This window comes from Physcomitrium patens, chromosome 14 (genome assembly GCF_059467195.1).
Source record: "Physcomitrium patens ecotype Gransden chromosome 14, ASM5946719v1, whole genome shotgun sequence".
Lineage (NCBI taxonomy): Eukaryota > Viridiplantae > Streptophyta > Bryopsida > Funariales > Funariaceae > Physcomitrium > Physcomitrium patens.
In genome coordinates this window covers 15,584,589-15,656,677 of record NC_143423.1, presented here as the reverse complement: position 1 = coordinate 15,656,677, position 72,089 = coordinate 15,584,589, and the positions used below count along the sequence as shown (strand labels likewise).

The 72,089-nt window shown below is 33.8% G+C and overlaps 3 protein-coding genes and 2 long non-coding RNA genes across 12 annotated transcripts; 3 read left to right on the top strand and 2 right to left on the bottom strand.

Moving 5' to 3' along the window:
• Positions 1 to 38,209: 38,209 nt before the first annotated feature.
• Positions 38,210 to 39,829, top strand: LOC112291245 (uncharacterized). The gene is made up of 2 exons (XR_016506435.1): positions 38,210 to 38,362; positions 38,467 to 39,829. It is a non-coding gene; the product is annotated as an uncharacterized LOC112291245 (long non-coding RNA).
• Positions 39,830 to 41,387: 1,558 nt separating this feature from the next.
• Positions 41,388 to 46,165, top strand: LOC112291786 (GATA transcription factor 28). 6 transcript variants are annotated; one of them, XM_024539672.3, is made up of 10 exons: positions 41,388 to 41,724; positions 42,747 to 42,796; positions 43,115 to 43,815; positions 44,118 to 44,204; positions 44,438 to 44,571; positions 44,798 to 44,926; positions 45,086 to 45,191; positions 45,323 to 45,400; positions 45,643 to 45,714; positions 45,968 to 46,165. In XM_024539672.3, the coding sequence occupies exons 3-10, from the start codon at positions 43,333 to 43,335 to the stop codon at positions 46,064 to 46,066; spliced, it is 1,188 nt and encodes a 395-aa protein (XP_024395440.1). In that variant the 5' UTR covers positions 41,388 to 41,724; positions 42,747 to 42,796; positions 43,115 to 43,332; the 3' UTR covers positions 46,067 to 46,165. The 6 variants fall into 6 exon arrangements, with proteins under 6 accessions (XP_024395440.1, XP_024395441.1, XP_090112164.1 ...); XM_024539674.3 differs by having other exon boundaries at positions 41,389 to 41,597; XM_024539673.3 differs by lacking the exon at positions 42,747 to 42,796 and having other exon boundaries at positions 41,388 to 41,597.
• A 306-nt stretch (positions 46,166 to 46,471) lies between these two features.
• On the top strand, positions 46,472 to 48,883 carry LOC149987884 (uncharacterized). 2 transcript variants are annotated; one of them, XR_016506433.1, is made up of 3 exons: positions 46,472 to 48,253; positions 48,367 to 48,490; positions 48,760 to 48,883. It is a non-coding gene; the product is annotated as an uncharacterized LOC149987884 (long non-coding RNA). The 2 variants fall into 2 exon arrangements; XR_016506434.1 differs by lacking the exon at positions 48,760 to 48,883 and having other exon boundaries at positions 48,367 to 48,564.
• LOC112291247 (transcription factor bHLH49) lies at positions 48,762 to 50,812 on the bottom strand. 2 transcript variants are annotated; one of them, XM_024538396.3, is made up of 6 exons: positions 50,643 to 50,812; positions 50,420 to 50,488; positions 50,220 to 50,291; positions 49,827 to 50,069; positions 49,560 to 49,685; positions 48,762 to 49,460 (listed from the first exon to the last, which is right to left on the bottom strand). In XM_024538396.3, the coding sequence occupies exons 1-5, from the start codon at positions 50,679 to 50,681 to the stop codon at positions 49,581 to 49,583; spliced, it is 528 nt and encodes a 175-aa protein (XP_024394164.2). In that variant the 5' UTR covers positions 50,682 to 50,812; the 3' UTR covers positions 48,762 to 49,460; positions 49,560 to 49,580. The 2 variants fall into 2 exon arrangements, with proteins under 2 accessions (XP_024394164.2, XP_024394163.2); XM_024538395.3 differs by having other exon boundaries at positions 48,762 to 49,685.
• Positions 50,813 to 64,187: 13,375 nt separating this feature from the next.
• Positions 64,188 to 67,492, bottom strand: LOC112291941 (uncharacterized). The gene is made up of 3 exons (XM_024539970.2): positions 65,864 to 67,492; positions 65,238 to 65,600; positions 64,188 to 65,126 (listed from the first exon to the last, which is right to left on the bottom strand). The coding sequence occupies exons 1-3, from the start codon at positions 66,842 to 66,844 to the stop codon at positions 64,680 to 64,682; spliced, it is 1,791 nt and encodes a 596-aa protein (XP_024395738.1). The 5' UTR covers positions 66,845 to 67,492; the 3' UTR covers positions 64,188 to 64,679.
• Between the last annotated feature and the right edge of the window lie 4,597 nt (positions 67,493 to 72,089).

The following is a 72,089-nucleotide window of genomic DNA, read 5'->3' as shown; positions in this document are numbered from 1 at the left end:
TCTGGCTTCAAAAAAATTATTCTTTGTTGATCAAAAGATGCATCTCCTTCTTTTGGTACAAGATAAGAATGTCTAAAAAAGGCATCTAACAAATCTTATTGTTTTTCGGATCGATGCGTGATCTTGAAATCAAATCTTGATAAAGACATGCTCCAACAAGCTTGGCGATGATTCAAAACATGTGTTGACATGAAGTACTTGAAATTCTTGTGGTCTGTATATATAGTGACTGGATTAGAAGTAGCTTCTAGATAATGATGCCATTCTTGAAATGAATCTACAATTGCAAAAAGCTCTTTGTCATGGATTTTATAGTTAATCTCAGTTGCTAAAAATTTTCTAGAATGAAAAGCTATTAGGTGAAGTTTATCATCTCTTTCTATTTGTGATAATACGACATCCAAAGCAAAATCTAATGCATTTGTTTCCATAAAAAATACCTTAGAAAAGTCAACATAATACAAGATTGGTGCAAAAATGAAGGTCAACTTCAAAGTTTCAAAAGATGCTTTAGCTTCTTTGCTCTACTCAAGTTTATCTTTGTAAGTCAAACATGTAACCGGGGCTACAATTCGAAAGAAGTCTTTGATGAAGATCTGATAATAGTTGACAAAGCTCAAAAAGCATTGAACATTTCTTATTATTTTTGGAATCTTTTAATCCATAATTGTTTGAACTTTCTTAGGATCTATTATAAGTCTATCATTTGAAATGATGTATCCTAAGAAGTCGACTTGAGTAGTGTGGAATACACACTTTTTATCTTAGCAAAGAGTCCCACATCTCTTAATTTTTGTAACACACGACAAACATGAAGTTCATATTCATCTGTATTCTTAGAATAGATCAAGATGTTGTCCAGATAACAAACAACAAAATCATCAAAAAACTCTCAAAAAACATCATTCATTAGATGTTAAAAAGTTGGCGATGTATTTCTAAGTCCAAAAGGCATGACGTTATATTCAAAATGCTCATATCTAGTTTGAAATGCAGTCTTCTATTCATCTCCTTCTTTAATACATACTAGATTATATGCTCTTTGTAGATCTATTTTTGTATAGATCTTAGCTTGATTCAATTAATCAAGAAGTCCGGATATCAAAGGTAGAAGATATCTATTCTTGATGGTGATCTTGTTGAGTCATTGATAATCAACATATATCCACAATAATCCATCTTTTTTCTTCACAAATAAGATTATAACTCCTACTGGTGATTTGGAATGGCATATGAAATTCTTGGTGAGATTTTCTTTAATATATTCCTTGACTTTAGCCAATTCATTTTGTGATAAACTATAGATTGGTCCAAATAGTAGTTGTACTCTTTCTTAAAGGTCAATTGAGCAGTCATAGAAACGATGTTCTTGAAGAGTATCTGCATTCTTCTTCTCAAATACATCTTAAAATTCTTAATATTGGCTGGGAATGCCACTTAAAGTCTTCGCATCATTAGAAACAGATGTAGCATAAATGACACAAGGTGACCCTTCTTTGGCAGCATGCAAGAAAGCTCTTGTACCTATGAACATAGGTTTAATTGCACTAGACTTATGACTTTCTACTAGATTAATTTTACTCTTAATTATGCTTTTAGAATAGTCAAGGGTACAAGAAATCCAATCTATGCAAGGATTATACTTTTCTAACCATGATAAACATGAAATGACTAGATTAGATGTAGATCTAATTATATTAAAGATTACGTAAGTACGATGACCATTTATTGCTACATCTATAGGAAGTGTTTCATAAGTAATATCTCCAGAAGACAATGGACGACCATCTATGACTTCTATATGAATAAGTTTGATTTTTTGTACTAACTATATTTTATGAATTTTAACAAATCCTATGTCTAAAAAAAAAGCTGAGGCTCTTGAATTTATCAAGAAAGAGGCTTAATAATTATTAGGTCTTAAATATACATCTATTATAAAATAAGGAGAGGATTCTGAAGAGAAGATAGGACCCTCATTAGAAATTATATAAGATTTCAGCCGCACAGTCCCTATTATATCTAGACAAATTTGTTTTTTGATACATTGTCTTCTTTGAAAAATGTACTCCTTATTTTGTGATATTGTCACTTTTTTGGATAATGTTAAGTAGTGTATTTAGATTCTCTACAATATAAGCACAATCCTTCTTCATGGTAAGGAGTCTTTTCTTGCTCGATTAGAGGTTTAAAATGTATCGCATCAATTTGCATATCCTCTACTTCTGAATGCATGTGTTGAGGAGTTGTTGGTGTTGCCATCAAATTGTAGTAACATTGAGGCCTATTTGTACGACTCTTAGATCAAAATTCAAAAAGTTGATTGTCACATTTCACAACAAAGTCAATTGCTTGACTCAATGTTTGAGAATTAGATAAGTTGAGCATCAATTTTTTACTTCATATTGTATTCTATAGAGAAATTGGCTAATAAATGCAGCATCATTCTACTTGATATCAATTACAAGTTATCAAAATTGTAAAGCATGTAACATTATAGATCAATTACCTTGTTGCAAAATATAGATCTTGTTGGATGCAATATTAATTGTATCATGTTTTCTATACATGAATCAAAATTCTGCCAAAAATGCCTTTAGATTATTCAATATTGGATCTCATTATTCAAAAAAAGATAAAAATCACGATAGTGCTGAACTTGAAAGAAGTATATCAATGAATCTAACTTGTGATCTTGGAGTTGGATAGTTTTGAGGTTGAAGTTCAATCTCAAGTTGTACTTGATTGATAAATCCTTAAAATTTGGATCTTATACCATCAAACTTCTTCGACAGGGCAATTCTTAGTTATCTAATATTTGAAAGATGTTCCACCATGGGTAAAGGGAAACAATTTGGTGCAAATATTGAAGCAACTCTAATCATTTCTATATCTTCACTTCCTGCCATTTTTGTTGATCCTTGTGGTAGTAAACTAAGTTGATGCATGACAAGCATCAACTCCCTCAATTACTCTTATATTTGTGCCATTTCAATAAGCTCTTCCATAATAAAATTCAAAAAAAATATCTAATATGACTTAAGACAAGTAGAAGAAAAGACTTGAGGATAAAGAAAATATTAAGAACAATATTATTTTAAAAGAGGGTAATTTACAACTTCTAATATGCTTATATCTTATCATGAGAAAGGTGTAATACACTTTTAATCAAGACAAGATAAAGCTCTGATATTATAAGTATACTCTTGTCAATCTATTAAGGACATGAAGTAAAAGATGATACATAAATCAATGAAATCTATATCAAAGAAAGAGTGACAAAATAGAAATAAGGAAGTATGTATATTAAAAGAAACTGGAAAGGCTTATTGCTTAAAGACAAGAAAACTTGAGACTCTTGAAATTAGACTAGAAGCAAGAAAGGAGTTGACAAGAGTGAAGAAGGCTTCATTCTTGTCTCTATATATACTATCTAACTAAGGGCTATATGGCGATATTCTATAGGACCTCCAATATGTGTTGACTTTGTAGGACACATGCCTTAACTTACAAGTCAAGTTTTTCTATGTTTGAACCATATAGTTAGCTTGGCCTTCAAGCTAATAACATATGTGGCACATGGCCAACTTATTGATTATGTTTCTAATCCAAAAAGTCAATTAAAGACACCTATAAAATCAAAGCAATGTCTATGAAGCTTTTAAGAAGCTTCTATAGAAGATATTATAGAATTAACTTATTTTTACCTATTTTTACTTACTTCTACCTATTTATACAAGTAATTATTGGCTTATATGTGTATGTCTATGATAATAGGTCGAGTTTACATCTATTATAGCTGAACTTCATCTTCATTTATCTTTGCTTCATCTAATAAAAACTTAAATTCTACTTAACATAACCGCTACTTAAAACCCTAGCTACTACCTTAGTTACTTCCCTTCACCTTTTTTCCACCTTTTGACCATTAGCAACTTACCTAATATAATACTTATTTACTTTATTATACCTATAATAATACTTATTTACTTTATTATATCTATAATAATACTTATTTACTTTAATACTTCCAATTTGCTATTGATCAAAGGCTATTAATCCAAGTGCTTTTGTTAACTTCTAATGCTTATCTTTTAGTAGTGCTTTTGTGAGCGAATCAGCAAGCATGTCTTCCATTGCACAATACTTCATGTCAATTAGTCCCATTTCAATCTTCTTTCTTATAAAGTGATATTGAAAGTCAATGTGCTTGATTCTTGAGTGATATTTTGGATTTTTTATAAGAGCAAGACATCCTTGGTTATCAAACTTCATTGGAGTTGCTTCCATTTGCACAAGTCCAATGTTTTTTAAAATTTTTCTTAGCTAAATTGCCTCTATTGCACTATGACTTGCTGCCATGTATTTTGCCTCCATTATGGATCTTGAAATTATTGGTTGTCTCTTGCAATTCCATGAAATTGCTCCTGCTCCAACAAAGAATACAAATCTCTTTGCTGATCTTCTATCATTTGCATCTCCAGCCCAATCTGCATCACAATAACTATATAATATAACATTACTCCCTCAAAGACACAATTTGAAGTTTAAAGTACTTTTTAAATACTTCATGATTCTTATGATGGTTGTCTAATGGATCGGTCTAGCCTTTAATATGAGTTGACTCACAACACTCATTGCATATGCAAGATCCATCTTTCTGCCAACTATTGCAAACATAAGTGACCCTACTGTTACTTTGTATAGAACACCTTTCATTTCATCTTCAATCTTAGAAAATTTTTCATTTTTGAGCTTCATCAATTGCAAATTAGCTTTCAAAGGTATTTCAATGGACTTGCAATCCTCCATATTGAATCATTTCAACACTTCTTCAATGCACTTGCTTTGGCTCATTGTAATGGTCTTGTTATCATGATTTCTTATAAATTCCACTCCTAAATAATAGTGAGTTCTTCCAAATCACTCATCTCATACTCTTCCTCTAACTTTGTATTAGAGACATAAATCTCAAAGAAAGGAAATCCTCGATACACTCTTGTGTCATTAAAAAGAAGTAAAAAGTCATCCAAAAGATAATATAATATTAATTAGAATGACTATTTCTAAAAAAAAGAAGACTAAAAAGTCTTGAAACAAGACTAAAGACTAGAATGGCATTGACAAGAGTGAAGAAGGCTTCACTGTTGCCTCTTTATATACTTGTAACTAGAAGCTATGTAGCAATGTTCTATAGAACCTCCAAAACATGTCAACTTAACTAACTATATATCTTAACTTGCGAGGCAAGTTATCTATGTATGCGCCACATAGTTAGCTTGTTCCACAAGCTACTACATAGAGTTAACTTATTCCACAAGCTACCAATACGTAATTAGCTTGTTGACCAAGTTTCTAACCTATAAATATATCTAAAGTCAAAACCATATCTATGAAGCTTTTAAGAAGCTTCTCTAAAAGACTTTATGAAATTAATCTATATTTACTTATTTCTACCTAATCATATAAGTAACTATTGAGATATATGTATATGTCTGTAATATTACTTCATCTTCTAGGGACAAGTTTCACGAAGAGTGGTCATCATCTTTCATGAATCTTTGCAATTCTTTATCTTGATTTTGATAGATGTAGTCGATGAAAGGCCTCAACCTTCTTTATTGCATTTGCAAGATTCTTTGTTGGCTCCCATGTGATTTGGCTAAGATCATATCTATGCCAATGAGTAAGATATTCTAACATATTTTGATGCTGCCTTAAATCTAAGACTTCTTTTATCTCGAATTCTTGATTATTATCTACTTCTATAGAAAGAAGTGGCATTTATCTTCTTCCCAAGATATTCACTATCTTATACGGCTCGAGAAGGAACATATGAAATACAGGGTGGATATTCATAGACTCTAGTAGATATAATCTATAAGCAATAAAATTGATTTGTTCACAAATAGAAAAAGGTCTCAGCCTACGATAGTGTAACTTATTACAAGGGTAAGTAGTTTTGATATTTTGACAAAGTAAACATATCTTGTTACCTATGTTGAATTGTAGTTGTTTCTTGTGATAGGCATCCATGTTGGCCTTTTACCATTCTTGAGCTTCTTTTAATTGTATCTTCATTATTGTATGTAGCTCTGACAATTGATTTGCTAAATCTTCTATAGTAGGATTATCAACTTTTGAAAATTTAAGAGTATTAAGTCATAGATGATAACCATAATTGACAAAGAAAGGTATTTGTTGAGTAGAAGAATATATTGAATTATTATATGCAAACTCTGCCAATAGTAAAAGAGTTATCCAATGATCTTGATGATAGTTAATGGTACATCTCAAATATTGCTCTAAAACTTGATTTACTCATTTCGTTTGTCCATCAATTTGAAGTTGAATTGCCAAAGAAAGCTTTATATCTACCTTTAGAATTTTGAATAGAATTTTTTTAAATCTTGATACAAATTGAGTCCCTCTATCCGATATAATATCCTTTAGCAATTTATGATAGCGATAGATATTGTAAAAACTCTGGTGTTTCTTCATCTGAAATAAATTTTGTATACAGTACTAAATGTGCCATTTTAGTGAAGCAGTCTATGATTATGAATATGGAGTCATATAAACTTGAAATTAAAAGATCCATGATAAAATCCATAGAAACAAAAGACCAAGGTTTTGGAATTAGTAACGGTTGAAGAAGTTCGTAAGATCAATGGCGAAGAGTTTTGGAACTTGAATAAGTATCACATGATTGTACAAAGTCTTTTATGACCTTCCACATTTGTGGCCATCAAAAATCTCTAGATATAAGTTCTAAAGTCTTGTTGTATCCAAAATATCCTACTGCTAGAAAGTCATGACATGCTTTTCCTTTTGGAACATATAATTGTCCTTCAAAATAGAGAAGGTTGTTCTTGAACTCAAACTTTGAAATATCATGAAACTTAAAAAAAAGATTCTTAATATCATGAATAAGAAGATCAGAGGACATACTTAATTAGATTTGCTTAATAAAGATTGAATCAACAATCAATATTGACTTTATTGCTGAAAGATGAAAATGCTTGGACTTCAAGAAAATCATTCTTTGTTGATCAAAAGATACATCTCCTTCCTTTGGTATAAGATAAGAATATTTAAAAAAGACGTTTGATATATTGAAGAAGAGAAGTCTAAAGGCTACAAATACTTAGCATCAGCAATGATTATACTCTAAGAGAAGTGTAGAGGAAGATAATTCTTACTTCCAACACTCTTTACTTATAGGTAGTGGTTTGCCCACCAACGAGGCAACTTCCATCTATTTGATATTACATCCATTTCTACTTCATCTTATCAAAGCCTCGGTAGTACCACAATAACATACTTTATCTCTTTGGTGCCTTTTTACTATTAGCAACATATTATGCTTAAACTTTATATGGTTGTAACTAAGCAAGTACTTGCTGTTCTTCAAGACTCCTACTTTGTTAATATTCAAAAGGGTTTTAATCCTAATCTCTGAATCAAGTCATGATGTCTATCCTTGACTAATGCCTTTGTAAGCACATCAGCAAGCATGCCATTTGTAGTACAATACTTCATACCTATTATTCCATCTTCAATCTTCTCTCCTATGAAATGATGTTGAACATCAATGTGCTTGGTTCTTGAGTGATGTTTTGGATTCTTAGCAAATACAAGACATCTTTGATTGTCACACATAATGAGAATTGCTTCTAGTTGCACTAGACCAATGTCTTCTAAGAGTTGCCTTATCTAATATGCCTCCATTATACAATGACTTATTGCCATGTATTCTACCTCCATTGTTGATCTTGCAATAGTAGGTTGTCTCTTACAATTCCATGAAATGGCTCCCACTCCAATAAAGAATACATATCCCATTGTGGATCTTCTATCATTTATATCTCCAACCCAATCCGCATCACAATAACCTTACAAGTCAATGTTCTAACCACCAAGACATAATTTGAAGTCTTTTGTACCTTTTAAGTACTTCAAAATCTTCTTTACTATTTTCCAATGCATTGGTCTAGCCTTAGACATGTGTTGGCTTACAATACTCATCGCATATGTAAGATCCACTCTTATAGCTACCATTGCATACATGAATGAGCCTACTGCTGCTTTGTATGGAATACTTTGCATTTCACCTTCAACTTGTACAAACTCCTCATCAGTGAGCTTCATCAACTTCAAATTTACCTCCAAAGGTGTTCCAATAGGCTTGCACTCCTCCATGTTGAATCGTTTCAACACTTCTTCAATGTACTTGGTTTGACTCATTGTAATGGTCTTGTTATTACAATCTCTTAGAAATTCCACTTCCAAGCAATAGTGCAACTCTTCCAAATCACTCATCTCATATTTCTTTTCTAATTTGGCCTTCTTCTAATCCATCTTTTCTATATTATTAGCCAAGATGATCAAATCATCAATATAAAGGATTACAATCAACAAGAACTCTCTAGATTGCATCACATAGAATGAATGATCAGCTTCACTCCTTATAAATCCTTCATTGATAAAGAAGGTGTCAATTCCTTGGTACCATGCCCTTGGTGATTGTTTCAATTCATATAAAGATTTCTTCAATTTGCAAACAAGATGTTTTTTGCCTTATTGTACAAATCCTTGAAGTTGATCTATGTAGATGTTTTCTTGCAATTCTCCATTCAAAAAGGCCGTCTTCACATCCATTTGGTGTATTATCAAATCCATTGCTGCCTCAATTGCTACAATGGTCCTAATGGTGGTGAATTTGGCAACGGGTGCATAAGTCTCATTGAAATCAATTCCAGCAACTTGTGAGTATCCTTTGGCAATCAATCTTATCTTCTACCTCACCACCACATCCATTGCATCTCTTTTAGTTCTAAACACCTACTTACAACCAATACTAGATCGATTTGTTGGAAGAGATGCCAATTCCCATGTACTATTGTCCATAAGAAATTGGTATTCTTCTTCCATAGCCTTCTTCCATTTGATTGCATCTTCACACTTCATAGCATCACACAAAGATAATGGATCAGCAAGAAGAGCAATATTTGCATGTTCTTTACTTACTTGAAGGAAGATGTGATCCTTCCACCATTCGCCACGTTGCTTTCTTTCTCTCAATAGATATCTCTTTTCATTGATTGAAGAACATTCACCTTGTTCTACTCTTTGTTCTTTTCCAACTTTTAAACCTTGTCGTTTCTCACTCAATGGTTGGTACTCTTCATCATTACCATCATTTCAATCTTCAACAACTTCATTTGTTTCATTGCTGGTCCTTTCAATTGTATGAGTCTTTATCTTTTCAACCTGCTTTGGCTTTTCATCTTCATCATCTTCATTGACATCATCTTCTTGTTTCTTTGCTGAATTCAAAGATGTGTCCACAAACACACCATTACTTCCACTTGGACACATCTCCAAATGCTCACAAGCACTCTTTGTGCTCCAAAAATACAACATCACGACTTTTGATGATCTTCTTGGATTCCAAGCACATTAGCCTATATGCCTTAGTACCTTCACAATAATCAAGAAACACACACTTTGTACCTTTTGCATCAAGTTTGGACTTCATACAATCTGGTATTTTTGCATATGCAATGCAACCAAAGGTCCTCATATGAGAAATACAAGGTTGTCTCCCACTCTAAGCTTCTTGTGGTGTCATTGATGCAAGAGCACTTATTAGACATCTATTTCTTGTATATACTACATTCACCACAGCTTTCGTCCAAAACTCATAGCCAAGGTTTTGAGCATGAAGCATGCTCCTTGCCATCTCTACAATGGTTCGATTTGCCCTTTCAGCAACACCATTTTGTTGTAGAGTGTATGGATTTGAAGTTTGTCTAGAAATTCCTTCATTCTTCAAATAAACATCAAATTTCTTAGATATATACTCACCTCCATTGTCCGTATGTAGCACCTTGATCTTATATTCACTTTGTTTCTCAACAAGTGCTTTAAACTACTTAAACCTCCAAAAGCATTCACTCTTGGCTTTAAGAATATAGATTCAAATCTTTCTTGAATAATCATCAATGAAAGTGAGGAAATACCTTGATCCTCCAATACTTGTATTCTTCATAGGTCCACATACATCCGAATGGACAACCTCTAATAACTTGGTTGCACGTGTTGCAATTCCACTTGGAAATGAGGCCTTTTGTTGTTTGCCTTGAATACAACCTTCACAAGCAAGTATCATAGCATTGTGGCTTATATGACCAAGATCTAAGCCACTTACCATGGATTGGAGCTCCTTCATGCTCTTGGCATTCAAATGACTAAGGCGTTGATGCCAAATACCAAACTTATCTTGATCTTGAAGAAATTTAGCAAATGCTGCCACTTCAACTCCATCCACCTTCTTATACTTGATGAAGTAGAGGTTGCCATTTCTAAAGCCCTTTACAATATGATGTCCTTTCAATGTCTTCACAAAACATCCATTCTTATCAAATTGCACTTTACAACTATGTGAACCAAGTTTACTCACTGAGAGGAGGTTTTTCTTCATCTTTGGCACATATAAGACGTCTTTCAATCTGATCTTCTTGGTTTGGCCTTTCACAACAATCTCTATAAGAATGGAACCCATTCTAATAGCTTGTACTATGCCATTGTCTCCCATGAGGATATTTGTTATTGAAATCTCTTCTAAAGTATCAAATAAACACTTGTATGGAGTCAGGTACTTGGTGGTACCAGAATCAATGATCCACTTGGACATGGCAGCCATGGAAGTGCCTTCACTTGCCATGAATGTATAATCATCACCTCCATATTCATCACGAGTATTGTTTGTACTTTTTCTATCTCCTTTCTTAGCCTTGTAGCAATTTCGAGCAAAGAGACCTTATTGACATGAGCCATGAGGTCTTCACCTTCTTCCATCTTGCAAGTGAAGAATTTCCTCCTTATAAAAATGATATTGGACAAGTTCTTGCTCTCATATATGTTGTAAAGAGTCTTCCATGCTTCTGCTGGTACTTTGTAAGACATGATGTGAGAAAATTTGGCTTCATCCAAATTAGTGGCTATCATACCAAAAGCCTTCTTTTCTCGTCTTGTAAAGTCCTTCCTCTCTTTAGCATCAGCATGCATGCTTGGAGGCTCTTCACTTTCATCTACAATATTCCAAAGGTCTAAAGATGCCATAAAAAGCTTCATTTTGACCCTCCAATGGTAGAAATTGTCACCTCTAAACTTCTCAATTACTCTCAAATCTTCACCTTCACTTGAAGCCATGTCTTAGGAGAGGTCTATAAAAAAAAAATATCAAAAAAAAGAGTCTCTATGTGCTTAAAATCACCATAATAATTTTGTACTAGCAAAATCTCAGAATGCCCTCTTATGAAGAAATGAATGTTTCTTCACTCCAAATACTTTCAAATAAACTTTTGAAGCTTCTAACAAGTATGTGAACTCCAATCAAGTTCACTATCAAGTTCTTTTACTCATAAAACTCACTTTCTCACCAAAAAATCAAAGACACTATCAAGGTCTTTATATAAGGTTTTAATCATTCAATCCTAGGAGTTAAGAACCTTCAAACTAATGTTAAAGATCTATAAGGTCCAAATCAGAACCTCCATAAGTCAAAATACAGGATTAGATCATACAATCTCTAACATCAGCAAACACCATAAGATCTATTCCACTTAAGAACAACAACTAGTAAATGACTTCAACTTACTTGAATAGCACAACAAAGTGTGTGTGGGCCCATATCCTATTAAAGAAGAGAAGTCTAAAAGCTACAAACAATTAGCATCAGCAAGGATTGTACTCTAAGAGAAGTGTGGAGGAAGATAATTCTTACTTCCAACACTCTTTACTTATATGTGGTGGTTTGTCCACCAACGAAGCAACTTCCATCCATTTGATATTATATCCATTTCTACCTCATCTTACTAAAGCCTTGATAGTACCACAATAACTTACTTTACTTCTTTGTTTCCTTTTTACTATTAGCAACATACTATGCTTAAACTTTATGTGGTTGTAACTAAGCAAGTACTTGCTGTTCTTCAACATGATAGACCTTGTTATTTTTCACGTTGATAAGTGAACTTGAAATTGAATCTGGATAAAGATATACTCCAACGGACTTGATGACAATTCAAAATACGTATTGATATGAGGTACTTGTGGTTCTTATGATCCATATATATAGTAACTAGAATTGAAGCACCTTCTAGATAATGATGCCATTCTTGAAATGAATCCAGAATTGCAAAGAGCTCTTTGTCATGGATCTCATAATTAATTTCAATTATTGAAAATTTCTTGGAATGAAAAATTATTGGGTGGAATTTATCATTTGTTTCTATTTGTAACAATACGGCTATTATAGCAAAATTTAATGCATCTGTTTCTATAAAAAATGCCTTAGAAAAGTTGACACAATATAAGATTAATACAAAAGTAAATTCTTTTTTAAAGCATCAAATGATGCTTTTGCTTCTTTATTTTACTTAATTTTATCTTTATAAGTCAAAAGTATAAGTAGAGTTGTAGCTTGAAAAAAGTTCTTGATGAAGATTTGATAGTAATTAGTAAAGTCTAAAAAACATTGTACATCTCGTACTGTTCTTAGAATCTTTTAATTTATGATAGTTTGGACCTTCTTAGGATCCATAATAAGACCTTTTTGAAAATGATGTACCCAAAAAATTCAACTTGAGTAGTAAGGAATACACACTTTTTTAACTTGGCATATAATCTTGTATCTCTAAGTTTTTGTAACACAAAATGAACAAGAAGTTCATGTTCTTCTGTATTCTTAGAATAGATTAGAATTTCATCTAAATAACAAACAATAAAATCATATAGAAATTCACAAAAAACATCATTTATAAGATGTTGAAAAGCAGCTGGTGCATTCATGACTCCAAAAGGCATGACATTATATTCAAAATGTCCATACCTAGTTCGAAAAGTAGTCTTTCATTCATCTCCTTCTTTCATATAAACTAAGTTGTATGCTCTTCGTAGATTTATTTTACTACAGATCTTTGTTTGATTGAATTAGTTAAGAAGTCTTGAAATTAAAGTCAAAAGATACCTATTCTTCATGGTGATCTTATTGAATCTTCGATAATCCACATACATTTGCAAAGATCCATCTTTCTTCTTCAAAAATAAGGTAAGAGCTCCGATTGGAGATTTAGAATGGTGTATGAAGTTCTTTGCCAAATTCTCATCAATATACTCTTTTAAAACAACCAATTCATTCTACAATAAGCTATAGATTGGTCTGAATGGTGGTTGAGCTCTTTCTTGAAAATCAATTAAATAATCATAAGGTCGATGCTTTAAAAGAATGTTTACATTTTTTTTTTCAAAAATGTCTTAAAATTCTTCATATTGGCTAGGAATACTAATTGACATTTTTTCACCATTAAAAATGTACATAGCATATATAACAAAAGATGGTCCTTCTTTTGCATCATGCATGAAACCTCTCGTAAAGGTTTGGAAGTACTAGACTTTTCTACTTTTACTTTACTAATTCAGTCTTGGATTATACTACCAAAAAAGTTAAGGTTACAAAAAAATCCAATCTATTTAAGGATTATATTTTTTTAGTCATAATAATCCTAAAATAACTAGATTGGAGGGAGATCTTATTATATTAAATACTACTACGCTTTTATGATCTCTAATTGTTACATCTAAAGAAACAATCTCATGGATAATATTTCTAAAAGACAACGAATGACCATCTATAACTTCTACAAGTATGGATTTAGTTTTTTTGACTAAAAATATTTTTTGATTTTTGACAAACTCTTCATCTATAAAAACAAGCTGAGGCTCCTGAATCTAATAAAGTAAGGACTTTGTGATTTTTAGATCCTAAATGTACATCTATTGTAAAATAAGGTGAAAAGTTTGATGAGAGAACAGGATCTTTTATAAGTATTGCACATGATTTCAGTCGCACAATCTCTTTTGTAACTAGAAAAACTCATTTTTTGATACATTATCTTCTTTGGTAATTATGCTCCTCATTTTGTAATTGCATTGCTTCTTTAGAAAATATTGAGCAGTATGCTTAGCTTCTTCATATTATAAATATAAACCCTCTTAACAACGTCAAGTCTTTTCCTACTCTATAAGATTTTTCAAATATATCATATCAATTTGTATTGGTTCTAGCCTTGATGAATATTTTTCAAAAAACTTCGAAGTTGCTGCCATTGTTTAACTTGTTCCTCTCTAACCAAGTCTTTGTTCTTGATGCCTTTTAAATAATCAAATTTTGCAATAAATAGCTTGAGCAATAAATTATTCTAAAGATTTTTTTTTTATATTGTTAATAAGAAATCTTTGAAACCATCCTTCACTCCATATCAAAATTGATTGATGAGTGTTTTGTCATTCCAGTCTACATCATAAGCAAGGTTTTGGAATTCAGTAGCATATGTGGTGATTAATCATGATTGTTGTTGTAAAGATAAGAGTTTGGTCTCTACTACTTGTCTTGATCATTTTCTCCAAATATTGCCATAAATACTTCTAGAAATGAATTCAAATCATAAAGAAGTTACAAATCTTTTTCCATTAAAGGTACAAACCAAGAGAGAATATTTCTTGATAGAAGTGCACCTATGAATCCAACTTGAGTAAATCCACCAAGATATTGAAAAAGGTGCAACCTTAGATAAAGCTTGTCTTGTTGCAAAAATCTTTGAAATTTTGATTTTTTTTCTACTTAACTTCTTAGATATACTAATCCTTGTCCCTGTCATACTTGTAGAAACAAAACTCCTTAAATTTGTTTGTGAGGTCGATCTACTTGCTTCCTTCAATTGTACAACTTCTTGCCTCAAATTCTAAACTTATTCTATAGGTATAGATATAATACCTCCATGATTCACATTAGAAATACATGAGATTTCTACTCTAAGAGTGTTGACAAGCTTATAAAGATTTGTAATAGTTACAAATCTATTCTGACTTTTGCTAAGTGTAGCATCCCTAATCTTTTCTTTTATAGGTAATTCAAACAAATCCAAAAAATTAAATTAGAGGAGGATAATTCACAATCTCGAATAAAAATTTCAACAAAGAGGGATAATCCACTCTCTTTAAGGAAAGATTAATGTTGGAAAATAAGATCTTTTTATTTAAAAGGTGGATAGTCTACAACCTTCAAATACAATAATAGAAGTGAAATAATCTACTCACTTCTAAAATAAGACCAAAATAGTATGTTAGTACTCTTGTCAAATTATGAAGGATATGAATCTCAAAGAAAGAGAATCCTCGATACACTCTTGAGTCATTAAAAAGAACTAAAAAGTCATCCAAAAGATAATATAATATTAATTAGAATGGCTATTGCCAAAAATAAGAAGACTAGAAAGTCTTGAAACAAGACTAAGGACTAGAATGGTATTGACAAAAATGAAGAAGGCTTCACTGTTGCCTCTTTATATACTTATAACTAGAAGTTATGTGAAAATGTCATATAGGACCTCCGAAACATGTTGGCTTTGCTAACTATATATCTTAACTTGTAAGGCAAGTTATCTATGTATGTACCATATAGTTAGCTTGTTCAACAAGCTACTGCATGGAGTTAACTTATTCCACAAGCTACCGATACATAATTAGCTTGTTGGCCAAGTTTCTAACCTACAAATATATCTAAAGTCAAAACCGCATCTATGAAGCTTTTAAGAAGCTTTTCTAGAAGACTTTATGAAATTAATCTATATTTACTTATTTCTACGTAATCATATAAATAACTATTGAGGTATATGTGTATGTTTGTGATACTTTGTCTTCAACCAATCTATCTTTTTCATGGTTTTACTTAATATGATCAAATCATCAATATAGAGGATGACAATCAATATAAATTCATTTGATTACATTACATACAAAGAATGATCAACCTCACTTCTTATAAATCCCTCATTCAAAAAGAATGTATTAATAAGTTGGTACTATACTCTTGGTGATTATTTTAATCTGTACAAAGATTTTTTTAACTTACAAATAAGGTTTTGTTTGCTATCTTCAACAAATCCTTGAATTTGATCCATATAGATATCTTCTTCTAACTTTCCATTCAAGAAAGCCATCTTTACATCCATTTGATATATTTCAAAGTCCATTATTGTCCCAATTGCCACAATGGTTCTAATGGTGGTGAATTTGGCCACGGGAGCAAATGTCTCATTAAAATTAATATCAAAAACTTATGAATAGCTTTTAGAAATTAATCTTACATTATATCTCATAAAATTATCTATTATATCTCTTTTAGTTCTATACACCCACTTACAACCAGTTGAAGATCGATTTAGAGGAAGTTGAGTCAATAACTATATTCTATTATCCATGAGTGATTTGTATTCATCTTCCATGGCCTTTTCCTACTTCATTGCATCACACAAATTCAATGGATCAACAAGAAGTGTAACATTGACATGTTCTTCACTTGTTTGAGGAAAAATATAGTTCTATTACCTTTTATCAAGTTGTTTTTTATTTCTAAAAGAATATCTCCTTTCAATTGAAGAAGATTCATCTTGTTGCTTTCTATGCTTGCTTCTAAGCTTCTTCTTTCTTAAACCTTGTCTTTTCTCACTTAAATACTGATACTCTTCATCATTATCATCATCTTCAACATCTTCAACATCTTCATTGCTGGTCCTAGGAATTATAGAGGCCTCCTTTTTCATCTTCTTTGCCTCTATATCTTCATTCATACCATCTTCATTATCATCATCACTTTGTCCTTTCTTTATTGAAATTAAAGATGTATCCACAAACACACTATTACTATAACTTGGACACATCTTTAAGTGTTCACAAGCATTCTTATATTCCAAAAATTCTACATCACGACTTTTGATGATCTTTTTGGTATTCAAAACTATTAGCTTATATGCCTTAGTATCTTTACAATATCCAAAAAATACACATTTTGTCCCTTTTGCATTAAATCTGGACCTTGTACAAACTAGTATCTTTGCATAGGTAATGCATCTAAAAGTCTTCATATATGACATATAAGGTTTTTTTCCACTCCAAGCTTTTTCGGGAGTTTTTGATATAAGTCTTCATAGTAAACTCTTCTACCGTTGGATTTGCCAACTTTAAAGGCTTTATCATATCCAACTTTGGATGATGACTGTAATTTGAGTAGAATAGCATTTGTTACATAGAAGCATGGATTGTATAGTTATATACAAATTCTGCCAATGACAAGTAGGAAGTCCAATTGTCTTATTGATAGTTGATGGTGCTCCTCAAATATTATTCAAGAATTTGGTTGACTTACTTCATTTGGCCATCAATTTGACAATAGAAGATAAAAAAAAAGGTTAATGTCAACCTTAAGAATCTTAAAGAGTGTCTTTCAAAACCTTGATACAAATTGTGATCCACAATCAGACACAATATGGTTTGATAACTCGTGGTAATAATAGACATTGTCAATAAAGAGACTTATCATTTCTTCACTAATAATTGATTTCGTGCAAGGTATAAAATATGCTATCTTGGTCAATCAATCAACTACTATGAAGATAATATCAAATGATCTTCATGGTAGGAGATCTATAATGAAATCTATGGAGATAGATGACCATGGTTGTTTTGAAGTAGGAAGGAGTTGAAAAAGTTCAAATGGCCAATGTCGAGGATTCTTTGATCTTGAATAAGTATCACATGATAGTATGAATTCTTTAACATCCTTCCATATTTTAGGCCACCAAAAGTCTCTAGACAGAAGTTCTAAGGTCTTATTAAATCCAAAATATCTTACTACAGGGAAATCATGGCATGTTTGAAGAACACAAAAGCGAGTTGGCCCTTTACAAATGAACAAACGTTCTTCAAAGAATAAGAGATTGTCTTCAATCTTGAATTTAGAAGACTCTTTAAGAAGATTATTGGCAAGATACTTGATACTAAGAACAAGAGGATCAATATTTGAGGCTTTATGAACTTGATCAAGAAATGATAAATCTACAGATATTGATACATTAGTTGTTCAAAGATGAAATTGCTCAAGCTTTAAGAAGGTTATCCATTATTGATCATATGTTGCCTTGCCTTCTTTTGGTTCAAGGTAGGAATGTCTTGATAATACATTTGATAATTCTTATTGACTTCCAGGTTGATACTTAATAAAGATATACTTTAAGACTCGGACTAATATGAAATATTTAAGATTCTTATGATCTGAATATATAGTCATCTGATGAGAGGTGCTTTCAAGAAAGTAGTGCCATTGTTGAAAAGAATCTACAATGGCAAGCAGCTTTTTATTGTAGATTTTGTAGTTGATTTTTACTAGTGATAAGACTGCTTCCAATGCAAAGTCTGAGGCATTGATCTCCATAAAATAAAACTTATTGAAATCTAGATGTATCAAAATTAGAGTTGTTATGAAAGTATCTTTTAAGCTTTAAAAAGCTTTCTCTGCTTTGGGGCCTTAGTCCACCTTATCCTTGCATGCCAATCGTATAAGTGAAGTAGCAATTTTGGAGTAATTTCTAACAAAAATCCTGTAGAAGTTTACAAATCTAAGAAAGTATTGGATATCATGTACAATTTTTGGCTTTTCCCAATCCATGATTGCTTGTACTTTCTTTCGATCCATAAAAAGGCCTTTGTTGGAAATAATGTATTCAACAAATATGACTTGAGGTGCATGAAATATACATTTTTTCAGTTTTGCATATAATCCAATACTTCATAGCTTTTCCAATATAAGGTAGATATATTTTTTGTAGTCTTCCGGATTCTTAGAAAAGATTAGAATATTATCCAAATAGATCATAATAAAGTCATCAAGATGCTTACAAAATATGTCATTTATTAAATATTGGAATATAGCTAGTATATTGGTAAGTCTAAAAGATATGACATTCTATTCAAAATATCCATACCTAGTGTAAAATACTGTCTTCCATTCATCTCTCTCTTTAATGCATACCAAGTTATACATGCCTTATAGATCAATCTTTGTAAAGATCTTTACTTGGCTAAGTTAATCAAGAAGTCCAAATATCAATGGTAATGGATATCAATTCTTTACCATAATTTTACTAAGACTGTGATAATTGACACACATTTGTAAAGATCATTCTTTTTTCTTTACAAATAATATTGAAGCACTAGCTAGCGACTAGGAATGTCAAAGAAAATTCTTAGCCAGATTTTCTTCAATATACTCCTTTAAAGTCGCAAGTTCATTCTGGGATAAATTGTAGATGGATCCATATGATCATTGAGCACCTTCTTGAAGGTTAATCATACAATCATAAGAGCAATGCTTTGACAAGATGTCTGCATTTTTCTTTTCAAATACATCTGCGAAATCCTTATGCTCCTTTAGAATTATTGTTGTAGCAACTATAGGTTCCGATTGTATATTTGTGTAGATACCAAACGTACTGCCTTGTTTGACTGCCTTCACAAATACTCTAGCTCTAATAAATAAATGTTTTTTAAGTTTTGGCTTGTTAAGTATTAAAAGTTTTTTTATAGATCTAGAGATTCTATGATGTTCTAAAAGAAATTTTAACTTTCAAGATATCCAATCTATCTGTAGATTATATTTTTCAAGCTATTAGAGTCCTAAAATGACTGAACTTGATGGTGATTTTATGATGTTGAATACTATTTAGCTGCTATGGTTGTCAAAGATTATTTTTAATGGAATTGTTTCATAAGTGACGTCTTGAGAGGATAAAGGTCGACCATGTATTATTTCTGTATATACGACTTTGGATTTTTTGATCATATAGATTTTGTGTGATTTAGAAAATTCTTCATCAATAAAATATGCAGAGGCTTTTGAGTCAAATAATGCATGAAACTCTAATTTTGTGACTCCTATTTGTATAGGTATAGTAAAACAATGAGAAGAGCTGGCAGAGAGTACATGACCTTTTTTGGTTTGTGATAGTGAAGAATCGAGCCACATGATCTCTACTGTGGCTGGACGCCCTCATTTTCATGTAAAGCTTTTGATGATGTGGCCGTACTCCTCATTTGATATGTACACTAACGTTTCTCTGAATAATTATTAACCTTGTGGCTAGGTTATCCATAATATAAGTATATGCTAAGTTCCCTTTGATACTTTTTTTCTTACTCAAAAAGAAGTTTGAAGGAAACTACATCAATCTGCATATCTTTTGCTTCCAAATGCTCATTAAAATTAGATGGTGAAGAAGCTGCAAGATAATTGATATATATATATATATATATATATATATATATATATATATGGCATAATTGAAGAATGTTTATCTTGTCATTATTGAAATAAATGGTTATCTCCATTCACAGCTTGACTAATGGCTTCATTAAGTATTTGAGGATTTGGCATAAACAACAATAAGTCCTTGACATTGTCTCTTAATCTCTAATGAAATTGACTCATTAATACATCTTCTCTCTAATTTATATCACATACAAATTATCAAAAATCTAAGGCATACATTGATATAGAACGTATTTTTTATCAAAGGCTTCAAATTTTAGTTATTGAAGTATAAACCTTATCTTGTTCACCAAATGCTTCCACAAATGCTACCAAAAATGCTTCAAAATTATGCAATATAAGAGAATTCTTTTCAAATAATTTAGAAAACTAAGATAAAGCTTGATTTGAAAGCAAGATTTCAACCAAACCAACATGAGGTGTTTCAATGGAATATTTTTGAGATTGAAGGAAGATGATTAGTCATACTTAATTTACAAAGCTATAAAATTTTAAACAAGTGTCATCAAGCTTTTTTACAAGACTGATCCTTGATACTTTTATTATTATTGTTGTTAGATCATTGCCTTGAGTGGATGCACCTTCCATGTTTGTTGAAGCAAATATAGTCATTTGAGAATTTGGAACCTCTATTGCCATTTAATGCAGTAGTTGAAGCAATCTAGCTCCTTGACCATTATATATGATCATATATAGTTCTTCATTCTACTTTGACAAAGTTTCTATCTTGATCTTCAATACTTCAAGAGCATTAATAATAGAATCTAGTTTAATTTCTTTAAAGTTTGTCATATTGACTTTTTTACCTTCTACAGTAGAAAATTGGAGAAACGCATGCATTCAAAGGAAATAAAATAAAATAAAATAAAATAAAAAAATATGATTTATGGTAAAAAAAAAAAAAATTAAAAGAATATTAAGAAAAGAATAATATTAGTTTAGGATAGGATAATCTACAACTTCTAAAATGCTATAGTACTTCCAAGAAGAGATGTAATTTACTCTCTATAAAGAAAGACTAAGCTTCTAATATTATCTTATGGCAGTTTCAACAAACTGTTAGGGACCACATATAAGATAAGGGTTCAAGAACAACAAATGAAGTCAGCTTGACATTCGAATAATAACTAAATACAAGGCAAGAAGATCCTAGTTAAACCACAAGAAGTGAATTGTCGAGACTAAGGATCCTCTAAGCCTCAACTCTTATATATATTAAGTTCTAAGAAACTTCTTAAAAAAAATTTATGAGGCTTGGGAATAAAGCAAGCCTAAGATCTTTCTTTGGCAACTTCATAAAACATCTAAAGCCTCCTAAAACCTTCTAGGATCTCCTATGATCTTCTAGAACTTTCTTAGAATCTATTGGAACCTTTTGAAACCTTCTTAGAACCTATTAGAATCTTTTGGAATATTCTTAGAACCTATTAGAATCTTTTGGAACCTTCTAGAATCTTCTAGGATCTACAAGAATCTTCTTATAATCTTCTCAAATCTTCTTCACTTGTATGTCTTTAACAGAGTAAGGTCATGATAATATCACCCTCTTTTAAAGGTTTGTCAATAATTACTAATTGATTTTCAAGAGCCTTTATCTTATTGATATGAGCCATGAAATTTTTACCTTTTTCCATCTTACAAGTGAAGAACTTCCTCGTTATAAAGATGATGTTGAATAAGTTCTTGCTTTCATATATGTTACAAAGAGTCTTCTATGCTTTTACTAGTCTTTTATAAGAAATGATATGAGAAAAGTTGGCTTCATCCAAATTAGTGGCAATTATATCAAAAGCCTTCTTTTCACCTTTTTGAAGTCTTTTTTTTCTTTAACATGTACATATATGCTTGGAACCTCTTCACTTTCATTTACAATGTTCTAAAGGTCCAAAGATGCCAACAAAAGTTCCATTTTAACCTTTCAATAGTACAAATTCTCTCCTCTAAACTTTTCAATCACTTTCAAACCTTCACCTTTACTAGAAGCCATGTCTAAGAAGGGCTCTATTCAAAAATATCAAAAAAAAGAGCTACTATGAGCTTGAAATCATCAAAATAATTTTACACTAGTAAAATCTCAAATTACCTTCTTGTAAAAAAATGAATGCTTTCTCACTCAAACCACTTTTAATTCAAGCTCTGAAGCTTCTAACAAGTATGTATACTCCAATAAACCTTACTATCATGAACTCTCACTCTTTGGAATTAATTATTTCACTATACACACAACATTGTCATAATACGTGAAGTCTTGCTTGAGAATGTTCCGGGCACTTGGTTGTGGAAGGTAGAATGGAAATTGTAACAACAAAAAGCTAACTCTAATAGAATACTAAATAAAATCTAATTAGACCATAATAATGTTAAGCAAGCTTTAATCAAATTCAAAGAAACCTCAAAGAAATTTCAAAGAAACAATAAGAAATCTTAAAGAAATATTAGAATGATCATAAATATATCTCAAATACATCTCAATTCAATCTTAATTTAATCCTAGTTAAAATCGTATTGGACTTCATTCAAACTTTAGGCCAAAAATATTTAAATCTTAAACCCTAAAAAAATCCTAATAAAATCCTAAATCCTAAATGAAACCCTAAAAAAACCTTAAACCTAACTCCAACCAAACCCTAAATTAAATCCTAAACCCTAAACTAAATCCTAAATCCTAAATCAAATCCTAAATCAAACCCTATCAAACCCTAAATCCTAAATCAAACTACAACCAAATTCTAAATCCTAAAATAAATCCTAACCAAATCCTAAACCCTAAACCAAATCCAAACCAAATCCAAACCAAATCCTAAATCCTGAAAAATCCTAAATCAAATCCTAACCAAACTCTAGTAATTCCTACAACAGATTTAAACCTCAATAACTAATGAATAAACCGTTGATCCTGACTCAAATTTTTCACACTTCTTAAAAACTAAGTTGAAAATAAGCACAAAAAGTTTTAAAAGGATCGAAATTACCAAATAGATGATAACCTCAAAAATGTGCTTGGGTATTGGTCGGCCTCCTTCTCCAACCTTGATGCCAATCTTCCAGAGCCAATATCTCTTCTTTTCACCATTCGATTGATCTAAAAATTCTCATATACATAGAAAAATAATTCTAATATCCTCTTATATAAATTTCACTCCAATCCAACTAGTAGATTGCAAGGAATCTTAAAAATCCTAACTAGCGTTGAAATTCTATTTTTTGAGACCTTGACCCACTTAAACCTCAATAACCCTCATTTTAATTGTTAGATTGAGATAAGATTTATAACATATATTAAGCACAACTATGACCATTAATCCACAAAATTTCATCTATAGATTTACTACAAAACTCTTGAAATCATCCAAAATGTAAACCCTATTTTATTTCACAAAATCCATGTCATCCAAAACAAACTTTAATTTTGCAAAGCTCTTACAAAGTCAATACAGATCCAAATCACCAAAAACCAACACCTATAAAAACCTTATCCAATCTTCTATCAAACCCCATTCTCTGATCTACAAAAGAGTTTTGCAATCGTCGTCAAGACTCAGTTTTGTGCCTTGGGGTCTTATTTCGACCCTGGTTCATAACCGGTCCTCTTTGGGTATCAACATCTAGTTTTTCTAAGTATTTTTTACTAGAATTTATTCTTAACTTCCTCCTAAAGATACTTATATCATTTATTTTTCCAATCTATCTTATTTTGCTTTATTTTTGGCCCTACAAAGTAAGTAGAAGCTATTTTTTCTAAAAGGATAGCTTTACTACTAAAAATTTTACTACCTTCCTATCATTTATCCATATTTTTCTATTTTTTCTTTTAACTTGGTTGTTCTATAATAAGATCCATATTATCATCTTTCACCATATAGTTGTGTTACAACACGACAATGTAAGTGAAAGAACATCAACAAAACAAAAGATATTATCTAGATCTTTCTATATCGTCTTAAACTTTCAATCTTGGGAGATAAGAACCCACAAAGCAATGTTAGAAATCTATAAGGTCAAAGTAAATACTTCTTTATGCCCAAAATACAAGTTTAAATCTTAGAAATCTTAACATCAACCAATACCATAAGATCTATTTGACTTAAGTACAACCATAAGAGAATGACATTAACTTACTTGAATGACACAAAAAGGTGTGAGTGGATCTATAATCTATTGAAGAAATGCAACGAGCAAGACATAAGTAAGTAAAAATCAGCAAGGTTGCACATCAGAGAAGAGTCAAATGAGATACCTCTCACTTCCAACATCTTTTACTTATAGGTGGAATTCACATCTATTATGGATGAATATCTTCATCCATCTTTGCTTCGTCCAATAAAACCCTAAATTCCACTTAATCTAGCCACCACTTAAAATCCTAGCCGCCACCTTAGTTACTTCCCTTCACCTTTTTGTTGCCCTTTGACTATTAGCAACTTATTTAAGGTAATACTTATTTATTTTAATATTAACAAGAATAAAGAAGGCTTCATTCTTGCTTCTATATATATTATCTAATTAAAGACCAATTTGTATATTATATAGCCAACTTGTATAAGTGAAAAATATGTGCAACATGTGATCAACTTGTAAAGCAAGTGATTAACATGTATTATACGTGGCTCACTTATTGGCTAAATTTTCAATCTATTAATTATCTAAAAATACTTTAAAAGTAAAATCTACATCTATATAATTTCTAAGAATATTTTTTATAAGATATTATCAAATTTATTTATTTTTTTACTTATTTTTGTCTAATTGTTCTTATCTATATTAGTATTATTATATCAATGATCTTATTCCAATTCTAAAAAAAAAATCCAACAAGAGTGGTGATCACATATTCAAAAAAAAATCTATAATGTAAGCAATTATTATTACTACATACTTTGATCTTTGTTTTCTTTGAAAGTAATTGATACATCCTCTCAATTATTGATAGTATCTTATAACATGGCAAGAATATCACTTTATTATTTGATCACTATTAAGACATCTATAAATTCTTCCAAAGAATATATTTAAAATACTATCAAGAGTAGTTTCTATATCTAATAATATTACCAAATATTAAGAGTCTTTTTTTAAAGTTGTAGTATCAAATGCATTTTATTTCATCATATATTTGAAAAAAAACATATCATTCATAACAATCTTCATCTCTATTAGGATGTTTTAAAGGCTATGCCAATCTGTCACTGCCATAATTATGTAAGCTAATAATTACATATAAAAATAGGTAAAAGTAAGTAAAAGTAGATAAAAGTAAGTTAATTCTATAATATTTAATATAAAAGCTTCCTAGAAATTTCCTAGACGCTGCTTTGACTTCATAGGTGTCTTTAATTGACTTTTTGGATTAGAAACGTGGTCAACAAGTTGGCCATGTGCCACACATATTGTTAGCTTGAAGATCAAGCTAACTATATGGCCCACACGTAGAAAAACTTGCCTCGTAAGTCAAGGCATGTGCCCTACAAAGTCAACACATATTAGAGGTCCTATAGAACGTCGCCACGTAGCCCCTAGTTAGAGAGTATATATAGAGACAAGAGTGAAGGCTTCTTCACTCTTGTCAACTCCTTTCTTGCTTCTAGTCTAGTTTCAAGGGTCTCTAGTTTTCTTATCTTTTGGCAATAGCCATTCCAGTTCCTCTTTTAATATATATACTTGTTTATATATATATTGTTACTTCTCTTTGAGTGAAAGCTCACTTGTCTGAATTGTTTTTTCATCGAGTTCTTGTCCTTGACAGATTGACAAGAGTGCACTTACAATATCAGAGCTTTATTTTTCTTGAGTAAGAGTGGATTACCCCTTTTACTTGACAAGACATAAGCGTATTAGAAGTTTGTGGATTATCCACTTCTAAACTGATATTGTTCTTAGTATCTTCTTTGTTATCAAGTCTTTTCTTTTTCTTTTGTCTTGAGCAATATCAGACAAATTTTTCTTCTTAGTATCATTATGGCAGAACTTGTTGAAATGAAGAGTGCAATGACACAAATGCAAGAACAATTGAGGGAGTTAATGCTTGCGATGCATCAACTCAATTCACCAACATAGGAAAGAACAAGAATAGCAAAAAGTGGAGATATAGAGATGATCGGAGCTGCTTCAACATCTGCACCAAATCACATTCCTTCTCAAATTGTACAACATCATGTAAGCACTAGAGAACCAAGAATTGCTTTACCCAAGAAATTTGATGGTACAAGATCAAAGTTTCGAGGGTTCATCAATCAAGTACAATTGGCAATTGAACTTCAACCGCAAAGCTATCCAATTCTAGGATTACAAGTCAGGTTTATTGGCACTCTACTTTCTGGTTCTACATTATCGTGGTTTTTGTCTTTTCTTGAACAACGGAATCCAATATTGGATAATTTAGAAGCTTTTTTGGCGGAGTTTCAATCTATGTATGGTGAACACGATGCAACTCGTGTCGCAACAAACAAGATCCGAATTCTACGATAAGGAAACCGCTCAGTAACAATGTATGCTTCACAATTTCGACAACTTGCAATTGACATCAAGTGGGATGATGCTGCACTCATCAGTCAATTTTTTTATGGATTGCAATACAAAGTAAAGAAATTGATGCTCAACTTACCTGATCCTCAAACTTTGAGTCAAGCAATCGATTTTGCGGTAAAATGTGACAATCGACTTTTTGAATTTTGCTTCGAGAGTCGTACACGGGAACCTCAATGTTATTACTCAATGGCAACATCAACATCTTCGCCAAACATACATTCGGAAGTAGAAGACATACAAATTGATGCGGTACATTTTAAACCCCTAACAGAGCAAGAAAAGATTCATCGTCGTCAAGAAGGATTATGTTTATACTGCGGAGAACCTAAGCACACTGCTCAACATTGTCCAAAGAAACAACGTAACTATAAAATGAGGGGTACAGCGGTCAAAGAAGACAACATGTCGGAAAATGGATTCGTCCAGCTACAATAGAGACCGTGCAGCTGGAACCTTGTACAATTCCTAATGAAGGTCCTATCCTCTCCTTAGAACCCTTTTCTTGTTTTATAATAGAATTATATTTAGGACCTAAGAATTACAAAGCCTTTGCTTTATTAGATTTGGAAGCCTCAGCATGTTTTTTAGATGAACAATTTGTTAAAAGTCATAAAATACCTTTTGTACAGAAAACTAAACCCGTACATGTAGAAGTCATTGATGGCCGTCCTTTGTCTTCTAGAGATGTCACTCATGAAACTCACCCTATAAAAGTAACAATAAACAGTCATGTTAGCTACATAGCTTTTAACATAATTAAATCCCCGTCCAATCCAGTTATTTTAGGTTTATCCTGGCTAGAAAAATATTATCCTCGAATAGATTGGAATTCTCGTAAACTTGACTTTTTCCAAAGCATTATTAATAGTTCTACCAACCAAGTAAAAAGTTATAAATCTAGTATAGTAAAACCCGTACTTATAGGTACAAAAGCATTTATATACGCAGCAAAAGAAGGATCAACTTTTGCTATTTATGCTGCACCTATTTCTGAAAGCGTAAAGACTTCAAGTAGCATTCCAAGTCAATATCAGGATTATCAAGACGTTTTTGAGAAAAAGAATGCAGATATTCTTGCTGAGCATCGCCCATATGATTGTTCAATCGACCTCAAGGAAGGAACTCAGCCACCATTTGGACCAATTTACAGTTTATCGCAAGATGAGTTGGCTGAACTCAAGACATATATTGACGAGAATTTAGTGAAGAATTTCATATGCCATTCAAAATCTCTAGCAGGAGCTCCAATTCTATTCGTAAAGAAAAAAGATGGATCTTTGCAAATGTGTGTTGACTATCGAGGACTCAACAAGATCACAATCAAGAACAGATATCCATTACCTTTGATATCAGGACTCTTTGACCAGTTGAATCAAGCTAAGATTTATACAAAAATAGATCTAAGAGGAGCATATAATCTAGTACGAATCAAGGAAGGAGACGAATAGAAGACTGCGTTTCGAACCAGGTACGGACATTTTGAATATAATGTCATGCCTTTTGGACTCACGAATGCACCAGCTGCTTTTCAACATCTCATGAATGATATATTTTGTGAATTCTTAGACAATTTTGTCGTCTACTACCTAGACGATATCCAGATCTATTCTAACAACGTCGAAGAGCATAAAATACATGTTCGTCAAGTATTACAAAAACTTAGAGATGCAGGATTGTACACCAAGATGGAAAAGTGTGTATTTCACACTACTCAAGTTTACTTTTTAGGATACATCATTTCAAATGATGGTCTCATGATGGATTCTAAGAAAGTCCAGACAATCATGGATTGGAAGATTCCAAGGACAGTAAGAGATGTCCAATGTTTCTTGGGATTTGCCAATTACTATCGGATCTTCATTAAAGACTTTTCACAAGTTGCACCTCCACTTACACGCTTGACCAATAAAGACAAATTCCAATGGAATCAAGAAGCGGAAGTAGCATTTGAAGCCTTGAAGACATCGTTTGTATCTGCACTAGTCTTATATCGTGTTGACTTTTTCAAGGCATTTTTTATGGAAATAGACGCATCGGATTTTACCTTGGGTGCAGTTTTGTCACAAATGGGAACAAATGATAAACTTCATCCGATAGCTTTTCATTCAAGAAAATTCTCAGCAACCGAGATCAATTATGAGATCCACGATAAAGAACTGCTTGCAATCGTAGATTCCTTTCAAGAATGGCATCATTATCTAGAAGGCGCTTCTAGTCCAGTCACTGTGTATACAGATCACAAGAACCTCGAGTATTTCATGTCAGCACGCGTGTTGAATCGTCGTCAAGCTCGTTGGAGTATGTCTTTGTCAAGATTCGAGTTCATTATCACTTATCGGCCAGGAAAACAACAAGGTTTGTCCGATGCATTATCTACACGTTCTTATTTTGCACCAAAAGAAAGAGATGCAGCTTTTGAGCAACAAAGAATGGTCCTCTTGAAACCGGAGCAATTTCATCTCTGAGCAATGAAATCAACATTGACTGTCGATTCAACTTTTCTCAAGCAAATCCAGTCCAGTATGTCCTTAGACCCTCTTGTTCATGATATTGAGAATAATTCTTCCAAGTCTCATGATTCTTCTAAGTTCGAGTTCAAGAATAATCTATTATATTTTGAAGGACACCTATATGTTCCAAAAGGAGAAGCACGTTTACGTGTTCTTCCAGCACGTCATGATTTTCCAGCAGCGTGACACTTTGGATATAATAAGACTTTGGAACTCATATGAAGAGATTTTTAGTGGCCACAAATGTGGAAGTCAATCAAAGACTTTGTACAATCATGTAATATTTGTTCAAGATCAAAAACTCCTCGTCATCGACCTTACGGACTTCTTCAGCCATTACATATACTAGAACAACCATGGTCTTCTGTTTCTATGGATTTCATCACAGATCTTCCAAGCTCAAGATCTTATGATTCTATATTTGTGATAGTAGATCGTTTCACCAAGATGGCACATTTTGTGCCATGTACAAAATCTATCACAGGTGAAGAAACAGCTAAGCTTTTCATTGATAATATCTATTGCTATCATGGATTACCTAAAGATATCATATCGGATAGGGGAACTCAATTTGTGTCAAGATTCTGGAGGACCCTTTTCAAGATTTTAAAAGTGGACATAAAGCTATCTTCGGCTTTCCATCCTCAAACTGATGGACAAACAGAGCGCGTAAACCAAGTCTTGGAGCAGTATTTAAGATGTACCATCAACTACCAACAAGATGATTGGACAACCCTTCTGCCATTGGCAGAGTTTGCTTATAATAATACGGTACATTCTTCCACGCAACAAACACCTTTCTTTGCCAATTATGGCTATCATCCATGACTTGATGCTTTTGATTTTTCAAAAGTTGATAATCCTACAGCAGAAGATATGGCAAATCAGTTCTCAGAGTTACATGCAATAATGAAGGCACAATTGAAGGAAGTTCAAGAACGACAAAAGATAAACGTAGATGTATATATTAAAGAGCAACCACAACTCAATGTGGGTGATAAGGTATGGCTACTTCGTCGTAATATCAAGACCACTCGTCCTTGCGACAAGTTGGACTATCGAAGGCTGGGACCATTTTCTATTTCTGTATAAATCAATCCAGTTGCATATTGTTTGTATCTATCGAAGACAATGAAAATCCATCCAGTATTCCACGTGTCTCTTCTTGAACCATACAAGACAGTGGACATACCAAGAAGACGACAAGCTCCACCTCCTCCTATAGAAGTGGACAATAATGAAGAGTTTGAAGTAGAAGAAGTCTTAGATTCAAGGCGACGTCGAAATAAAATAGAATATCTTGTCCATTGGCGCGAATATGATATTAGTGAACGCACATGGGAGCCAATGAAGAATCTTGCAGATGTAGCAAAGGCGGTGGAGGCTTTTCATCAACGACATCCATCAAAATCAAGATGAAAACCTTCTTTATAAAAGAAACAACATCTAGGCAAGATAACATTCTACTTTCAATTCTTGTTCATAGCTTCGTTGTAGTAGTGGCGCGCAAGAGATGGAGAACTAACAACCAGCAGATTCAACTCAAGAACCTTCATTTGCTGACCTGCCGGACGAGACATTACGATTGTCACAACCTTCAAGACGACGCAATCGAGATGAAGATCTTCAAGAACGACATGTTCTTCCTCGAATAGATAGTGAGATACAACGCGTTTGGTATCACGATTTGGGAAGGAACTCCCGATGTTTGGTGATTTTGCTAGAGGTAGGAACAACTCCTGATGGTGTTCCAAATATGCTATTCGAAGGAAGTTACGAAGGCCTCAACAATGATCAAATAACTAGGTGGTCTTCCCGCCCTGGTATGGGACACTACCCATGGTTGAGAGGCCCTATCAATCATCTTCGAAGAGAACAGAGATCAGAGTATGTGGCGAATACAATTCGTCGCATCATAGATTTTCTCAACATATGATGACCGCTCCTCGTGGAACTCATCCCTAGAAAGGAGGGTAATGTCATGGCCATAATCATGTAAGCTAATAATTACATATAGAAATAGGTAAAAGTAAGTAAAAGTAGGTAAAAATAAGTTAATTCTATAATATTTAATATAAAAGCTTCCTAGAAATTTCCTAGACGCTACTTTGACTTCATAGGTGTCTTTAATTGACTTTTTAGATTAAAAACGTGGTCAACAAGTTGGCCATGTACCACACATGTTGTTAGTTTGAAGATCAAGCTAACTATGTGGCCCACACGTAGAAAAACTTGCCTTGTAAGTCAAGGCATGTGCCCTACAAAGTCAACATATATTAGAGGTCCTATAGAACGTCGCCATGTAGCCCCTAGTTAGAGAGTATATATAGAGACAAGAGTGAAGGCTTCTTCACTCTTGTCAACTCCTTTCTTGCTTCTAGTCTAGTTTCAAGGGTCTCTAGTTTTCTTGTCTTTTGGCAATAGCCATTCCAGTTCCTCTTTTAATATATATACTTGTTTATATATATATATATATATATATTGTTACTTCTCTTTGAATGAAGGCTCACTTGCTGAATTATTTTTTCATCGAGTTCTTGTCCTTGATACAATCTCAATGGCTTATTGAATAATTTAACAAAATATTTCTTTTAAATTGAATCTATTGATTCTTAATTTTTTATCTTTTTTATGCTAAAAATATGGAAAAAATAAAAATAAAGATAAGAGATAGAATGCAATCTTTATTATACATGCTTTATTTTATAGTAATGAATTTCTTGACTCTTTATCTTGGATTTGATGGATGTTATTTAATAAAAAGTATCAATTTTTTTTGTTGCATTTGTAAGATTCTTAAATGACTTCTATGTGCATTTATGAATATCATATCTATCTCAATTTAGAAGACATCTTAACCTATTTTGATGTTGCCTTAAGTCTAAAATTTCTTCTATCTCAAATTCTTAATTGTTATCTATTTCTATAAGCAAAGATAGCATTTGATTGTTATCTAATATGGTTTGAAAAGAGCAACATGCAATCTAATGTTTTATTGTAATACAATTATGAGGTAAAGAAAAAAAATATATATTTTAAAAAGAAATGAATAAAAAATAAAGAGTTAGTAAATATATTAAATATTCATATTATTTTATTTTATAAAAATACTTCTATTTATTTTTTAGGACCGTAAATAAGAAAAATCAAAGTAGATTAAGAAAAAAATAATATAAATATTTTTAAAGAAAGAATTAAAAGTATTTTTAAAAAATATATATATCTTAAATTCATAAATAGATACTTGAAGAAGATTGATTTTAAACCAAATTCAAAACCAAACCTTGGGAGTCAAAAATTGTATACTTACTATAATTTTTGAGTTTGTTTGTTGATTAAAGAATAAAGATAGAAGGCCAATTCTATAGATTTTATTCAAATATTAATTTTGAAAGAATTTGATTGATATTGAGTTGCTGAAGGCTTTTGAAAGTTAGAGGTGTTTAAAGTGATTAAGAATTTTGAAAAATCTTAAATAATTTACACAATTAAAAAAATTATAAGAATTGTAAAAGCTTGACAAGTAAACATTAATGTAGTTATAAATTTGTTTGTCATAAATGTGTTTTGTGGGCTTGAAATCAATAGTATGGTTAGATTAAAGATTATTGAAATTGAATTAAATTACGATCTTAGAATTTTGATTTTAAGGATTAATAAGAATTTCTTTAATCTTATAAAATATACCAATCTAATTGAGGTAATATTTTATTAGGTAATAATTAATATATTTTTTTTAAAAATTGAAGTTTAAAAGTAATTGAATGGTGCAATAATTTTTTGATGGATTAATATTGAGGTTTGAAAAAAAAAAAAAAAAAAAAAAAAAAAAAATGTAATCCTACTTTACATCCAAAATTAGATCTAAAGTTGTACAACAAAAGTGAAGCAGGATTATGTGTTTTTAAGCTTGATATAATTTCTTAATTACATGAAATTTTGGATATAACAAGATCTTTGAATTTTTCTTGTAGTTTTTTTTGTATAGATAATGGCTTCATATGTCAAAAGTAGTTAAATATTTTCTACAATCATAATATTTATTTAAGATCAAAAACTCCTTGTTATTGACCTTATAGACTTTTTTAGCCATTACTTATATAAAACTATATCCATTTTTTTCTATTAATTTTATAATTAATCTTCCAATCTTAAGCTCTTATAATTATATATTTGCAACAAAAGATTGATTCACCAAAATATCACATTTTGTATCATATACAAAATCTATCATAAGTAAGGAATCAATTAGATTTATTTTTATTTTTATAATATTTATTACCATCATGGATTGCTAAGAGATATTATATCAAATAGAAAAAACTTTATCTTAATAAAATATTGAATAAATTATAATAGAATCTTAATCAAATCCTAAAAAAATCAAAAAAATCATAAAAGATCTGAAAGAAATCTTTAAAAAATCTTTTAAAATGAAACCTTAAAGATATTATAAAAAAATCCTAAAACTCCTTGAGTAAACTTTTAAAATATGCTAAACAAACCTTAACAAGATCCTAAATAAATTCTACTTTTTGTAATGAAATTCTAAACAAATACTAATAAATTCTGATAAAAACCTAAAGATATTCTAATAAAATCCTATTGCAATTTTAGTCCTTTAGTAGTTATTAATTAAATCTTTGATCATATTTTAAATTTTTCTTATATTGAAATCTACTATTTAATATTAATCATAAGAAATTAAAATAAAAATCTAATTTATCGATTTAAAAAAAAAAAAAAAAAAAAAAAAAAAAAAAAAAACTTCTTATTTATTTTAATATTAGCCATTTTTTCAAATCTTAATATAAATCCATCAAAAAACTATTTCTTTATTGCACTATTCAATTGATTTCAAACTTTAGTTTTTTAAAAAATTATAATAACTATTAGCTAATAAAATATTGCCTCAATTAGATTGGCATATTTTACAAGATCAAAGAAATCATTATTGATCCTTAAAATCCAAATTCTAAGATTTTAATTCAATTGAATTTCAATAACCTTTAATCTAATCATACTATTGATTTCAAACTCACCAACCATCATAATTTATGATAAGCAAATTTATAACTATACTAATTATCACCTATCAATCTTCTACAATGCTTACAACTTTTTTAAATATGTAAATTCTTTAAACATTCTTCTAAATGCTTAATTTTATATTACCTCTAAAAATACTATATATGAAATTATTTTTATAGAGGTAGCTATTCATGATTATAATAGCTTATGAGTCCTATCAATAGATCTTTATTGGTGGAACTATTAAAAATTTTAAATTTAGTTATTTAAATATAAAAATATTAATATTAAAGAGATTTTTTGATGATTCAAGTATTCATTAGAATTTAGAAATGTTTATAAAGTATAAGAGTATTACTAGAGAAAAATTTATTAAAATAGAGTCTCAATAAGTCTTTGAAGCAATTATTTTAGTTAATTTAATATTTTTACTTGTTATTGAATATTAAAGATTAACTATTAAGACCAATGTCTACATTGGTATTTTATTTTTTCAAAATATATATATATATATATATATATATTACTCATTAAAAATCTATAAATATTAATCAATAATAAGAAGAAGTAGAAGAAAGAATATCATGTATTTTTAGGTATATTAGAAATAAGGTTTAAATTAATTTTATTAATATAAAAAATTATTAAGATAAGAAAATTATATTTTATTTAATATTATCAATATAAAAATATTATAAGAATTTTTAAATTTTATTTAGAATTTTTTAAGAACTTTTATAGAAACTTTCAAGACTTTGGTAAAATTGAGTTTTTACTACCTTGGGAGCTATTATGAAGAAATGGAGAAATATTTAAAGGCCACATATAAATCCAGGGCTAATTGAGTATTTTTGAACACTATGGTGTAGTCAAAAATGCAAAAATATTAGTTTTACTAATAGAAAATAGGAGGACCAGTAGTTAATGTAGTTCTTATAGAAAGGAAGGTGCACAAGTTTCATATGGATTGTAGCACCTTGAATATAGTTACAAAGATAAGACTAAGGCCTCATGGCTTCTCTTAAATAATTCTTATGTATTACATGTGAGCTTTGGTGAGGCTTGAACTTATAATCTATAAGTAAGTTATTCTTGAGATGAAATATTTTCACTTAATTTTTTTAATTATTTACTTGATATCTTTAAACCTTCATAACTTACTCATAGTAAATTAGATTTACATATTTCTTATAATATTAAAAAGATAATAAAATTATATATATATATATATATATATATATATATTTTGTATAAAATTTTAATAAATAGATTGTAACTAAGTTTTAGAGTGTGTATTTGCTTGAATACATTTTTTTCACTTGTTTTGTGTTTATTCTTCTTTTATTCTTGTGAAATACTTGTCTTACTTCATATCACCAATTACAAGAAATTTTTAGTTCATGCCATCTTGTAAATTGAACTGAGAGATGAATTTTATCCTTACATAGCTTATTAATATTTTATATTATTAGATCCTTTTTCAACCTAGTCATTTTAAGTTTACTGTGGCTAAAAAAATATGATCCTTAAATAAAGAAATTTTTTGTAATTTCAATTTTTTTTGTAGCATAATCTAAATTTTTATTATTCAAGAAAAAAATCATAAGTCTAATACATCCAAATCTTTATTAGTAGGTATTAGAATTTTTATGCATGTTGCAAAAGAAAGGTAATTTTTTGCTATTTATGCCACACCTATTTCATATGGTAGAAAAACTCCAACTAGTATTTTGAGTCAATATAAGGATTATGAAGAAATTTTTTTAAAAAAAAAAATAACATATATTCTTCTGAATCATTATCCTTATGATTGCTCAATTGATCTTTAAGAACAAATTCATTTGACATTTGAACCAATTTGTAGCTTATTATAAAATGAGTTTGGTGCACTTAAGGAATATATTAATAAGGACCTCACTAAGAATAAAGGAACTAAAGTATCATTTAAAGTTTTGAAGATTGTTTTTATAATAGCCTCAATTTCATATTGTTTTGGTTTTTTTAAGATATTTTTTGTGAAAATAGATGCACAAGACTTTGTTTTAGATGTAATATTGTCACAAATGGGAGCAAATGGCAAACTTCACCATATTACTTTTTATTTAAGAAATTTTTTAACAACCAAAATTAAATATAAGTTCATAACTAAAAGCTTCTTCTAATTATGGATTTATTTTAAGAATGGCACAATTATCTAGAAGGTAATTTTAGTCTAGTGATTGTTTATTCAAATTATAAGAATTATAAGTATTTTATATCAGCACGTGATTTAAATCATTGCCAAGTCTATTGGAGTATGTCTTTATCAAAATTTGAATTTAAGATCATTTACCAATAAAGAAAATAAATAAGGTTGTCAAACATACTTTTTAGACATTCTTATTTTATACCAAAAGAAAAAAAAAAAAAAAAAAAAATGCTGATTTTTATTAACATACCCTTTTTTTGAAGCTAAAGCAATTTCATCCTTAAGCAAAGAAATCAATATTGATAGTTGATTGAATCTTTCTTAATCAATTTCAATCAAATATAGCTTTCAATCTCTTTATTTATGATATTAAAAATAATTCTTTTGAAAATCATAATATTTTAAAATTTGAGTTTAAAAAAATCCATTATATTTCAAAAGATGCATATATGTTCTAAAAGATGAAGTAGAATATCAAGCTATTTAACCTCATCATAACTTTCCAACTATATGGCATTTTGGATACAAAATTTAGAGTTAATTTCAAGAGATTTTTAGTAGCCTCAAATGTGGATGGTAATTAAAAACATTGTGTAATCATATAATATTTTTTCAAAAACCAAAAATTCCTTATTATTAATCTTATAAAATTTTTTAGCCATTACCGATATGAAAACAATGATGTTTTTTTTTTTTTAATAAATATTATTGCTAATCTTTTAATTTTAAAATCTTATGATTCTATACTTGTGATATTAGATTATTTTACAATAATTGCATAATTTGTATTATGTACCAAATTTAACATATATGAAAAAAATAGCTAATTTTTTATTATAATTATCAATATCATGGATTATTAAAGATTACTATATTAAATATATGGATTCAATTTATATGAAGGTTTTATAGAATTCTTTTCTAAAATACTAAATATAGATATAAATTATCTTTATCTTTCTATTTTTAATGGATAAATTAAATGAATAAATGAAGTTTTATAGCAATGTTTGAGATGTATGATTAACTACCATCAAAATAATTGAAATATAATATTTATTTTAACTAAAATAAATAACAATAATAAATCAATTGTTCTTTTATTTGCCTATGAATACATAGTTTATTTTTATTTAATTAAATAACGAAAATATATCATTATAATTTAACACCACATCTTAAGTATTCATTTAATTTTGATTGTGATTATTTTTAATTCAATAATAAAAAATAAGCATTAAAATTAATAAAAAAAATATACTAATAAATTAAAAGACATATATATATATAATAAAAAATAAAATGAAATACTAGAGACTCTTGAAATGAAAAATAAAAAACTTCAAAATATCTTCTTTTTAATTTTTAATATTTTTAAAATATTCATCAGAATCAAGTCATAGCACAGTCCTATGCATAGTCACCTATGTGTGTATACATATATGTATACACATGCACATGCACAAATAAATGAATAACTAAGTAAAGAAGTAATTATTTTCACGCTACAAGTTAGAGGAAGTAGTAGAACACATCAATAGACACTGGAATTATCATAAAATCAAACTTACACATACATACACACATACATACAGAGTGTAATCTGAACAACTATCAACAAAAGAAACTGCTTGTTGAATGTAAAGAAGTACCAGTGAAGATGAAATGGAATGCTGAAATAAAACTCCAAAAAACAGGATTCATGAATTCAGGATATTCACAGAAGATTTGATACAAGCATTACTAGTGATAGTACACCACTTCACCTTTTTCCATGTTTGGTCCAGGATTAGGGTTCACCACATCCCACAGTTGGTGATGGAGCCAATAGCACAGCATTCTTCATGTCGTTCCTAAGGGAGAGAACTGCAACACCAGGTTTGGCTTTGGATTGCAATGTGAGGATTTGCTTCATTGTTTATATGGCAGTCTTGTGAAGACGACAATGTGATGATGTGCTGTTTTGCGTTCTGGTGGTGAAGTTGCTGCAGGTTGCGTTGGAACTGTGGAAAGGAGTTGCTTGTTTCTGCCGCGGTGGTGGTTGTGATTCTTGAGAAGCGTTGTTGTGGTAATGAGGCTGTTGAGTAGCAGGTCACATCTACTCCTTCCTTTGGGTTTATGGCTTCTTTCACAAGTGGGTAGCAAACATTTGGAACAATGTTGAGTGGTATGTGCGACTTTTTTGCAAGTATTAGTTCCGGCAGTCTTCCTCTCGTAGCAATTTTGTGACATGTATTTTTTTCTATGGTGGGCTATGGGCTGAAAATGTTGTACAAAACAAGTCGTGCATGCTCTGTTAGTCATACTTGTAACCCAGTCAAATCATCAGTGGATTGAACACTTTTCTATTTTATTTACAGTTTTTCAATTGATGTACTGAAAAGCAGTGGTGTATAATATTTCTGGTGAAGGAGTTAGATGGAGCAATTGTCGTTGTAGAAAGAGATCCAGCTTGATGTAATTTTGGTTGCACTGAGATTGAGCGTCGTAAAAAACGAACTGCTTATGCACTGAGTCAGGCGAACTCCTCAGCTTCTAATTCAATGCCTTTGTAGAGGTTGTGTATGTAGTTTTGATCATATTTTGGATCCAATGTTTGTCACGTTTTCCCATGCTAGCAGTTCTCATTCTGCTATCCATGAATTTTCTCAAAGTTAACAGGTACAATCGATTCTTCGAGGAGTTCAAAGTTGCTGCTGAGAGGGATGATAATTGTCAACTTCTCGACACTCTGTTCGCAAGCTGATATGACGATTGCAGTGATTGTCCGAGGGTGGCTGCTGAGCAGCTTAGATCCTTAATTGACTTCACTATCTACGACTGTGCAGAAAAGAATTGCTGGAGCATTGAAGAAAGTAGGTTCGAAAGAACAAGTAATGATTCTAGTGTTCCTCATGGTCCTCTTCATGATTCTTACTCCACTTGTGTTTCCAGGTTATTTCCGTCTTCGTTTCTACAAAGGACGGCAGTCCGAACATGTCACTGATTGCTCTAAATCATTTAATTGTTAGTCGAAATTTCCGAATTAAAAGACAGTATTCTTATTTTCATTATTACTGTTCTTATTGAGAGGAGGGAGGGTGTTCACTTAGTTCAGAAACCTCTCTACAGAACAGCCCTCCGCTGGAACCATGGGAGAGAAGCACAAAGGCTTAACCATCGTGATATATTGAGAGGGGTCATGGCTTGTGTTTGAAGGCCTCCTGTCCTCGCTTCTTTGCTGGCTTCTCCTATTGCTCTGTCAGCTCCTCACTATTACCAATGTTAGGTTTCTTCAAGTTGTATCCGATTTCTACTGTTTGAAGCTCCTGTACTTTTTCGCCGTGGTTCTGGTCATTTCTGTCACCTAAGTTACCATGCAGACATTTTCTCAGGCAATGATAAACTGTCAAAGGAGAGATTGAATGCAAAACCCTTGAGAGTCACATCCCTCTGATGATTTCGCAGCAGTCGGATGGTCGTTGCGTAGAAAAATGTCGGTCTCACAAGATGGTACAGTCCCCCGGCTTGAACCGGACACCCGGAGGAAGAGTGACGCTGCAAACAAATTAAAACCCAGCAACCAACGTGGTAGTTGCAAAACGTCCTTTCAATATTGTGTTTATCTATCCCTCAGGAAAGTTACCAGTTTATGCTTTCGTTACTGTACTAGTGCCAGCGGCGACTAACTTGGCTGCAACGAACTCCCTCCTCACAAATGAGCCCCCACAAATGCCTTGCCATGTGTCTCGTTCAGAAAGATATACCTAGCATTGAGGAATGTAGGCTGCCAGACACTAATACTATACAATGCTTGTGATAAGGTGGTTTTCCTGCTGAGGTCCGTGAATGTCAAATGATGTCACTCCTCCGAAATTCGCTGGGTTTAACGAGAGTAATTAGTGAAGCTGATTAGTACTACAATTACTTGGTTCTTATTAAGGATAATTCAACTTCTACACCTGTCGCTTATAGCTCCACCTTTGACAACCTGAATGCCATTAATGAATCATGTCAAACGTAATCATCAACTATCATCAGTTGAACCCTCAGTTAACATGTGCGAAATGCATGTGATTTGTAGTTCTTCCCAGGAAGATCACGGAACCGCGGTGTTACATCGAAAGTGCTAACATTCAAACCCCAAGTCAACTGGACCCAGCTTTGCCATTTCCCTTGCACGCACACTCCTGATGAATGTACAAATACTTTTTCCAACCTCGTAAAAAAGTGAAGAATTGGCTAATCAAAACGCCATTATTTAACACAGAAACTTAACCACGAGTTGCCAAGCCAGAAGCAAATCGATATGTTGAGGTTTTAAGATATGACAAGAAGAAACCAGAAGAGCTTTGGTATGCTTACTTTGAACTTTGAACGAAGAATCCATTGTATAGGAACCCATTTCTCCAAGCCACAGAGGTTTAACCCACAAAACTCTTAGTTTTATCTTCATCATGATTTTTTTTAATTTTAATTCTACCCCAGTGAATAGAGTTAAAACAGTGAGCGTGATGAGCCACGTCACAGTGGGCAAGGCACTCGAAGTGACTTCCACTGGGGTGAAGGGGCAACGAGGAATTTAGAACAACCCACCAAAAGGCGCCTTCCCGCACAGGCTCCAGCGAAAAAACCCTTAGAACACCAACGAAACCAACAAACAAACAGACAAAGCGGCAGAATTGGTCATCCACGCAAACAAAATCGAACAAATGATATGTGGATCCAAAGGAGACTTTCCTAAAGGTCTCCTGATAATGGGACATTGGCGTGGGCCTATCACCACGCGCGGTAACAACCGCTCAAAGTCAATCGAACCGCGGGAAAAAGCTAGTTCGCCGCGTCGAAAGTTACCCCGAAAAAGCAAGAGGGGGTAACGGCGGGGCGTGGAGGGGGAGGAGAGGCTGCTGGTGTCGCACTTGGACTGCCTTCTCGCGCGCTTTCCTCGCCTCTTCCCTCCTCACGCACCCTCTCGTTTCGCTTGCACTTACAACGTCCGTTTTGCTCATTTACTTGTGTTGTTGAAGATTTCGAAGCTTCTGGGGTGGTTTTTGTAGCACACTTGGGTGTTGGGTGAGGAGATTTTTTGTGGGGAGACGTCGCATTGTGGATTGGCGGCTCCGATTTGGACATGGTTTGTTCTTGTCCTCGGTGGAAGCGCTGCTGCTGCTGCCGCCATTGTAGTAGTGCAGTCATAGGCTGTGGCGAAGCTGAGTTGAAGTAGACGTGTTGGTTTCTGCGAGAGATCATTTACTCGGGAGGTGGGTTGCTGTAGATTTTGAGGGTTTGGTTTTGGGTTTTGGGTTTTGGGTTTTTTTTTTTTTTTTTTTTTTTTTTTTTGTTGGGAGGTGGGCTGGGGTGGGCTGGGGTGGTGATTGAAGGGCAAGTGATGCACGTGTATAGAGTCTTCCATGAATTTTTGGGTTTTTTTTTGTGGGTTAGAGGGTTTATGGGTTATGTGGAGATGTTGATATGAGATGTGCAGGGCGTTACTTAGGGGGTTGTCCTTATGGGAAATTCAAGGATAGGGCGTGAGCAGGAAGGATTGAGGGTGCTGTTGTGTTATTCATACACGGAAAAAAGAGTTTCTGTGTAATCCTCAGGTGGCGGGTTGATTGAAGCTGTTTAGTTCTTGTTCATAAAAATTTAAGATAGAAAATGATCAGTTTCGCCAAACCCAGGGGTGCTGAGGTTGGCAGTGGAAGCATTCGTAAACATGGAAAGATTTGTGATCTTTGCTGGAGACGGACAGATTTATGGCCACTATCTCTAAGGAAATTGAGAAACGGGGGTGGAAGATTCACATGTGCGTTTGCACGCTCTTGCAATTCGGAGCGCTTTACACGAGTATAGATTGTTCGGCTATGCATATTGACCTTTAGTCTTGGCCGAAAAGTGGTTCAGAGCGCTGAAATGTTACTGACCCGAGCTGTAGTCATAGTGGGATTTCAGAAATCATCTCACGAGGGAAACATATTATAATATTGTAACGATAGGGTCATTTTAGGTCATTGACCTGGGTTCCTGGAAAAGTTGATGAGGGGTAGTAATACTGAGGGCTTCTTCTATGTGAGCTGCAATTTAGGGTTAAGAGACGACTAGAGTTTCTGCTCTGACGTTCCTTTCAACGTGGCGAGTCTCTCATAGCGGGACTTATATAGCATTTTGCATGAATCGTAGAGCCATTCATGGATTGACGTAGTTATTATAATCACGTCTGGCCCTTTAATTTTCTTTTTGAGAAAATTCTTGATCTGATTCTCTTTCAGTATTTTACATGCAGCTAAATTGGTCTGCGTTGGATTGAAACGTAGAATGCGGTTATGGGAATAGGTATAACTGCTGTGGTGCTGCATCAAATCTGTTACAGTTTTACGTTTTTTATTTTACTCATTTCTGTCAATAGTTGCCTACTTGCCTCAGCGCTGTGTTCGTGGTTATGTACGCTCTTCTATGCTTGCAGTAATATGATTAAGATCAAGTTTTATGTTATATTGTTCCCCTCTAGAACACTTTTTAGTCTTATTTTGCTGACCATAAATCTCAAAACTTCGTGGAAGAGCACGTGGTTGGTTCGTTTGCTTCAGATCAGCATTCCGTACTTTCTGCATACATTCTTTTCTGATCATAGGTCCTTGCATTGTCTGACAGGTAGAGGCTTTATCGTTATTTAAGGATGATGGTACTTATGTTATCGATGAGGATATGATACATGGAGGAGATGTTGTACCTGATGGTTGTGGCATCACACTAGTCTATATTCCGAGTATCATATGGTGCATTACATGAATTGCTGAACTTTAGTCTTAGGACTTCCTTTCGGTAGTATAGGAGGGGCCCCAGTCATTGAAAGCGTTCCTCGACTTTGAATGCGCCCCGAAGAAGTAGATGTAGGAGGGATGTCAGACGTAGATCACCTCGTGCATGGCCAATCTCTTCAGTTACATCACAACATCCACCAGCACAGTTTGGACCATGCATTAGGTCACGCACAGCATGGCATGCATGAGATGCACGTGCATGGCCATGGTCATGGCGAAGCGGACGTACAGGGTAGAGTGGACCAACGAGTCCAGAGGCACCTAGAAGGGGATCATGTTCATGGTCATAATGGTCATCATGGACACGGGCATGGTATGCATCACAATGAGGAGAATGGAGCAGGAGTTGAAGATCATGACGATGATGCTGGAGATGAGGAAGGTCTAGATGAGGCTGAAATGCACTCTGATGGCGGTGGCAATCCTGGTGACGCTCCCCCGGCCCTGGCTATACGCACCCAGGGCTCCACACAGCTTACTTTATCTTATCAAGGTGAAGTCTATGTGTTTGATGCGGTGCCCCCTGAGAAGGTAAATTATCATGCATTGCCTTTACAACCTGCATCGACTGTGTATTACTCATTTTCACGTTTTATGCGGTGTTTGCACCAAATCATGCCTTTCTATTACATATATTGTAGAATGATTTTCAGTTGGATAGATGGCGTTTCTTCTTTTCTGATGCCTACCCTGTTTTTTTAATACATTATTTATTATTATTATTTTAAAAAATAATATAAATTTATCCATTGATTTAAAAATAGCTCTATGTAACAGCAGTGCGAGGGCTGTTCGTTTCAGCTGGGTTAATTCTCCTTGCATATTCATTACAGGTTCAGGCTGTGCTGCTTTTATTGGGTGGCCGAGAGATACCTCCAGGCATGTCAGGTGGCAATGTTTCCAGCCATCATCATCACAAGGTAAATTTTTTGTGTATTTCCTATGTCTTACACGCATTTATGGTTCGTCGTTCATGAGAGTAAGAGTGCCACTTCTGCTGGCAGTGTTGATGGTGGTAGTACCTTCTCCTAGTCTAAAATATGACTTTGATTTCAGGAATGGCTTTCATTGGTGATTATGTCTACTTTGGAGTTCAGTTCAGACTAGTTTAATTCGAATTCTAAGAATCGCCCTTGTGTCTTGAGCGATGCAGGGAATGCCGGAATTGCCTTCGAGAATGAACATGCCACAACGGTTGGCATCATTGACAAGATTTCGGGAGAAGCGCAAAGAGCGGTGTTATGATAAGAAAATTCGTTACACTGTTCGTAAAGAAGTTGCTCAAAGGTAGTTTTTGTGATGACCCGTGATGTTTTGCACTCACTTCTGTTTTTTCTCGTCTTAAGCATTTCTTGCTCTAAAAAATGATTTGGAACGTAGAAACCTATTCAACCGTTGAAGTGCGTTGAAGGCAGTTAAGTTGCTACTGTATGATATGCTGGACGGTGTAGTGAAAATACAATTCTTTCCAAAGGATAAATTTCTGACTAGATCAACTTAAGACTGTGTTCAGGATGCAGCGCAAGAAAGGCCAATTTGCGTCTTCACGGCCAACTCAGGAAGAGGGCTCCCCTGTTTCAAACTGGGATGGTACCCAAGCCTCGGGACAACCTTTGGGACCGGGAGTTCAACCAGAAGTATCGTATGTTTTCCTCTGGATCATATTGTTTGATGTACCCACTAGCTCAGTGTGTGTGTGTGTCTCTGTGTGTTGGTTTTAGTTTTTTTGTGTGGCCAAGTGGTGCTCCCGGGGTTGAGTATTCAGGGAGTGTTACTTATTTCTTGGTTTCATGATTGGCAGCTGTGTTCATTGTGGAATTGGAGAGCGGTCCACTCCAATGATGCGGCGAGGACCAGCTGGGCCTCGGACGTTATGTAATGCTTGTGGCCTTATGTGGGCTAACAAGGTACGTGTAATGGAAATCATTGATGGTTTTGAGGGTTAGCTCTCATAAATGCGCAGTTGCAAAACTGTATTTGTAAACCTGTTGGGGCTCGTGATTAGAGTTTACAAATCTTTGTTTCTGATGTTTAACAGGGTGTATTGAGGGATCTGTCTAAGAACCTTCCAATGACTGCTGGGGGGCAGCAGCAGCTAATGTTGCATCCACAGCAAGTAAGCACATTTCCTGTCCTGCAAGGAGCGAAGTAATGTTCATTTCTTTTGAGCACCAGGAATCCAAGCTACTCATCCGTTGGTCATAGAAACTGACTGAAGTAGTCGCTTTAACGCCCAAAGATGTCTGGTTGTGTGTTCTTATCTGGAATTGTATTTTCTTATCCCCTGCTGTAATCCTTTTGAGTCATGTGCATTGAGCTGAGCTAAGGGATTGGTGTGATGGTTTCTGGAGGATACAGATCTTTCTGCAGCAACAGCAGGACCAAGTGGGGGGCTTGCAGCATAGCCTAGAGAATGTCTCTCAAGTGGCGGTAGGCTATCTATGTTCTTCTTCTTAGCCTGGCCTACATCAAAAATCCGAAAATTTATTTAGTTGTTTTTTGACGAAAGGATTGTTCAAGATTATTTTGTACATTTTGAAGCGTGTGAATGATCAATGTTAGGTTAACAGGTAGGGTGGTTTTTGTGCTAGATTGTGATAACCCTAGGTTTGATGATTCTCTACAGAAAACATATGTAATCTTCTTGTTCGTAAGTCATACTTGTGATTTCGTGACACTGCAGGATGTACAGATGGGAATCCAACAGAGGGAAGTGGACGAACAGAAGAGCATGGCAAGCATGGTAGCAGTTGGTGGAGGTCCTGTTGTTGCAGCTGGGTAGCTCCCACGTGTTTGCCGTACACTTCGAATCTTCATCATTATCCATTGATTGTATTTTTTATTTTTTATTTTTAAAACTTATTTTTGTTTTGTTGATGCCCATGGGAGTCTTGTGAGTGCTTGCATATGTCGGAAAAATGGCAGTGCAGTGGCTGCTGCCTATTTAACATACAGAAAGTACACGAGGCTTGTGACGTTGTTTTGCTCCTGCATTCGGGAAAAGCTTTCACAGACGTAGTGCTGCCGGTTTCATCTAAACTTTAAAACTCGGGAGCAGTTTATCTGGATGAGATTTATGATGGGTTGAGCCAGGATTCGTAATCTTTTGCATAGCTATCCATTGCCCTTCCATGGGTGTCTTAAATTGTTGGCAAAAAGTAGGTGATTTACGCTCTTATTGGACACAAACATTTCAAAGCTCCCTTATCTATCTGGGACCTGTGCATTGGCTGTCTTCCGGGGGTTTTCACATATTCTTGCTCTGCACTTAACATTTTAGCACTTTTGAGAATTGTCCAAGTTGTGAAGTGCTTCATACATCAGACCAAATATTTTATGCTTCTTCATACAGCTTCGCTGAGGGTTTAAAAGTGCTAAGGAATCTCCTCAGATGAGCCGCTTGGTTAGTTAATTTACCTTTTCCTTATTTATCATTTACTGCTCATGTTTTACCATTTTAATATTTCGTTTGCTGTATCTTGTGTGATCTTGTAGATTAGTTGAAACATTCAAGCATGTACTAGTTTATATTTGAATACCAACAGCTTGGCTTTCAGAAGTAAATGTATGAGTATGCAGTGTTTGATGTTGCTGAAACGGAACCGTTTTGTTTTTTCTCTTCTTCGAATGATATCAATCAGTGCAAGTGTATAACTGATGTTACTTTTCTCTTGAATCTATAGACGGATCGAGTGTTAAATTCCGAAAATCAAGTGTTGGCATTTCAAACTTGATTAGATTTTAACCCTGCGTTAAGTTACATTTTATGTGATGATTAGACAACAATGAAATGGGAAACTTACAAGCAATTGCCGATTCAAAGGAAACTGGTGATTGCTTCGAAACGAGGTTAAACAATAATTGAAAAATACACACAGAGAGTGATGAAATCTAATGTATTCAAGGTACTTTTGTACTCCAGAAATTAAATTTTCACGAAAATTATATCTATTGATTTACCTTACATGTGGATTCAAAGATACATGTTTTATTATAAAAGAATTTGACCATAAAATTGGACATCTAACGATTATGTACAATCGTGATGTATGTACAAAGAAGGCAAAAGTATTTATAAGTACATCGATATTTATATTTTTATACACATATGTACACAAATATATCTTTTTAATAATTTTAGACGATACATAATACTTGAACTGTTAATATTTCAGATATGAAGCTTTAAAAAATATTTATTTAGGACTGTATTTTGAAAATTTAGGATGTTAATAAAAATCTGAAAAATAAATGTATTGTACGAGATTGAACTTTTCTTGACTTGATTGAAAAGCAAAGATGTTATCACTTTCTTTTCTCCCGAATAATTAAGCTAAAGTAGCTGCTTACTTGTGTGATCTACTCTATCTAGATTAAGAATAATGACACATCACTTGGTATCATAACACCAAAGGTAATAAAAGCATCCCAAATTATGTATGAAAACCCATAATCGGATTTTTTATTATTATTATTATTTTATTTTTTGTTTTCCTTCTGAAACTAAAATGTTTATCAGCTTTTCGTAATATCACTGGAGGCATGTTAGAATTGAAGTCATACCATTCATGCCAGAAAACCTAATTGTAGGGTTTTGTTTTCCCCATTGAACACAACACTTTCATTAGCTTACAACTGTAGCAACGAAGTCCCAAAAAACCTGAGACTGGGCGTCTCTCTCACTCTCCCTACCCTGCACTACATAAAGCGACGACTGCTTTGCTGAGGCAAAAAGCAGGCAACGGCAGGGAGAAGAATCCTAGAGTGTGATGGCAGACCCAGTTGCAAAATCTAACTCCAGTTGGAGTAGCAAGAGCCGTGATGGCTCTGCCAAGTGCGCTGCGCCATACCCCAGCTCCAGAGGCATGGACGGTTCTTCACAAAGCTTCAATAGCTACACCGAGTACAATTATTGTGGCGACACGGAGCCCTCCCTCCCTCCATATCTGCCTGCGGCCTTGTCGCACAGGTGGGAATATTCCGACAGATTTGGCTAGATTTTTTCTTCCATGCACGGTTGAGATTTATAGGAGGATTGGGATTTTTGTACTTGTTGACCGCAAGCTCGAGGTTAACAAGCAGGTATGGCGACCATGACTCAATGACACCATTGCCAGGAGCCGGAAAGACATAGACGCAGGTGCATTGACAAGGTTACCGGTGCTTGCCATCACTGCTTATCAAGTACAACCGTCTCCATCTTCAGGTCAGTCGCTCTGCAGCTCCTACGAACCTTGACCGCAACGAGCTTTGCAGGTTTCATCAGCCGCTCGAGCCGTAGCATGATGATGGCAAACTTTTTAGTGATAACTTCCAGGAGTTGCAGTTTCAAATACAACAAGCAAGTCCGTGGATACACAAACCGGAGGAAACTCGGATTTGAAAACTTTTGGCTTCATACAACAAAACACGGTGTGTAGTGTGCGGTGGAACTGGGTAGTGATGCTTTTGTGTTATGGCGTTTCCAAATGGCAGATCTCGCATTAATAGACTTGGAAAAGAGCATCTCGTGCATACAACCCATACGCCTCGTGCATACAACCCATACGCCTCGTGCATACAATAGTGGGGTCGCTAATAATCGAAGACTGCCATGTTTTGGAGCTGTTTCCTTGCTAATACTCTGTAGTCGTATGACTAAGTGAGAGCTCGAAGTTGAACTCGGCTGGTCCGATACCAGTTGCAGGTTCTGGTGAGCTGAGTCAGGTGCACAAAACTAGTCTAATCTAAACGTATTGACCTTTGTATGACTGGAACTTGCTGCACATCAGTTCTTGTCGAAAGCTGATTTCGGTACTTTCCACCTCCACTGGCACCTCATGCGGTGGGGAGCAAGGTTGATGGGAAGGAACCCCTGGCATTGTTGTCTGTCAGTAAGATCTTGATGTAGGATTTGGTGACCTCTCGGGTCTTCAAGCTGTACGCGCCATCCTCTCTTGTAGCTTGTGCACCGTATGTAATTTCAATTCATTAAACCCAACGGCGACCTCAGTGCTGTAACTATGCACTAAAAAGTTGAACGGCAGAGCCCGATCACGACGCTATTTAACTGCCACCTAGATCTCGACTGGTTCAACTAGGAGTGTCGTATCTACCCGGCCTCCAGCTTTCCACTATGTTCAGTATTCCACCTTCCAGCGGCATGTTTCGAAAAACGCCAGGTCCTGTAATTCAGCCTGAAAGAGTATATTGATCATCCAGAACTCTTGGCGCAACAACATCTCTCACAGGAGGAATCGTACTAAAGTTCAAAAGTAAACCATAACGATCAATACCTCAGTTTGAGAAAATGTCGGTTATAGTGGCTCTCCGTGAAGACTTTGGCCACGTAAATTTTGCATGATTTGAGGATTCACCATTTGTACGAGGGTTTGGAGACTTCCATCGGACTCCCTGAACGTCTGCGTGAAAGGTTCAAATGCCTAGTTAGACCTACTCTTGCATCCAATGCTTTGAGGAAATGAATGAAAGAATCATTTTGAAATTGGGAGATGACCTAATTCTATATGCTCGGGCACTAAATTAAGCTATAGACGACCCACCTGCGTGAGAGAATCCAATACATAGTCAGTGCACGTGGGAGGCGCATGAGTCGGTGGTTCATTCCATGAACCTCGTCTAAAGTGTGCATTGCTCAAGGTTCCCACGTATCTCAAATCCATGTTGCAATGGTTAGTCTGCTGTTGGATTTTTTGGATGTGGAAATGTGGTTGACACAAGCCTTGATATCCCACTATTGGGTCTGGACTCATCAAAGTTGATTCAGGGGACCTCACTTGGTGGAGCTGAACAGGTAACACCAGCTCCAACAGTTCAGCAGCATCACAACAATGCCTGCCCAGTTTTGCAGGCCAGCGGAGAACCACGCAAGCAAGCAGGCATGCAAGCTATCATTGTACTCCCATCGGGACGCTCACCAAGCGCACTGCACATACCTCCATTTTTAGCAAACCCTCCACATTGGTATCTAGCCTGGGATCCACAGCTGCCAGCTTCATCGACAGGAACTGCACACCCGCTGAGCCAGGTCGTCATGGAATTCAACACGACATCATCATTTCAAGCAATTAAACCCTGGGTCCCGTCTCAACCAGACGTCCGAAATTGCAGGGAGATGTCAATTGTGAGCGCTCACCTCAATTTGACGCTGCAGCGATTTCACGTAGTTGATGATTTCTTCCAACATGACTGCCTTTCCGGTGACCTGTGATTGTACCCCACGGATGCAAACCAATCACCAACCTCGAGTGTTCCAGACACTGACGGTGTGATTATGGAACTGAAAAACGAAAGAGCCACAATTGAAGGCACATGTCGTGAAGAGAAAGAGAGAGCGAGAGGGGGGGAAGGTACGCTACCTCGCTGCAACCTGGCACAAGGGCCTGTAAGAACTTCATCCGGTTACTGATTTTCTCCCTCCTCGCCTGAAAACAGGAAGTGCACACAGCATTGAGTTCACCTTGGAGAATATAAGAAGAAGAGGCAGAAGATTGCAATGTTAGAGATTGAAATTAGAACGATACCATGTATCTCCACCCAAGCGGACATCATGTAAATTGTGGGGTTTCGTAGGCAGAATGGCTGACCCTTTCAGCGAGACTATGGCTGTTTGTGGCTTGGCCTCTCCTGGCGCGAACATGAATGAAACCTTGCTTTGGAGGTTGCTCCTTATTCTTCACCTTCTTCCCACGGCTTGCTGACGGCTGCACAAACGTGCATCAAGTAACTCGATGCGGGAATCGATGCAGCGCAATTTTTTAGGCCACACAGAGGGATCGGAGAAGTAGTCACAGATTGTGAAGTTCGGCATAAAACAAGTTTTCAGAAAGCTCAGTGTCTTATTTCTGATGAAGAACTGATCATCGCTTACCTCGCAACCGTCGCATTTGCTGATGGAATTCAAGCATCTCTGTTCTGCTGAGAATCCTTTGCGATTCCTGGAAGCTGACGAAGATCCGTGGCCCAATCCAGCTGACTGCTTCATGGAACTAGATGAAACGGTGTCCTGGTGGACAGTACTGCATTCTTCCTGAATGCCGCACCCACTTCTCGCCCCAGCGGTGCTAGATACAGCTCCCCGAAGGTCCAACGACCCAGTATTCACTCGCTCGGCCATTTCAGCTGCTGGCGATATTCGAATCACACTTCAAGTCAGCTAGTGCATGCGACATGCAAGTCTACTGCAGCATTCCAAACTATTCACGCTCTCCTGGACTGGTTGCAGGAGGTCATTGCTGCACCGCCAAAGCGAAGAACTTCCCCAATTATACTAGCGCCATCCATGAAGAACCATTTAGTTGCACATGAACACGAATCGCCACAATCTAGACGAGTTGTCTAGAAACATGGTTCAGGGATGCGCGAAGGCGACGAAACTGAGCTCGGAGCTAATTTTCGCTGTGGATCAGGCCGCGGATTCTCTGAGCTAAGCTGGGAGTGTTGCGACGAACTAGCGGGATCCTGGACCGAGTCGTGTTAAGTAGAAAATTTGAAGAGGGTGGCAACCACCGCGAGGCGAAGATTCAGGCGCGAGACAGCGCGTCGTGGACCCGAGCTCGAGCCGCGCTGGGGCACCGCCATGCTATTCTGTAGCGCCGCCGCCACTGCTCACTGCTACACAAAGTCACATCCTAGAAATCTACCCAAAGGCGCTATAAAACATGACTTTCATGGACCAATTCATGTGATTTTCACAAACATTTACAAGCTGGAAGCATCATTCTCAAAATAACCCACGGTGATGATTGTGGTTCACACAAGCCTAGAGAACTTCTTCTCATTTCTGTTTGATGGGCTGCATTGTGTAGAATCTTGCACATTTTCTTGCAAACATATAAAATTGTTGCACTTACATGTGATAAAAGTAGGGATTATCATTCACACAAAAAAATTAAGTAAAATATTTGTATAGGTGTTGAAACTTTCTTGGAATCGTACCATGGTGATCAAATTGAGTGTTGTGTGTGATTTTACTTCATTGAATGATATTTTTGAAATCAGGTCTGTGTTGTTATAATGATAATGAAATTTATGTTCACACGTAAGCCACTATTCAAAAGTCGTAAAAGCATAAGGATTTTTTACTTTTGATAAATTCATTACCTAAAACCAACATTGTTTCATCATTAAAATTTAATTACACATGTATGTATTTAGGTTTTATTTACATACTAGATTTTGAGTATTTTTACCCTACAAAATTACATTTGTTCAAAATATTCACTTTTCAACACTTGCATGGCCTCCCAACCCTTTGGGATCAAAACCCAGTGAGGCCCATCTCTTGCAGTTACAGCTGCTTGCTTGTGTTTTGGGGTCCACATTGTATGCCATAGCCAAGTAGATTTGTGTAATACTACTTCTTCACCACCTCCATCACCAGATAATGGGATAGCAAAAATATAACCACCCCACCCATGCTTCACACCATGTGAATGCCAGTCCTTGAATGCCACCCTAATTTTAAAACCCTCAAACACATGAATATAGCAGAGCATATACAGACATATGATGGTGTATCTCAGTATACTTTTAAATAGGAATTCAATATAGTTTTCCAGATGCTCTTTTAATATTTAAAAAGGTTCCCATTCCACAACAGCAACATTGAGCTTTGAGCTTGGCAACTCGATCTGCTTTATTCCTGGCCTAGTGCCATGAGTGAGATCCCCCTCATCCCTGTGCCCAATTCCCCTTGCAATCAAGGCAAATCAGCTTAAACTTAACATAGGACCCACAGGGAAGCTCCTATTCCTGTTGAAGGCTTCTATGCTGCAGGTGCATTATTTTTAAGGCCTTAAGACCCCACAGTGGGACCATTTCCCAACAGTGAATTTGCTCACACCAATATCAGCCAATATAGTAATTCCAGTTTAATTGAGCCCCACAAATCCTAAAATACACATGGAAAACACAAACCAGCAGTTGGGTGATCTTGTGGTGGTGGTAGCAGCAGCCGCTTAGATTTCAAGGTGGGGGGCCCTCCTTCACACCTTCCAAGCCTAAATCCAATCCCTTAATCTCCTCCTTGTTTGTTGAAACCCTCCACAGAGGAGATTAAGGGATTTTCTATTTGGCTCCACATAGTTTATTGTTTGTTATTAGCGGTTTGATTTTGAGGGAATCACAATCTACCTTGAGGAAAGAAGTCACATAGTAAGGGCTCCCTTTTAATAAACATGGCAACATGGAGTTGTTAAGGGGAAGCACATATTCCTCTGAACAATAGCAAGTTTTTTTTAAGCCTGTGTATATTTATATATATATATATATATATATATATATGGTATAGTGTATTTTTTTGATATTGTGAGGTTTTCTCAACCTTGGAAGTTGTGTCACCTCTTGTGTTTTCATGTACAAAGCCTTGGAAAATTGATACATCAAACCAGTTTTATTTTCAAAACTTCACCTGAATTTCATTATGTCAGAAGATTTTGAAGCAAATCCAAACTTCTCTACTTACAAGAGAATGAGATTTTTCTTTGTATTTCTATGAGATTGGCCTCAATTCCTACTGTAAAAGAACAGACAATCAAGTCCATGAAGGATGAGAATTATAACTTTTACTTTTTCACAAAATTTCTCTGGCAAGAGTAGCCACAAATGAAGGTGTCAGAAGTCTACATGGATTGTACTTTGAGAAACTAGGGATTATGTAGGATTATCCTCTCACAGAGGAAGAAGTTTAAAATTCATATCTCCTATCTAATCCAGATCCTATACTCCAAAATATCCTTTTTCTATGAGTACTTTTTCACCTTTTTTTGAAAACATTCTTTTCTGTAGTTTATTAAATTTTAAATGTACTGGTCCAAATGGAGAGATCTCCAAAGCACCTTGAAGGAAATTTCAGACATGCTTGCTAAGTCCACCCCAAAGTGGGTTTGTCCCACTTTTGCAGAGCCCAGGCCATCTTGACCTCTGTGCTCAATAAGTAGTTTGTACTGCCAGTTTAAGCAGGAGAAGCTCTCAATAACTGCAGGATTCCAATTCAACATTTTATTGATTTTTTTAGTTTGTTAATTTTTTGCCTTTGAGACTCTGTTCATTATGAGAATCATATATTTTCAGGTTCCTAAGGTGCAATTCCTGACATTGAACAAGCTTCTTAACTTTGAAAGTTTAAATATCATTAAATGCATTACTAGTACTACTAAAATCATCTTGTGACAAACCCTTGCTAAATTTTATAGAATTTTCATATTTGGAAGTGCGACTAAAATTTCCGTTTAACATCTTAAAAAATAAAAGAATAATGAGCTATATCAGATAATATTGGTATTTCTCAAAAGAAGTATTCATCAGCAAGTTCTTCTAAAATCTTATTCTTCAATATGAAAGATAATCATATGACTTTTCACATACATAAATAAGAATGTATATATATATATATCTATTTTTTTATGCAATATAACCAAATTATATATTATGCACATATTTCACACACACACACATACATATATATATATATATATATATATATCACATCTCATATGCTAAAATTGGTAATCAAAGTGCCGGAAATGTCATACAAATGTTATTGAACCATCTTACAATATTATTTTATAGCTTCTTGGAAGTATATGTTTATAAGTCATTATATGTATATATATATATATATATATATATATATGGTAGTATCAAGGAAACACATCATAAAGCCACTTTTTAATAGTGACACAAATAATATTTTGCATACATTTTATAAGAACCAGATGAACTTGTGTCATTGTTACATTAAGATATGTTTGTGAGTCAAAGAATACATTTCAAATACAAATACAACACAACACAAATAGAAAGAAATAAAATACACAATGGAACTTTCAGCTATGAAGTAAGATAGGTAAATCCATGTCATTGTTATGGATGATATGCAAAAAAAAGTAGTTAATTTTGCTTAAGAAATTACTTGTGAAAATATTTTAAAAAATATTAAATTACATGAAAAATCATAAATATGCTATAATATTTAAAGATGTACTTAAGTCAATAAATAATTAATTAAAATATAAAATATAAAATAATAATATTAATTTAATTTTTAAAATTAGAAAAGAAATTCAGCATGGAATTTAAATTGTCATTTTTAGGAAGAAGAATCTTGATAGAGTAGGAAGAAGTGCATCAAGAGAGTGCTACATAAAGTTGACTATGGAAAAAAACAGGTTGTTGTAGATCCAAACCAATGTACTTCATTGATTGTCCTCGGAATTTATTTATTATTATTATAAATACAAGACGGATTGGAAATTGATTTATCTTTAGAATGAATAGAAGTTCTTTTGTTGTGGAAGTTAATGTAATCCATGGAATGAATACCAAGTTTCTAGCAAATTTTCCTCTAATAATTCTTGCTTTAAGAATTGATCCATTAGTCATGTAAATACGAATCAGATTCCATTGCAAAGTCCTTAGCAAGGAGGAATATTTTTTAATAGCATCACTATAGTCAACTTATCCAATATGAATAAATGCACTAATTATTTTAAATAAAATCAAGCACATCTTTAAATAGAACCAATTTTAAGATTGGCAATTCAAATCATGTGTATTAATACATTATTTGTACAATGGAGTATTTGATTTTGATTCCATTTTTTTTTTATTCTTTAAAAGACATCTTAATTATCAAGTATTTTAAACAACTTTGCAATTTCATTTTTTGTCTCTAATATTTTAATTTTAAATTATTAAAATAAAATATTAGTTTTATTTCACGTGCATGATACATTAGATACTCAAGTTGTTGAAAATCAACAATTTATTTTCAATGAGTTATATATTAATTTCAATGATTTTTTTATATACTAATATACAATTTATTCTTATGTATATATGTAGATGTTTGTATATATTTGTAAACATAGGCACATATGTATCAAAGCAAGTATAACAAAAAAAAAAAAAAAAACATATGAATAATGAAAAAATATTGAATTTGCATTTCAAACTAATTTTTTTATACTTGTTTTGCAAATTCACCTAACCAATAGAAAAACTTAAAGCCTCAATTATTGTCTACATTGCAATTTGATTTTGATAGCAATGGTACTGACAGGGTTGATTTGCAACAACAGTTATTGGAGGTTTGGATAGACTTGAGCCATCACCTAATATTTGATTGTGAATTGAAATCCACTAGGCCATATTGCAAATTGTGCCTAAAAAATATAGATGCTTGTTCCATCAAACCTCTATAGTAGAATACAATTATATATCTAAGCCTCTATTAAAGTTATTTAGATTCAAGCATGGAAGTGGTTTGTTATCTATTGGAATATGATGAAGACTCTCATGTTGTCTTTGGGTTGCAAAAACATCTCAGATTTTGTAACTTGCTCCATGTTGGAATTACTAATAGGAATACTTTTATATTTGCTTCACCTATGTATTTGCTGAGTTGATATTATCAACCTGAAATATAGATTGGTGATAAGTTAGACTTGCAAATTATTGAGAAAAAATTACAAATATTGACATGAGTAGGTATTGACACTTCCAAAAAAAACGAAAAAATGCATAATAAATAAAATGAAAATAAAATGAGATTGTTATGAATCTTTCTTTTAACTTAAAAAAATGTGGATGTAATTGGAGTATTTTTTTATTTTTTTTTTAAATATACTTCTTTTACGTTCTATTCTATGAAATGTTGTCTAGATTTTAAAAAAAAATTAAAACATAAAAATGAAACTACAAAGACTCATTACTGTAGAATTAAAATAATGGATCATTTTCAATGAAAACTCTATGCCAGCTTAAATAACAAGCATCCTTTTGAAATAGGGGAATTGACTTGGCAATGGCACAAAGGAATATATCCAGTGAAGTGGACTTCTGAATAGGGCAATTTGTTTGTAATATTTGTGAGCAAGATCCTCTTTAAGCTTCTTTGCAAATCAAAGAAAATAGCAACAGAATGGATTAGTCAAGGTGCACCTTTTGTCACTACAACTTTCAAGAAGCAATAGAAGGCTATATTCAAAGCCTTATATTCAGTGTTTTTTTTTTTTTTTTTTTTTTTTATATATATATATTTTTCTTTATTCTATAACTCCAGAGCTTATCTAGAACTACTATTTGTATCTAGTATTGATATGAGTTATCAAGTAAATTGTAACCATTGGTATTTTTTTTAAAAAAAGAAAAAGAAAAAAAAAAAAAAAAAAAAAATACAAAGACAGCACAATTTCCAACTTTCACTTCTAATGCTGCTAAAAAAAATAATAAATCAACTCACATTCACTCTTGCAAGTATACTCATGGATTTGCAATAATTCAAAAATAATCAGTAAACTTTTAGTGATCTAAGCACTTTGCTTGATTTTTTATTAATAAAAAGTTGACTTAACTTTGTACTTTTTTTATACTTTCAATAAAAACAAAGAGGGTTACATGCAATGAATGAGTGCCACCACTTGTATCCTCGAAAAATCTTAATATATAAATTAGGTAGAAATGAAAGTGAATAAATTTGATAATATCTTATAGAGAATTTTTCTAAAATTTTTATAGATGCAAATTTGACTATACAAGAATTTGTGCCTAATTTAAAGGTTGAAAAGTTGATTATGTGTTGCATATATTGATGACTTGTTGTACAAGTTGGTTATGTGGCCCACATAAGTCTTGCAGATTAGACATGTGTCTTGCAAGTTGGATATCTATTAGATGACTTAAAGAATATTTTCACATGGTTCTTTAATTAAATAGTATATATAGATGCAAGTATGAAGTCTTCTTCGTTCTTGTTAATGTCTTCCTTATGTTCTTATCTTAGCTCAAGAATCACTAGTTTCTTTGTATTTGATAATAGATATTTTAGTTTTTATCTTATATTTATGTTTTATTTATCTACTTTAATTTTTTTAGTGACAAAAGAGTGTATTTCATCTTAAAATTTTTATTATAATTCATGTCTTTGATAATTTGAAAAGAATACTTATCTATTTTCTATCTTGTTTATTTTTTTTGTTTTAAAATTAAATAGATTATTCTATTTTTATTATTATATTTTAAAGCTTGTAGACTCTTTACTTTTAAACTAATATTTTTTTTCTTTTAATATTGATTTTTTTAAAAGAAAGATTTTTTTTTAGAAATTTTTATTTAATATTAGAAGTTATAAATTATTTTCTTTTAAAATGAGTTATAGATTTATTAAGGTTATTTATTATAGCAATAGAAAAAAAAACAAATTATGGATGCTACACTTGGTAGAAATGGAAATAAGTTTGCAATAATTTTACATCTTCATGAGCTTGTTGACATTCCTAAGACAATTGTTTTACATTGTTGCACTCCTATTTGGACATGTATTCTTTTGATTTACATATTTGATTAAAAAAAATATATATATATATATATATATATATATATTTTTTATATAATTTGAATTCATTTTTAGAAGTATTTATAGAAATATTTGGAGAGAATGATTGAAAAAAAGTATCATAAATAAAATTCGTAACTTTTTTATAAAAAGCAGAATTAGGTATCAGTAATACTGCCATATTCTAAAGCTTTCTTTGCAATGTGGATTAGAATGATAAAGCATTTATCAACCAATTTTAATATAAGTTAGAGGATAATATCTAAATTTTATTATTTTCTATGTCAAAAATAGAATAATTAGAATAATTTATTATTTAAGTCATTTCATGTAATAATTGGCTTTTAAAAAGTTACAAAGAAAAAAAAATAGTTGAAAAAGAAAAAATCAAGTCATTAAAGCAACTCCTAAAATTTTAAAATTTTATTTTTTTAAGACCAAAATCTATGCAAATTGATGCAACATATCTTAAATTTTTTACCATATAAGAAAAGATTCAACATTGTGAAGAAGGATTGTACTTATATTATAAAGAACCTAAATACATTGCTTAATATTATCCAAAGAAGCATTGCAACAAAAAAATGTAAAGGATGATTGTCAATAAAGATAATATATTAGAAATAAATTTGTCCAATTTCAATAGTAATTATGATGTTGGAATCTTATACAACTTCTAGTAAAAGTCATATTCTTTTTTAAAAATCTTTGCCTTGTTTTGCAATAGATAATTCTTTTATACCTAAAATTTATAAATTCTTCAATTTGCTAGATTCAAAAGCTTTGGCTTGTTTTTTTAAATGAAGACTTCAATCAAAAACGTATTATATCTTTAATAAAGAAAATAAAGTCTATGCATATAAAAAGCATACATGATTGTTTGTTTTTCTTCTTGAGATATTACTCATAAAATTATCCATGTATAAGTAGCAACAAATGGTCTTAATATTTTAATGATATTTAATATTATTAGATTTTTATAATATAGTCATTTTAATCTTAATATAAAAAAATAGTATAATCTTTGTATAAATTGTATTTCTTAAAATCTTAATTTTTCTATAATATAATTAAGATTTTTATTACCTAATTAAAAAATTCATAATTTTAATACAAACAAATATTTATTTGTAAGTACAAGAGCTTTTAGGCATGCTAAAAAAGAAGATTTAAAGAAAAATCATTTTTTAATTTTATACCACATTCATCCCTAATACAAAAATAAATCTACAAGAAGCACACAACTTGATATACATAAAATAAAGAAATAAATAAAAGACTATATTTTAAATCAAGTAAAAATATTTTGAATATAATGTCATGCCTTTTGAATTCACAATTATATTAGCTGATTATTTTTTAGAGTTTTTAAAATGATTTTTTTTGTTTTTTATTTGGATAATATTTTAATTTATTCTAAAAATACAAAATAATATGAAATTTATGTTTATTGTATGTTATAAAAATTTAAAGATGGAAAATTATATGGAAGAATGTAAGATGGAAAAAGATGGAAAAAGATGGAAAAGTGTATATTCTATACAATTCAAGTTGAGTTCTTAAGACATATTATTTCAAATTATGGCCTAATAATGGATCCTAAGAAAATTTAGACTATTATAAATTAAAAGATTTTAAGAATAATAAGAGACATTAAATATTTTAAGGATTTTATTAATTTCTATTATAATATTATTAAGCTTTTTTTTTTCAAGTCATAATTCTACATATACATTTGACTTGCAAAGCCAAACTTAAGTAGAATGTAGAAGCCAAAATAGCATTTCAAGTAATAAAAATAAATTTTATTACATCACTAATCTTATATTGTATTGAATTTTGTAAGACATTTTTATAGAAGCAAATGCATTGGACTTTGCCTTGGATGCATTGTTATTACAGATAGTGGCAAATAATAAGATATTATAAATATTTTTTATTTAAGAAATTTTTAAGCAATGAAAATCAATTATTAGATTTAAAATAAAAAAGTCTTTATAAGTATGGATTCTTTTCAAAAATAGTACTATTATTTAGAAGATGCTTTTAATTTAAGAATTTTTCATATAAATCGTAAAATTTTAAGTATTTGAATATCATCTTATATTTTGAATTATTATTAAACTTATTAAAGTATGTCCTTACTAAGATTTATATTCAACATCACCTATCAACTAAAAAATCAATAAATTTTATCAAAATCTATTTTTAGATATTTTTATTTTACATAAAAAAATATAAATTAAAAAAAAATCTTCTAAAATTAAAAAAATATATTCAAGTAATCAAATTAACATCAATTGTTGATTCAATATTTTTTAATAAAGTTCAATATAGTATGACTTCAAATCTTTTTATGCATGATATTAATAATATTTAATATAAAAAAAGTTATGATAGTTATTTTAATCTAATTTGGCATTGCCTTGAATTATTAATTATTAGAGGTAGAAACCATTATTGATTGGATTCTAATATTTAATATAAAGAAAGTTATGAAGGCCTCAACACTGATCAAATAAAAAATAAAAAATAAATCTTTTTTTCTTGGTATGAAACACTATTGATGATTGAAAAGATCTATCAACTATCTTCACAAAAAACAAAGATCAGAATACGTAGCTAATATAATTGCCACATCTTAAACTTTTTTAACATATAATCATTGTTCTTTATAGAACTTATTTGTAAAGCAAGGATAATATCATGGACATCAATATTGGAATTAATAATTAAAAGAATAAGAAAAATTAGATAGAAGTAAAAGTAAGTAAATTTGATAATATTTTTAGAAAAATTACTTCAAAACTTCATAGATGTAGATTGGACTTAACAAATATTTGTAGATAATTGAAAGGTTGAAAACCTGGCTAACAAGTTGTCCACAGATTATACATGTTGACCATTTGTTTATAAGTAGTCACTTATTATACAAGTTGGTCATATAACTCACATGTAGAATATTTGTCTTAGAAGTTAGATATGTATCTCGCAAGTTGGACACATATTGAATGACCTATTGAATATTGCCATGTAGTTTTGTAATTATATAAAATATTATATGTAGTCTTGTAATTATATAATATCTTAAAAATTAATATATTATAAATATAATCTAATACGATTATATATATATATATATATAATTTGATAAATAGATGTAATTTGAAAAATATATTAAAAAATAAATACATATTAATATATATTATAATATTATATTAATGTAAATAATAAAAAATAATAATTAAAGTAAGATTTTTTTAAAAATAAAGTTATATGTGGTTTATTAAAATTGATCTTTTAAACATCTAAATAGTTTAAATTTAATAAAATTAATTCTTATTTGGATATATATATATATATATATATACATAATAACTGAAATGATAAAAAAAATTACTTAGTATTTTTTGTATGAATTATTTTGTTTTTTTTTATCTATAATATATATTTTTTTATTGACTTTAGATTGTGAATCTATATATAAAAGTATAAGATCCTATTTTAAGAAATATCTCATAAATCTTAATTATATTATGTAATAGCCAAATAGATTTGCATTGACAATCAAATTCCATCTATTATATTTAAATCAATTATCCCAACAACTAGGATTTGTGGATATTTTGTTTGTTAAGTTTTTTAATTAAGAATAAAAAAACACTTTATCTATTATGAAAAATACTATAATAATAAATTCTAAAATAATAGTAGTAGTAAAATATAATATATAGGATTTTCTATATACTAAAAATAATTTTAAAATTTTCTTCTTTTTCATACTTATATTTATATTAAAATTTCTAAATTAATAATAAATAAATATATATATATATATATATATTAAAGATGATATTACATTAAAATTTTAGTATTTTTTGGATATAAAATCTAATGTAGAAAAAAATTACATATTTTAAAAATACTAAAAATATTTATTTTAAAGATTATATTTTCATAATGAATTAAATAACATTAATGAAAATATCAAAAATCTTTGTCTTATAATTCTTTACATGTTAGAAACTTTTATCTATTTTGAGATACATGTTACAATTACTTGAATATAATTGCATTTTTTGTCAAATTTATTTGTAGAAACTTTAAAATGTAAAGTATTTATATAAATACCTATATTAAAAAATAATTTTAGTTAGCTTTATTTTAGATAATAATTTAATACCACTCTAATGTAATTATAGGATGTCTTGATACCTTATAAGTAGTTTTATTATTGATTTATCAAACTATGATGTTTAATAATTAATCGATTAAAAAATTTGTATTTAATTTTTATAAATCATTTAAAATAAAATGTCATAAATATAAATAGTTACGATTTTAAGATTACAAGTACAAATTATATATGACCAATAATATGTTAAGAGAAAATTGACGAATCAAAGTTTTTTGAAACCAGTCCAAGGGGGTCTTTATACTTAGAGGACAAGGTGAGAAACCAGAAATTTTACATTCTTTGATTGACTGAAACATACATGCTTCACATTTTTCGCCAATCAAAAGGATTTAAAAGTTGCACCTCTCACCTTGTCCACTACGTATGAGGACCTTCTAATAATCCATAAAATAGACAAGATGTACTTGGTAACAGTAGGGTTAACCAGCGAAGAAGGTGTTATGAATTTGGAAGCATTGTTTCTTCACTCACGTCGATCAATGCACTGAGTATACCAAGTTTGTGTCAAAAGAAAAACAAACAGTGATCTGCTGAAAAACTGGCTGCTGAGTTGTGTGGCATCACAGACTTGGCACCAGCAGTCTGTAGCAGCACCTCCTTAACATCCCCAACCAGTCCACGCAGGAATACTTGACCTTTCCAGATTAGCAAAACCAAGCAAGACTGCAGCTATTCTCAGAGCCAGCAATGGAGCCACGAGTGTCTCGAGGAGTGTGCCGCAGAGAATGCGATGCACCAAGCAGCTGAATGTTGATCCCAGAAACGCAGCAATTATCTCTCACAACGTTGATGTAGATTCTGCCAAACGTCTTTATATGCCAATGCCTTCCTGCAGGTCCCATTAAGAGTTGTTGACAGTACCCATTTGCTTATTCCCATGCAGGCTCATCTCCACTCGACACCCACCTGAGCGACACCCATCCTCGTGGCAGAAGGTTCCAGAAAATGCTCAAATTAGTCAAACTAGTACTGCCTGCCGACGCCAGACTCAGCTGCAAGGTTTATTTATAGCTTGGATTGCATCGGACTTCGAAGTCTCCCTCTCTCGGGACGTCTGTGGGAGTTGAGTCCGCTGATTAGCGTTTTTTTTGTATGAGAATGAAGCGCATCCTCATTGGTAAGTGCGCTCTTGAAAGGAGTTCGGTCACACATGACCTGGATACTTATTCTCCCGTAAGATTGTTCAACAATGTAATAATTAGCGGGCTTGAGGTGAAGATCGCTTCGTTCCAATGCCAAGTCAAAGCTAACTGTAGACCATCCTGAGGTGTCAAAGTGAAACTTGCAGCCGCATAGCAGATTCTCTCATCTTTCAAAAGGGTAGTGGCAAATAAACAAGCGAACAGTCAGAGGCATAGGACAAATGCGTTTATGTTAATTTTTTTAGAATGTATATTGCGAATACCCATAGCACAGTAGGAATTAGGGAGTTTGAGAAGGCTGTTTTATATTCACACCAAGATAGTAAGCTATCTCTGTATAGGCCCTAAAATAAATCTGAGATCGACATTATAGAGATGCTAATTCGCTGTACAAGGCGCCGGGGAAGACTCCTCCGTTCCTGGAGGAGGCTCAAGTGTTCACGATAAAACTGCTACGCACTGCATAAGTGTGGGTGTCTAGGCTGTGATCGAAATTGACCACCTACACAAAATCCACCAGACCCCTGGAAAATTTACGGCAGCGAAATAGCAGCTGGTTCATGTTGAAAGGCTATCATCCATACGATCGCTTATGGTATTCGGTAGAGAAACTCTATTGCGCATGTGCGCAAACACGCTAGAAATTTGTACAGGACTCTTCAAAATTGTCGTCAATTGCCTCCTGGCTCAGGAAATGTCTGTATGCTGTTGCCATCCATCAAAACTCCACCTTCATGTGACCTACAGGGAGCTGATATGATCCAAGGTGGCCAGCTTGTTGTTGCAGCTGGGCCATGTGCATGACGCTGGGCAGCGAGTCGCCCCATCCCGTAGTCTGCGAGACGAGATTATTGTCGAAAGAGTTCACCATTGTTTGCATCTCGGCAAAGTTACCAATGGGAGTGCTCATGGTGCGGTGAGAACTTCCATCGAAGCCATAGCCCAAATTTGCTTGAAAGTGATCGAAGTTGCAATGCCCATCTAGCATCGACCCTCGCTGCTGCGGAAGCTGTTGCAATCCAAACGCTGCAGAGCTTGTCGAATCTGAGGTACAAAGAATGTTTGACAACTGCGACTGCAGAACCTCCTCACTGCTCAGGAGGCTCTCGAGTGTCAAGTGGTCTGAAGGAGCAGGGTGCACGGCCGCTACCTTCATCGAAAGACTCTGCAACACAAAAAAAATGTGGAAGTTAACATCATAACCTGATATGAATTACAGCAGATCCCTATCACCACCTTCAATTGTGTATAGAACGGCGGAGAATGAGGGATGTACCTCGACTTGACGTTGGAGGGACTGGACGTAATTGATGATTTCATCGAGCATGACTGCTTTGCCAGTGACTTTGCGGCAGCCAGGAACAAGGTCCTGCAAGTACTTCATCCGCTCGCTAATCTTTTCGCGGCGCACCCGCTCAGCCAGGCTATGGCTGTCAGTAGCTTGGCCTCTCCGAGCCCGCACATGGATGTAGTCCTGCTTCGAATACTCCGTGAGCTTCTGGTTGCCCTCCTTCTGAGTAACTTTTGGACTTCCAGCTGACTCGAATGAAGTTTCACTTGAGGATCGCTCACCCTTAGATGTTGGCCTGCCATCCTCTCCTTTACACCGCTTGGGCTTCGAGTTCTCTTCGTCTGCAATCTACATTGGAAAAGTAAAGGAAATAAATACACTACAAAATTTTAAAATTATTATTTTATTTTATTTTTTTAAAAAAAAGGTACCCAAAAATTCAGGCTTAGTACACTCTAACAGGAAATAGACATAACTTTGAAGCACAACCTGTTCACAATGCTTGTATGACAACACAACCAGCCTAGAAACACCTGAGCATGCTCTACAATTTTAATGCAAATACAAAACCACTAGGCAAAACACCAACAATATCCAGGGTGCTGGATTACCTTGGAGTCGGGAGACACAAGGTTTTTGTCAACGCCGGGCAATTTCTTCCGCTTGTTGCGAGAGGCAGTGTCATCATGGTTAGGTGCTGATCTTGCAGGTGACGCAGCGCTGGGGGAGCGCACACCCTGGCAACCTGGTTGCAACTCCGTGCACGAAGAATTGTTGGTGAACTCCTGCAACGCTGCTACTTCGACCTCAACGTGAGGAATTGCGTCCACGGTAGCCTCAGTTACTCCCTCAATGGCTTCCAACTCCGGCTGCACAGATGCAGCGGCAGCTGGCACAGTACATTTCTCCTCCAAAGCGGCGCCCTGCACCAACTTAGCTGGCGATGGCACCATACCGGAAGCTGGTCTTTGAACTATCTGTGGCACGTACTTTTCAGAGTTTACACCAAAGCTTGAAAATTTTGTGGCACGCTCATCAAATGCAGGGTCCGAGTTAAACTGCGCCAATCTGTCAACGTTCGGCGACGCTTCGTGCAGACCAAGACCGCCTTTCGAAGGATCCAAGGTAATGCCCCCGGTGTCCAAAGAGCCCCATGAGTCCAACCGCTGAACGCTCAAATTCTTCCTGGACTTGCTCATCACATCCCTAATCCTGGCATCTTCCATGATGCCGCGGCTGCCACTGAGGCCCCACGACGAAGGTGGCAACGTGGTCGTGAATCTGCCTTGACTTGGATTCAACCAGTCATTGGTTACGGTCGATCGAGGGAACTCTGGTGTGCTGCAGCCAAAATTGGCATCAGCCATGATCGGCATCTCCTGCAGAAACTGCCACGAAGGGTACTGAAGAGAGCTGGCGATGGAAGGTCTGGAGTGAGGAAATGTCCCGCAAGCAGACGGCTCGACGATCTTTTCCAAACCTGAGGAGAATCCCATGGTATCGGCCGAGGGATACAAAACGGGGACCGTTGCACTCCTGTTGATGCGCATACCCATGAACGCTTGATCCGGTGCGGGTGCCATAATTGCCATGACGCACAATTGTTCTCTAAGGTCTCTAAGGAATCAATTTCCAATCGCGTCCGCTTCGAATTACGCTGCCATCCAGATTGCTATCCACTCTACACAAACGTGTGAGACAGGTTTAAGTGAGGAATGGAACAGTGCATCTCGCAGCTCCCAAATCTGCTCGTGCCTAACTAAGGTCGTAATATCGACAAAGATCCACTCAAATTCAGGAATTCCACACAACTCCTCCCCGCGGTAGCCTAAGCTTGCCTGAGCTTCGACTTCCCCGTCAAACTCAAGTATTGGACGTCTAGACCACCCTCTGCGTCGTTCAAAGCAGTACCCTCGACTGTACAAACTGTCCCTTGTTTCACTACAAACACTCCTAGCTCATCTCAGTATTCCAATACTCTGCTGGTTCTCACAACTTCGTGTGGTACCAGTACGTATGGGTATGACCGCACACTAAGAGGGAATGACCGCACACTAAGAGAAGGACCGACCTCTAGATCTTGAGAAGGTTAGAACTCCACAACTGCGACCATTACAACACAGAAAAGAGGGTGGCAGTAAGAGATTAAGGTGGGAGAGGGGGAGAGCACATATTTGAGCACAAAAAGGGGAGAGAGGAGGCAGACTGGTTCAGTAGCTCTGTTGCTGCTGCAACCGATAGGCTCTAGGCTTCAGCTCGTAGGCCGATTGTTATATGGATCAGGCGCCCGTGTTGGCTAGGCTAATCCTGCCAAGCTCATCCGAAGGCTAGCTTCTTACATACAGCGCAATGAGCGCTACAAGGGGATTATTATAATTCCTCCTTCGGTTGTCGATGTAATTTTGAAGCCAATCTGCCTTCATTGCCACCCCATAATTCAAGTCCTTTTTACCTGCCACGCTGCCAAGCTGAGCGGCACCTCAGGCTTGTTCGTGGAGCCAAATTTCTTTCCCTCACGTTGTATCTCTCTTCCTCTTCCTTTTCTAATGCGCTTTACCCTTTTTCCTCAGCTTATCTCGCAACCGAGTAACATTCACTCGTCTCACTCCATAACCACATTTTAATACTCAACAATACGAATCAGCTCATCCAACAAGCAAGTTGCAGTCAAAGATACCTTAAGGGATTTGTCAGAAGAAGAAGAAGAAAAAAGCGTCAGACTGGTGTTGTAGGTGAGACAGTTTACTGAAGGCGTTGGTACCAGCAAGTTACATCGACATCGACTTTGGGTTGGGTCAAGCTTCACCCTGAGGTGAATGTGTTGAAGTTTTTAGACTCGTAGGCACCGAATAATATCTGTTTCGCCCACTGCCCTATGACACCCACTGCAATGCTGCTCTGGTGCCAGAGCATCGGTTTAAGGTACACGGGCTACAAAACACTAGAAACGGGACTGGGGCAGGTTTTTTCTTCTGGTCTCTTTGACGATAACTGCTGGTGCGTGTACGATTTCAAATGGTCCTTAAAGCAGGACGATTTTACAGGAGGTGCCATTGACCCAAAATGAGGGAGGGAGAGAGAAGGTGATGGGGATGGGGAAATAAAAATCACTCTCCTCCTCCTCCTCTGCTCACATTTCTTAGGACTAGCTGGACTCACAGAAAAGGACATGGAAAGCCATTCCTTTTAAAAACCTGTACTCACTGTGAAGTTAGGGGAACCTTTGACTGAGGAAGAATTTCGTATTTTGCTGGTCACTTGGCTGATCCAGAGATGCTGTTACAATGGTCCTTCAAGGTGGCATGCTGCGGTGTATGCACGTTGATGTAAACCAGGACATTCCATCCGTTATCCGGGATATTTTCATCTAGTACAGTAGAGAGGAGAGCGATTGATAAAACCCTTCTCCGGTTTTCTGCGGGTTTATCATATATATATATCTATATATATATACAACGTTTTAATTTTTTTTTTTTTTTATCAATTGGGTCTTTATACTGTCTATAGGCCATTTTTTGTGACGTTTTAATTTTTTTATCCATTGGGGCGCTATACATGGAGCTACATCATCAGTGGGTTAGGATGTCAGAACTCCTTTTGTAAGAACTTCTCATTATGGCGACGTGCAACTCATTCAACGTAAATATCCAACATCCATGTAATTTGACCTAGACCATTCTAATTGGGAGAAAAGGAAAGGAGAAAAGGAATAAAGAAATATAGAGAAAGAAACTAAGAGCGAAAATCTTTCCATGGCCTTTGAGATAATCAAGTGACAAATGTATATGGATGTAGCTAAAAGGCAGCGAAATGAACCCTAGGAGGCCAGCAGAGCACCGCACAAATCTGGTGCCGACTTCATCCATTGTCCTCATCCAATTTAGATGGGGCAACAGAAGGTTCACATCCTCATTCTAAATGGCATGTGTCCAAAGCCTTGACCAGCAAGAATTTCAAATCCGAGAACAGCAATCATTTACAGGCATATAAATAGAACGAATTTCTTGGATTATACACGCATTTAGGAAAGATGTACAGTTGCTCATTAAAACTTTTTCCTCCCCACATGTTCCTTTTGTGAACACACTAATACAGAAGTAAAATAATTAATTTTTAAACATGGGTTATTTGGTATAGTTGTCGGATTATTACTGCCCCCAAAAACAGAATTCTTTCTTGGCTCTGAAACTCTTTCAAACTTGTCAAGTTGGATTCGAAAAGGATTTGTATCCTTAGTGATGAATGATGAAATTTCATCCACTGGCATCCGCTGATGGAGAGATGAGTGGGTGGGTGGAGAAACACGGGCAAGGGCAGTGGGAACGGGCAGGAGGGAATGGCTGCCCGGCGTGGTGCACCATCCACCAATCGGTCACCAAAAGAACGGCCCCGTTGAATGAGAGCTCGGTGGGTTCGACGAACCGGTAAAAAGATCACGGTAAAAAGGTCGGCATTGGGAGGGGTAAATAAGTCGGCATGCTGCGAAAAGGCGAGATCCGGTTTCCAGGCATCATCGAGCGGGGCGTGCCTCCCACTTCTGAGCTGTAGGCAAATCCTTTCTTTCCTTTTTTGGAAGTGGTTTATTCGCTGCTCCCTCTTTATTTTTTCTCTTTTTCAGAGGAGAGGAGCTTTACTGCGCCCTCCCCCCCCCCCCCGACCCTTTCTTTCCTTGGGATCTGGATCACTCTCAGAGACCCATACCGAGTGACGCCGTCTTCCGTCCGCTGCCCCTTCCAGACACTGCCTGGGAGGGGAAAATTGATTGACCAGAATGGGCTTGGGTCCATCATTTCTGTACGAAATCAAGCACGCTCGCTTATTCTTCTATTATAGAGATTTTTCACTCATTGCAACGTGTATTTCACCCTTTATTTATTTTTTACTATTTTGTCTTATTAATACACTTTTTTTGTGTATTCAGTCAAGATACTGGAGAGACCTTTTTTTCCACTTTTGTTTTGTTTGCAATCTGAATTTTACCTGTTTTTAGACTTGGGCTTAAAAAGAACAGAGCACTCTGTGCAAGGATGTGGAGGAAGGGCTTCAATGCATGAAATGGTATGAAACTCATGGCAATGTCAAACATTCTGATTTGCTAACAGATTCAGAGGGTGGAAATTGAAATTAATATGACAATTAAAAAGCATTTGTGCTTAATATTCTTTACGATAAGAAATTGACTTTAGGGGAAGATGTCCCAAAACCACTGTTCCCACCAGGACATGGATTCTTCTGGAAACCATTGTCCAGCTGGATGTTCCCTCTTTGTTCTAGAACTGCAGAGGGTACATTTTGGCAACATGATTTTGATGTGTTCATAAATTTTGAATCAGAGGCAAGCCGTTTTATCATTCATTGTGAAGAGGGAACAGAACTCAGATGAGGTGTGGGAGTCCAGAATGCCAGAATTGATTTCTCATGCTCAGCATGGGAGTAAGAGGGTTTCCTTTAAAAACAGCAACCAAAGAAGACTAAAACTACACACAAAATCTGAGTACCTTGGGTGCACGCTCTATAATAATTCTACCATACTTACAATATCCTTCTCCTCTCAGAAAAGAAAATTTCTTTAAATTGTTTAAAAACATTTTTCACAAAGTACTGTTCAAACAATGCAAAGGAACTACAGCACCTAGCAGAATTTGTAGAGATATTCTACAGTGAATTCAAGTCCACACATGGGCACATCTGGTTTTGGGCACCCTTGCACCAGGTCAGCACCCAGGAGCATTATGGTTTGCAAATTTATATGTTTTGATTTGAATGAAGAGATGTTTTGAAATAGGCTTGTTCCTGCACACCCATTCCATCTTTCTATTAGTTCACTTACAGCCATAATCAGAAGTGTGATCAAATGCCCACTTGTTCCACTACCTCTTCAGGCTCTGCAATTCTATTTCCCAATAGGATGCTTCCTGGGCAACCCTATCACAATATCTTTGCAACTGGATCCATGTCTTCTGTTGATGCCCAAGTTGCTGGGAACATGTGACAAGTTGCTGCTGGCCTGCTAATGCCACATCAAATCATTCCTTGCCAGATCAGCAAATCAACTCCACTATGCATCCAAAATGGCACCTGGTATTCTCAGTTGGGCTGCTTTCGATGTGTAAAGATGGGGATTGTTGGAGTATGTTAGGATGATTTTCTAACTGATTTTCAGACAATCACTGGAGGTGGAGTGGATGTGTGTGCTGTTGCCAACTGGTCAACTAGGGCTGAGCTGGCAGTAGCCCACTACTACCCATCTGCCTCATCAGCTTTGAAATCACTCAAGTTCAAGTTCTCTATGGGGCTGAAAATAATCTATATGGCAATGGGTGCAAGTGTGGGCACCAATTTGATGGTATGGGTGCAAGTGTGGGCAAACAAAAAAAAACAACCTAACACACACACACAAATATATTAATATTTATATTCACATAAATCTCTTTCTGTTTTGAAGCTGGTATTAATGAGCTCTCTTTTCTCCAAATATAAAGGGTGTTGGTGGCAATCAGCCACTATCTCCATTGTTGAAATCTCATCTCCTCAAATGGGCAAAGGGCAACTCACAATATTCAAGAGGCCACCCTAACTGTTATGAACAACCTCCAAGGTATATCCATGTGGTGGACAGGGGAGAGATGAGATATTGTGTGAAGTCTAATCACTAGGCAAAGCCATCTATGCAGCCTTGTTTGGAATACTTGTACATGAAGTATTAAGTGTAAAGTTTCCATAAATAATTTTGAGGTAAGCCTGTGGAATTTGCAACATGTACATACCATCATGGGGTCATATATTTTATGATGGGTGTGTACTATAGAAAGGTGGACTGGATGATGGGGGCAAAGC

What these genes read in the sequence shown, in the direction of transcription:
- LOC112291247 (XM_024538395.3), bottom strand. Translation starts at nt 50,681, where the DNA reads ATGAAGTTCTTACAGGCCCTTGTGCCAGGTTGCAGCGAG. An exon ending in CGCTGCAGCGTCAAATTGAG is followed by an intron (nt 50,292 to 50,419) that starts GTGAGCGCTCAC and finishes GCGGGTGTGCAG; the next exon opens with TTCCTGTCGATGAAGCTGGC. An exon ending in AGGGTTTGCTAAAAATGGAG is followed by an intron (nt 50,070 to 50,219) that starts GTATGTGCAGTG and finishes TTACCTGTTCAG; the next exon opens with CTCCACCAAGTGAGGTCCCC.
- LOC112291941 (XM_024539970.2), bottom strand. Translation starts at nt 66,844, where the DNA reads ATGGCAATTATGGCACCCGCACCGGATCAAGCGTTCATGGGTATGCGC. An exon ending in TTGTGTCTCCCGACTCCAAG is followed by an intron (nt 65,601 to 65,863) that starts GTAATCCAGCAC and finishes TTTCCAATGTAG; the next exon opens with ATTGCAGACGAAGAGAACTC. An exon ending in CCCTCCAACGTCAAGTCGAG is followed by an intron (nt 65,127 to 65,237) that starts GTACATCCCTCA and finishes TTTGTGTTGCAG; the next exon opens with AGTCTTTCGATGAAGGTAGC.
- LOC112291786 (XM_024539673.3), top strand. Translation starts at nt 43,333, where the DNA reads ATGCGCCCCGAAGAAGTAGATGTAGGAGGGATGTCAGACGTAGATCAC. An exon ending in ATGCGGTGCCCCCTGAGAAG is followed by an intron (nt 43,816 to 44,117) that starts GTAAATTATCAT and finishes TATTCATTACAG; the next exon opens with GTTCAGGCTGTGCTGCTTTT. An exon ending in CCAGCCATCATCATCACAAG is followed by an intron (nt 44,205 to 44,437) that starts GTAAATTTTTTG and finishes TGAGCGATGCAG; the next exon opens with GGAATGCCGGAATTGCCTTC.